This window comes from Spermophilus citellus, assembly GCF_964194105.1.
Source record: "Spermophilus citellus genome assembly, chromosome: 15".
NCBI classification, from domain to species: Eukaryota; Metazoa; Chordata; class Mammalia; order Rodentia; family Sciuridae; genus Spermophilus; species Spermophilus citellus.
The window spans coordinates 754,231-824,140 of record NC_138195.1 but is presented as its reverse complement, the minus strand read 5'-3'; the positions used below and the strand labels follow the sequence as shown (position 1 = coordinate 824,140).

The 69,910-nt window shown below is 42.3% G+C and overlaps 1 long non-coding RNA gene across 1 annotated transcript; it reads right to left on the bottom strand.

The window, feature by feature from the left end:
• Window positions 1–38,328: 38,328 nt before the first annotated feature.
• On the bottom strand, window positions 38,329–55,848 carry LOC308634727. Its single transcript, XR_014019075.1, has 5 exons — window positions 55,675–55,848; window positions 51,299–51,481; window positions 46,923–47,105; window positions 42,548–42,730; window positions 38,329–38,366 (listed from the first exon to the last, which is right to left on the bottom strand). It is a non-coding gene; the product is annotated as an uncharacterized lncRNA (long non-coding RNA).
• Between the last annotated feature and the right edge of the window lie 14,062 nt (window positions 55,849–69,910).

The following is a 69,910-nucleotide window of genomic DNA, read 5'->3' as shown; positions in this document are numbered from 1 at the left end:
GAGTTTTTAGTAAGGTGTCAGATTTTAATATATGTCATTTGATTTTGTGTGTAGAAAACAGCAAATCCAGAGCTACTCTATGAGATAAACAGTATTATTGTTCTTATTTTGAAGAAACAGAAACTGAGTCAAAAAAACAAACAAGTGACTTACCAGTGTTATACAAGTTTTGACATAGCTGGATTCCTACCCAGGCTGAGCCTACCATCCACAGCTATATTTTTACTTCTTCACCTATGATGGGAGTTTTATCCTGATAAAATCATCTTAAATTGAAAATATCATAAGTCAGAAATGTATGAATATACCTAACCTACCGAACATCCTAGCTTAGCAACAGGGTACACTGTAGAGACATGGTTGTGTTTCCTCTTAGTAGCACGAGGCTCAACTGAAGCTGACCAGGAGCAGCAGTTCACAGCCACTACCCAACATGGAGAGAGACTATCCTATGGCTATTCCTCACCTGGGAAAAGACTAAAATGCAAAATTTGATGTATGGTGCTTACTGAATGTGTAGCACTCTTGCTTGTACCATCATAAAGTCAAAAAAGTATAAGATGAAACATTGTTAAGTCAAGAATCATCTGTACTGCAAATGAGCATGGTGAACTGGAGTAGGGTAGTAACAGTAATAATAAAGACACATGGAAGGATTTGGTGAGATATTGAGACTTGTGCCCATTTCGGCGGCATATACACTAAAATTGGAGTTACATAGAGAAGATTAGCACAGCCCAAGTGCAAGAATGACATGTGAATTTGTGAAGCATTCCATGTTTTTAAAAAATTTATTGAGATCTGGTGATGTATTAAGCATAGTGAGCGAGAAGGCCGGAATTGTAAGTGATGATATGCTTATGGCTTAAGCAAAAGGAGAATTTAGCTGTTGAGTGGGAGATCATGGTCACAGAAGCAGGTTTTAGGTAAGGAGATGAAGAGTTCAATCTTAAATTAACCAAGTTTGAGGAGTTTCTGAGACAACTAACAGGTTATTTAAGATGTAAATGTGGCTGGGTATGGTGGCACATACATGTAATCCCAGCAGCTCAGGAGGCTGAGGCAGGAGGATCACGAGTTCAAAGTCAGCAAGTTCAACTTAGCAAGGTACTAAATAACTGAGCAAGACCCTGTATCTAAATAAAATATAAAAATGGCTGGAGATGTGGCTCAGTGGTAAAGCAACCCAGGGTTCAATGTCTGTTACAAAAAAAAAAAAAAAAGACGATGACAAAAAAGTAAATCTTAAGGGCTCCTGATAACATTTAAAAAGAATGTTACCTTTTGTCCTCTTGCATGCCATATTTCATACCATTCCTTCCTTTTTACTATCATCTGTGATTGTTTTATTCCATCTCCTGCCAGAATGTAAGCCTATTATGATAGATTTTTTGTTTGACCACTATATTCCCAACATCTGTCATACATAAATTGTCCAATGAATGAATAAAAGACAGCCTTGGAGAATCATATCACAAAATTTTTTGATAAAGGGGAATTCAAGTAAGTTCTCCTTATTCATGTGTCCAGTGTGGATAAAAGCACTGTCATAAGGCAATCCATTTGAGGAGCGGGTGGCTTACTAGGGATTGAACCTAGAGGCTCTTAACCACTGGGCCAGCAATTTTTATTTTGAGATAGTGTCTTACTGAGTTACTTAGAGTCTCACTAAGTTGCTGAGTTGACTTTGAACTCACAATCCTCCTGCCTCAGCTTCCAGAGCCACTGGGATTACAGGTGTGAGCCACCACACCCAGCTCCATTTTTATTTTACAGCTTAGGAAACTTTTTTTAATATTTATTTTTTAGTTATAGGGGGACACAATGTCTTCATTTTATTTTATGTGGTGCTGAGGATCGAACCCAGAGCCTCACACATGCCAGGCAAGCTCTCTACCTCTGAGCCACAACCCCAGCCCCAGGAAACTCATTTTTAAGTAATTTGGAAAACACTTATGTGACATATTGACCTGTTTATGCAGGTGGGGTATCCTGGACCTCCTACCTAAAAATTAATGATCACATGGTTCTTTTCAAACCTGAGTTCCTCTAAATCACTTGGCTTAAATGAACATCAGTTTGTCATTGTCCTTGACATTCTCTACCCTTCTCCACCTCCTATGTATACACACTGGGGTTCACAGTATTCAAAACAGTACTATCAAAAATTTAGTATTCACTAAAAACAGCCCAAACTCCATTAACTTTTCTACTTGCTGTTCAACTAAAATGCCGTTAAAAAAATATAACACTTAGTTATATCAAAATATTTGGCAATGTAAAAGGTCTCCTTTATATTATTTTCTTGGAGTTTGGAAAAGAGTGACCCAGTTTCATTTTCAAATCTGTTTATTAAAAAAAAATTACATTCTAAAGATTCAACAATCTATCAAAATTCAAGTCTGTTTTTTTTTGTCCCTGGTAGGACTAGAAAATGGTAATATTTTTATAACCCTTTTAGGAAATCTATACTAAAAAAATAATATACAAAATTTGACTTTTCAAAAGTCAAATGCAACATTACTTATTGAAATGTAAAAATTGGAAACAAAGTATCCATGTACAGGATATTGATAATGGCACATCCAACATTAAGTAGCCAGCCATCAAAATGTCATTGCTAAATCCCTCTTATATTTTCAGAGTAGTAGTAGTAGGGGGAAATGCTTATAAAATAAATAGAGGAAAGCAAGATACAACATCCACTACGTAGGATGATTGCAACTATGGAAATAAATAAAGTCAAATATTAACATTTGTTCTGGTTGGTGGGTTTTGGGAATTTTTCCAAAATTTTGCTGAATGTAAACTTAATGATTGAAATAAATTAATTCATAACAAGATATAAAATTGACTTTCCTTTTTCCTGAGTCTCTTTATATGCTCATTGGACAAGATTAAAGCCCTTGCTGGGCATAGTAGCACTATCCTGTAATCCCAGCAACTCCAGAGGCTGAAGCAAGTAGATCCCAAGTTCAAGGTCGCCTTAGCAACCTCAGCAAAAATGCTCAGCAACTTAACAAGACCCCGACTCAAAATTAAAAATAAAACGGGCTGACAATACAGCTCAGTGGTAAAAAACCCCTGGATTCAATCCCCAGTACCAACCAACCAACCAACCAACCAACCAACCAACCAACAAAAAGATTAAAGCCCTTTTTTTCACAAACAAAACAAAAGCCATTTTTCTCTCTAACTTGAAATAATTTGAAATGAAGAAAGAGGTAAAGAAAATAATCAAAAACAAAGGAAAAAAGAAAGGAAGAAAGTATCAATAATGGAAGTTAGAATACTCGAAGAAGTCCACTTAAATTTCTATGAATTCTTTGACTAGAATTGACAGTAGTGGGGTAGAAAAAAAGACATTATAGGTATGAGAACATACTGAGGTAAAAAGCCATGAGTTCCAATGACAGAGACAGAGAATTGTGGATATCGGACAAAGGGTGTAAACAAATTCTTCTTTGGGAAAAGAATAGAATAAATGGGAAATAAAGAGTAGTTGTAACTTGTCACTGGTAGACATGATTATCACATGCTTGCTTAGGATAATTTTTATAAAAACCTGGGATAGTTATGATTGATATATAAAATTCTTACTTAAGTAAAATTCTGTGAGCTGTATAAGAAAGAACTAGAGATGAACGTATAATGATTAAATCAGGTTTTTAAAATAACCCATCTGATGGAAAGTATTAAGGAAAGAAATTTATTTATAGCTATACTTTAGCCATTTCTTACACAAACATAAAAATTCCAATTAAGAATGAAGACAATGTGTAGCTGGGTATGGTGGCATAGGTTGGTAATCCCACTGACTCAGGAGGCTGAGGCAGGAGGACTGCAAGTTCAAGGTCAGCCTCAGAAATTTAGTGACACACTGTCTCAAAATAAAAAAATAAAAAAAATTCTTTAAAGAGGTGGGGGTGCGGTTCAGTGGTTAAACATTCCTGACTTCAATCCCTGATACCCATCTCCCCAAATGTGAGGAATAGTAATGCATATAATTAAATAGTTATTTCATAAATTAAATGTTTTGGAAATTGGCTAATTATATCCATCATTCAGTACTGTTTGAACGGAAGACATAATGAATATAAAGTGTCTAACACAAGTCTGGCATTGAACAGAAATGGCAGCTTTTATCTTATTTATTTTTATATGGTGCTGAGGATTGAACTCAGGGCCTCATGCTTGCTAGGCAAGTGCTCTACCACTGAGCTATAGCCCCAGCTGAGAAATGGCAGCTTTTATTGATAGTTAATGATCTGCAATATTTTTTTGCAACTTCATTTATTTATTTATTTTGTGTGGCTGAGGATCAAACCCAGTGCCTCCCATGTGCTAGGAAACCTCTCTACCACTAAGTCACATCCCAAGCCCTATGATCTGGAATACTTTATAATTTCTGTGCCTGCACAAAATATTTGATGTTTTATGCTGTCATACTGTAACAGCAATTTTACACACATGTGAAGACTATTTATCAAACTTAATATTATTATTATTTGCCAATATTAAAGGATTATTCAAAGATTCACTCTTGATAAAAATAAGCAGATAACTATGAAGACAGATGTACTTTTTAGATACGTAAAAGATCAAAGAAAAAATACCTAGTAAATTTTCCACTCATTTTGTAGATGTGGTCCTGTATTTTATCCCTGTGACTAGTAGAATCTACTCAGAACAGGAACACCTGACTTCAGAGCTTATTTTTCTCTAGATAAATTGAGAAGCCAAACCTATAATATTGATTAATGAGAACTTGGAAAGGAAACAGAAGATACTTTATTGCTTATGCTATTAAAACTACTTAGATCATGCTTCAGAAGTCACTGGCTATAATGCTGCTTCTTCTTTTAGCTATATGACACTGGATGTTTATAATCTAAATAGATATGATTTTTTGGGTTGTAAAAATCTCATGGGCTAGGGAAATAGTAATAAATACAAAGCATCAAAAAGAATTTCCTTTGATAGTTGATTGTAGAAAATTAGAATTTAAGTTATCAATGGCTTAAAAATATTTAGAGAAAGAATAAAGTTGTACTAACAGAGAGAGAGAGAAAGAAAAGGAGAGAGGCAGGGAGGAGGGGAAGAGAGACATTACTAAGATATGATGCAGTCTACCCCGAAAAGGGTAATGATGGGAAAAGTTTGAGAGGTACCAAGAACAGCAAAAAATAGCCAAGGCAGAAATAAATATATAAATAGATGACTGAAAAGGAGATATGTGTACACATGCATGTGTGCAAAAAAATGAGACTAGAAGACAGTCTTGCAGAGCCTTAAAAAGTTAAATATAAAGTTACTATTTGAGTCAGCACTTCCACTCCTAGGGATATACTCAAAAGAATAAAACATGTATCCAGCTGGGCATGGTGGTGTGCATGTGTAATCCTAGTGACTCAGGAGGCTGAGGCAGGAGGATAGAAATTTCAAGACCAACCTCAGCAATTTAGTGAGGCCCTGAGGACTTAGTGAGATGCTGCTTCAAAATAAAACATATAAAAGGCTGGGGATATGGCTAAGTAGTTAAGCACCACTGGGTTCAATCTCCAGTACCCAAAACAAAAAAAAATATGTATATATAAGTATACAAATATATATACACACACATACACACACACACAATAACTGGTACATAATTATTCAGAACATCATATTCATAACAGGCAAAAATTGAAAGCAACCAAATGTCCTTCAACTCATAAAATATATCAGTTGATGATAAAATATGGCATATATACAATGGAATATTATTCAGCCATAAAAAGGAATGGATTACTGATTCACACTACAACATGGATGAGCCTTGAAATATTTTGCACAGATAAAAAACCAGTCACAAAAGACCACATATTATATGATTTCATTTATATGAAATACCACTGTAGAAAATTTATAGAGACAGAAAGTAGATTAGCAGTTGCCTAAGGCTGATGGGAAATGGAAAATTGTGAGATGACAGGTAAAAAATATGGAGTTTCTTTTGGGAGTAATGAAAATGTTCAAAATTGACTATAGTGAGAGTTGTACTACCCTGTGATTATAATAAAACAAATGAATTGTACACTTTAAATAGAGGAATTTTATAATATGTGAAGTCATTTTATAGCCTTGGACAGCTTTATTCAGATTACAAATGTTTTTTTTATTATACCAAGACTTTTAAAAGGTAGAATAAGTAGCTGGCTTTTTAAAAAATTAAAATCTAAGGCTAAACACAGTGCAGGTGTAGCTCAGTGGTAGAACACTTGTCTAGTGTGCTTAAGGCCCTGTTCAATGTCAGTACCACACACACACACACACACACACACACACACACACACACACAGGCAAATGAATCTTATTAATGAATAGAACATTCATTAGGAGGGTACCATCAAATAAATGAATAAATATATTAATTTGACAGCAACATTTTTAGACTTACCTTTATATTGAGTGATATGATTCCAAAGGGATAAATTTTCTTTTTCCTGTCTCTTGGTACTACAGATTGAACCCAGGGGCACTTAACCACTGAGCACATCCCCAGCCCTTTTTATATTTTTTATCTTGAAGCATGGTCTCACTAAGTTGCTGAGGCTTCTTTGAATTTGAAATTCTCCTGTCTCAGCCTCTGGAGCCACTGCATGAATTTTCAATTCTTGAATTTGTTTTATCCTTGATTATTTAAAGTTTGTTTTTCAGTGCATTATAGTTATACATAAAAGGAGAGTTCATTCTGACATATTCATAAAAGAAGTAACATAGTTTTCTCCATTTCAATCCTAATACTCCTTACCTCTTCCCTTTCCTTTGCTTTCTCTCTGGTTCCCTTCCTCTTTTCTATTGGTCTTCCTTCTATGGACTTATTTTTCACTTGATGCATTATAGTTACATATAAATTGGAATTCACTGTGATATATTCATAAATGTCCCTAGAATAATTTGGTTAACTACATTCCCCAGTTCTTCCCCTTCCCCTTGCCTCCTTCCTCCCCAATGTGTCCCCCTACCTGCAAAGCACACTTCTACTCTTCCAATGTCCCTTCTATTTTTCTGAAAAAAATGATGGTTAGATGTCATAGAAGAAAGTGGCAATGTCTTAATCTTATGCCTACTGTCTGGCCCAATGGCTCTTCCATCCTTGTCAAGGGAGTTATAACCTTTTATCCTGTCATTCAACACTATCACTCAATTGCTTTTTTAAAAAAAAATTTGGTTGTAGATGGACACAATATCTTTATTTATGTATTTATTTATTTTTATGTGGTGCTGAGAATTGAAGCCTGACATGCACTAGGCAAGTGCTCTATCACTGAGACACAACCCCAGCCCTCAACTTTTTCTTAATTATCTCATTTGCAAATATTCTTTCTCTTAAAAATTTTTCACAGGAAACTGGAAAGGTAGTAGAGGTTTTTGAAAATCTATTGCAGGACTGGAGTTGATACTCAGTGATAAAGCATATGCTTTAACACGTACAAGGCCCACAAAGCCCTGAACAGAGGAAAAGAGGGAAAGAAAAGGAGAAGAAAGAAAAAACGGAGGGAAAAGAAAGGAAGTCCATTGCAATAACTCCCTTCTAAAAATCTATAGTCTAGAACTATGATAGCAGAAGAGAAAAATGCACAGATGAATGTAAAAGACAAATTCATTTGATCTGATGATTAATGATTCGCAGATTATGGGGAGAAATAAAAATAGGAAATTACTAATATATTGCATGGAAGGAGTGTCAGAATTGGGAAAGTTAGAGACAACTGTTTTAGAGAAATTGATACATTTAGCTGAAATTAGTAATAAATTAATATATAGGTTATTTTGGTAGAAAATTTATCACTGACACTATGGCATGTTAGAAAAATCAATATAATTTTATGTGTATTTTTATTTTACTACTATGAACTTCATAAAGATGAGTTCTAAATCTTATTCATTTTGTAATCCCAGAACTGATCTTACTGCCTTTAATAGTTAAAATAATTTTCATTTGAGTCAACTCAAGATCAATTCCTGAACACATATGCTCATTTAAAATTAAATGTAACATGAAGACAGGCAGGGAAGAGAATCTTGAAAATTGTAAAGAGCATAATGTTTGATCATAAGATACTATTTAAAAAATTTAGACTTTATAAAATAAAACTAATATTTAAAGACAAATAATATATTTTGATGAAATCAAGATTTAAGCATTAAGCAAATAAAGTAAGATTTAAGCTATTTTAAATTTGGTTAAATGGATGTATTTGGCAGTTTTTCATTAAATTAAAAATAATTTTAAAATACCAATTTTTGAGGTATTTGAATAATGAGGTTTGGTATTCATACTTATCTGATTCTATTTGTTATGAGGTTTTTATACCTTTATTATAAGGAGTAGAATGTGTTACTTTAAAAATCTATTGAACATTGTGAATTGTGCTGATATAAACATTGATGTGGCTGTGTCCCTGTAGTATGCTGTTTTTAAGTCCTTTGAGTATAGACCAAGGAGAGGGATAGCTGGGTGAAATGGTGGTTCCATTCTCGATTTTCCAAGGAATCTTCAAACTGCTTTCCATATTGACTGCACCAACTTGCAGTCCCACCAGCAGTGTATGAGTGTGCCTTTCTCCCCACATCCTCGCCAACACTTATTGTTGTTTGTCTTCATAATAACTGTCATTCTCACAGGAGTGAGATGGTATCTTAGAGTAGTTTTGATTTGCATTTCTCTACCACCCTACCACCGAGCCACAACCCCAGCCCTCAACTTTTTCTTAATTATCTCATTTTCAAATATTTCTTCTCTTAAATTTTTTTTTCCACAGGAAATTGGAAAGTGAGTAGAACATTTTTTCATATATTTGTTGATTGATATCATCTTCTGAGAAGTGTCTGTTCAGGTCTTTGGCCCATTTGTTGATTGGGTTATTTGGTTTATTTGATGCTTAACTTTTTGAGTTCTTTATATGCCTTAGAGATTAGTGCACTATCTGATGTGTGAGGGGTAAAATTTGCTCCCAATAACTGTGGAAAAAACTTAGATGTCCTTCCGTAGATGAATGGATTAAAAAATGTGGCATATATACACAATGGAATATTACTGAGCTATAAAAGAGAATAAAATCATGGCATTTGCAGGTAAATGGATGACACTGGAGAAGATAATGCTAAGTAAAGTTAGCCATTCCCCCCAAAAAACAAATGCCCAATGTTTTCTCTGATATAAGGAGGCTGATTCATATTGGGGTAGGGATCGGGGAGCATGGGAGGAATAGAGGAACTCTAGATAGGGCAGAGGGGTGGGAGGGGAAGGGGCAGGGGGTTAGCAAGCATGGTGGAATGTGGTGGACATCATTATCCAAAGTATATGTATGAAGACACCAATTAGTGTGAACATAATTTATATACAACCAGAGATATGAAAAATTGTGCTATATATGTGTAATAAGAATTGTAATGCATTCCACTGTCATTTATTTTTTAAAAAATCAATTTAAAAATTTTTTTAAAAAATTTTAAAAAGTTGAAATACTAAAAATAAATAAACAAACAAACAGACCATCAAGCATATGAGAGGCTCCATTTGAAAAACAATCTGGGGCTGCGGCTGTGGCTCAGTGGTAGAGCACTTGCCTCGCAAGTACGAGGAACTAGGTTTGATCCTCAGCACCACATAAAAATAAACAAATAAAATAAAGATATTGTGTCCAACTACAACTAAAAAAAGTTTTAAAAATCTATTGAACATATGTATTTTCCTCAGTCTTAAAGGATATATTCCCAGAAAATTTAAAACTCAGTATGTTGAAATGTCATCAGTAATTCATTGAGACTTTCTGCTCATAAAAATAATCAATTCAATGCATTATGTTACTAACATAAGCAAATATATTATGCTTTCAGACAGTAATTGCTCCTTAGTAAACTTACTGTTGCAAATGCCTATGTCCAATATCAAATAAGATTTATGTATAATACAGATCTTCATTTTGGAGTAATGGCTTTTTATTAAAAATACTTACTGTTCTGTTTTTCACCAAGAGCAACCAATGTTTCAAGAACTTTAATTCCTTCTTGAACAGCCAAAAGTTCATTGTTACTTGCTGGTCTGTTTCTTTCAATAGCTTTTAGCTTTTAAACCACTATGGGAGCTAATGAATGGATGTAGGGAGTTGAAAGGGCATGGTTGGAATGCTGGAAGACTGAGAGGAGAAGCTGGTAACATTTGGCTTGAACCTATGTAAGGAGATCATTCAATCAATTAACACATGATAGTTCTTATCTGCTCTACAATCACATTACATCTTAATATGTATGTAATACAGCACAATGAAAATATAAATGTTATTTTCCATATAAGAGAAATGAAAGAGAGTAATGGAACTTTCTTTCAATAAGCTAACTGAATAAACCTCTCAAAAAAATCGGAATCTCTCGAAATAATTCTTTATACCAATTTAAGTTTTGTAGCCATAGAAAATAAAGTCTCACTGGCTTTTAGATTAGAAAAACTTCATATGAATAATTATTTTTTTAAAAAAGGAAGAAGGGAAGGAAGAAAAGTTATAAGTATTGGGGGAAAATAGTGGAATAAAATTGTTTCAGCACTTTGTAGAATACAAATTGCCAAACTTCACTGACATCAGAAATACCTGGGGAGCATTTTAAAAATACAGATTCCTGAGTCACAACTCTGAAGACTCTTATTCAGGGAGCTAGGAGGCCAGGAATGTTCCTAAGTTGTTTTTTTTCCTGATACGCAGAAGATTTGATAATCATAACTTAAGACTTCACCACTGTAAAATAATAAAACATGTTTTCTAAACAAACAAGTTTTGAATAGGCTTATTAAAATATGTAATAATATAAATTTACCCATTAATGTAGTGGTTATCATTTAAATAAATATTGGAAACCCTGAAAATCTCTCCTAATATGGCCGAGAACTAATCAAAGGTATTAGAGAATTTCTGCATATTTAAGTAAACATACAAATGTGTTTCTTTTATAGTTAAACCCAGTGATATTTTCTAGTTTTTCCATTTAAAACTCTTACTGTAAATACTTAGGTTTTCCTTATATATAACACATTTTAATGAATCAACCAGATATTCTTCTGATAAAGTGGAATGTTTGCTTAGGTGTAACTTACCCATGGGTCACATGAATTTAATACATTTTTAAATGTGTTCATGCAGCCATTCTGTAATGACTGGACTCCTATTATTTCACTACTAGCAGACCACAGGAATAGTGCAATTGCTGTCAGCATGCTAACTTCATCAGGTGTGGGCACAGAATCTTCTGAAAATGAAAAATGGGAAAAAAGTGCCATTTCCAAAACTTTTGGAAATTAAATCTTCAACAACTGTCTCCTGCTCCTAACATTTATCACAGTTTATCAAGAAAATAAATTAAAATGTTACCATTTTGAAACATGTAATTATAAATAATTCAGGCAAAATGGATACTAAAACCACTGTGTGAAAGTTAGATAGACAGCAAACAATTAAGGTAGTTTCAAAATATCTCCCCATTGATTCCTTGTTAGTTATAAAAGGGAGAAATGACAACTGTATAGTGGAGAAACAAGGCAGATACGATCTTAACGAAGTCATTAAAGTTAAGATTCCCAATAATGAGACAAAGCAACATTATATGCTTTCTTATATAATGCTCTGAGAAGACATAAAAGTATTTATATAGTATTTTTCCAAAAATGCATAAAAGTAAAGAAAAAAATAGATAACTCAAAATTCTGAAACATTTTACAAAAGTAGATGGCCTGCACTCTTCAAAAATATTAATGTCATGGGGCTGGGATTGTGGCTCAGCAGTACAGTGCTCGCCTACCACGTGGATCCTCAGCACCACATAAAAAACAAGTGGATAAATAAATAAAAATGAAGGTATTGTGTCCAACTACAACTTAAAAACAAACAAACAAAAAAAATTAATGTCACAAAAGATTAAGCCTGAGGAACTATCCCAGATTAAAGAAAACTAAAGAAATATGACAACTAAGGAAAAGAAAAAGTTCTATAAAAGTCATGATTAGGACATTTAAAATATGCATATGAATAATAACAGCATTTTATCAATGTTAAATTGCCTAAATTTTATAATTCTTCTATTATCATGTAAGGAATGTTCTTGTTCTTAGGAAATCTGTGAAGTATTTAAAGAGTCATGATGACTTCAACATATTCTCAAATGGTGCAGCAAAATTAATAATAAAGGTACAGGGGCTGAGGTTGTTGCTTAGTGGCAGAACACTGGCCTCCCACATGTAAGTCACTGAGTTTTATCCTTAGCACTGCATAAAAATAAATAAACAAAATAAAGATATTGTATCCGTGTATAACTAAATTTAAAAAAAAATAAAGGTATGAGGGTTATGTGGATAATAATAAATCCTTGAGGCAAAATGTTAACTGGTGAATCTAGGATGAAGGTATATTGGTGTTTTCTACACTTGAAATTAAGTTTGACGGGCTGGGGATGTGGCCCAAGTGGTAGCACGCTCGCCTGGCATGTGTGCAGCCCGGGATCGATCCTCAGTACCACATACAAACAAAGATGTTGGGTCCACTTAAAATTAAAAAAAAAATATTAAAATTCTATCTCTCTCTCTCTCTAAAAAAATTCAGTTTGAAATTTATTTCTAAAAATCAAAGGATTAAAAGTGAAAAAAAAGTTTTGCAGCATTCTTGATGGGATTTATGTACGTGTGTATGTATGTCCACATAAATACACATACACATATTTTAAAATAAAATATCTCAGCTCTTAGAGTAAAGAAGTAGGGTTTCCAAATGGAAATTCTTCATTGTAATTTTTTTTCTTAAGCAAGAATTAAGGGGGGCTGGGGATGTGGCTCAAGCGGTAGCACGCTCGCCTGGCATGCTTATGGCCCGGGTTCCATCCTCAGCACCACATAAAAACCAAGGTGCTGTGTCTGCCGAAAACAAAAAATAAATATTAAAAAATTCTCTCTCTCTCTCTCTCTCTCCTTTCTCTCTCTATCTTTAAAAAAAGAATTAATGGAATAGCTAGCCTTATACTATATCAATATTCCCACGGCTTTGATCCTTCATTCTTAAGTATACCTCCTGTGAGTTCAGCTCTGGACAGAATATCTTAGGCAAGTTAATTGTATTATCAGACCTTCAAATTCACTTCATATAATGAACCAGCTTGATAAAATAGCAAACACTTTCTATTAATGTTGACAATTTAGGTCTGGGGTTGTGGTTCAGTGGTACAGTGTTTGCCTCGCACATGTGAGGCACTGGGTTTGACCCTCAGCACTGCATAAAATTAAACTTAAATAAATAAATAAATAAATAAAGGCATTGTATCCCTCTACAACTAAAAATTTTTTTTTAAATTGACAATTTAGGGTTCGGGCTGCAGCTCAGTGGTAGAGTGCCCGCCTCACATGTGTGAGGCACTGGGTTCAATCCTCAGCACAACATAGAAAAAAATAAAATAAAAAATAAAGATATTGTAGGGCTAGGGCTGGGGCTTAGTGATAGAGTGTCTAGCACATGCGAAGCACTGCATTTGATCCTCAGCACCACTTAAAAATAAAATAAAATAAGGGTATTGTATCCAACTACTATATATATATATATATATATATATATATATATATATATGTGTGTGTGTGTGTGTGTGTGTGTGTGTATTCTAGATATGCTCAACAAAATTAAAACTAAACTACTTATAACAAATTCTTAACCATTTCTTCTTCCTGATATTCCTATTTATCTATCAATCTGCACATACATTCATATATGAGGCATTAAATCTTTTTAAGTTTGTTAAAATCTATGTTAAGAAGCAAAATATTAACACTTTATAAAGCTAAAATAATTTCAGTTACATTAATATAACTAAAGTTTTTCCCTTATACATGATTTTTTTAAAAAAAATCACATTCTAAATATCTGTACATTATTCAAAATATAAAAAGCATATGGAAAAGAAAATAAGAAAATAAAACTTGTAATTCTACCATCCAGTGACAGTTTAGATTTAATTTCTAGGTTTTGACTTAATTTCTTCTGGTCTAAATTAATTTTATATATATATATATATATATATATATATATATATATATATATTTGCTTAAAATATGATATATAACAGATAAAATGGACATATAATTCAAACTAATATATTGTCATGAATAATTTTTCCCACTGACAAATATATTTATAACACATTTTATTATTGTAAAATAAATGTATTGATGATAAATAATTTTGAATTTAATTTTTTAATTAACAAGGCCAAAGAGTATGCATTCTGTGTGTGTGGTACTATGGATTAAATTTAGTGCCTCATGCATGCTAATCAAGTGTTCTACCACTGAGCTACATATAGCCCCAAGTATGCATTTTCTTTCTTTTTTCTTTTTTTAATTGGTATTGGGAATTTAACCTACTTTATCACTGAGCCACATCCCCAGTCCTTTTCATTTTAAAATCTGAGACAGGGCCTCACTAAGTCATGGAATCTGATCTCAAACTGGCAATCCTGTGTTAGCCTCTCTAGTCATTGGGATTAGAGGCGTGCACCACCACTTTTACCTAATGTGCCTTCTTTCCTTTGTTCTTTCTTCTATTGGTTATTAATTCTCTTATAAGACCTCTTTATTTGTTAATAGGATAAACAGTGACATAGATATTATTATTAGTTTTTCAGATACTTTTCAATGTAAGATGCTTTGATGTCTACATAGGCCAATATATCAGTCTATGTATATGTATATTTCCTCTGCAGTATCTCTCACTGACTTATAGTTAGTCTTTTGCCATTCTGCCAAAAAAAGCTCATCTGTATTTTCTTTGTTTTCTTATTTTAAACATTTTATATTACCATTTAAATTTATCTCATGTTTATTTTAAATCATGATATAAGATGAAGGGATAATGAGAATTTATTTTTATATAAGATGAAGGGATAATAAGAATTTATTTTAACTGTTTGTTAATTGGTACACCCATTTGAAGAATCATGAATAAATGATATTTATTGTTTATTTGCTTAAAATACATGTGTCTTCTATAGAAATCTCTTCTGTTCTACTGTCCCATCCACTGATTCCTGGGCTACTAAACATTTTTAAATTATGTGGAATTTTTGTATTAGGCAACAGGACAAATCTTTCCTTATTATTCTTTTTTTTTAGTTCTTCTACATTTTCTTTATAGCCAAAAAAGAAAAACGTGAGAGAAAAAGCCAAACACAGAAGAAAATGGACAAAAACATGACTAAGGATTTCCCTCCAAATGAAACACAAACATGAAAAATACTTATATTCATTAGGAAAATGAGAAGTAACAATTAAAACAATATGATAGGACATATTAGCCATCATATAACAAAATTTGGAAACCAAATAATACCAAGTATTGGTCAGGATATGGGGAAACAAAGATCATCTTATGCTGCTGATGTGAGTGAAAATTTACTTGGCTACTTTGGAGAACAATGTGGCAATGTCTGATAAAATGGAAGTTAATATATGCCATCAATTCCACTTATAGATATATACCCTAGAAAATTTCCCACAGCACACATGAAAAAGCAATCCATGTTTGCTAAAGTAACTTTTTTAATTGGGAAAAACTAAAAACAGCAAAAATATCCATTGACAGGAATGAATAATTGAACAAATAAATGTGATGTAAAGCTACATAGGAGTTAAGAATGAATGAAGGTTTTATTTATCTATATTTATAGAACCAAAAATTAATTATAGAGGGAAAAAAAGTAGAATGGGATATTATAACATTACTTATGTAAATTAAATAGTACAAAAATATATATCATTCATGGTTACTTATCTCACTTTCTATATAATGCATATATATAAACTAAGTGTATTTGTTAAAATAATTGATACATATTAACATAGAAAATATAATTTATAATAGGGAAATTTCTGGAATAAAATATATCAATACCAAGTTTATGGTTCCATTTAGGGTACACTGCAATAGTGACAGATACTTGAACTTCTTTCCAATTTTATATTAATTATACTAACACATGTCAATTCTGGGTATATATCATATCTTTTTTTAAACTTTCCAGTATGTATGAAAGTTCTAAGACAAAGATATTTAAAGTCAATAATTCAGACAGAGTTATTGAAACTTCAAATCCAAAAAATGTGACTAATGCACCTCTCTGAGTTAATTCAATGTTATACAGCAATTTTCTGATTAGAGTACTTAAATAATTAATTAATTAGGGAACAGATAGATATCTGAACAGATCAAAAGTTTTAAAAAACTCTGACAGGTTACCTGGTTGTGAATATTCCAGGATACATGCAAGAGTGCTATAAATTAGAGCTGTCCACTGTTTTTGAGTTTCCTCAGTTTTGGCCATTGAAAGTGTCACGATACTTTTAATCCCTTGAAGAGCTGCACTGACTGGTAGAGGAACCTGATTGTTTACAGACTTTATTGCTGTGTCTTTTAATATTCTTGCAATTAAGAACAGAATTGTGGGCAGGATTGTCATACATCCTAAAATAAAAACAAATCAGATTACCTCATAATTACTTAATGCCAGTGTAAACGTTTCCATTCCTTATTTTTTTTTACAATTAATTATGTTTGTCTTTTTTCCCCTCTTCCTTTAGACAGGGTCTCACTGCATTTCTCTGGCTGTCCCCACATCCCTAGGCTAAAGTGATCCTTCTGCCTCAGCCTTTGGAGTAGCTGGGACTAGAGTGCATGCCACCATGCCTGGCTGACTATGGTTTCATATTATTTATTTTCTTTGTTTTTATATAAAATTTGCTACATTACTTTTACTATAATTCAATGTTTGAAAAAGAACATAAGAAATTGCCATTTATTTTAGAGAAGAGAGAACTGATATTTTCTTTTTCCAACCCAGCCATTTTATTACTGCTAATATTTCACCTATTTAGTAGTCCATGCCCTTCATAATTAAAATGAAAAAGAAGATAGAAAAACAGAAGGAGAATACTACCATATACTTTGAGAAGCATCTAAGTTACATGGTGAATCTTATTAGTAATTCTAAAATATATAATTAAACGTCAGTGTACTAAAGGCAGCCTAATCAAGCCAGGAAAATGAGAAGACTACTGAGGCAAGCAAAGAAGAAATTATAGAATCCCAGAATTTGTGGATAAAAATTCAACCATGGTGGCGGGGGTGGGGGGGCCTGGGGTTGTGGCTCAGTGGTTGAGCATGTTCGAGGCACTGGGTTTTATCCTCAGCGCCACATAAAAATAAATAAAATAAAAATATTGTGTCCAACTACAACTAAAAAAAATCAACCATACACTTAACAAAAGAATCCCTTCACTATTCTTATAGGTAGCTTCCTACAAAACTCCAAGGTGAGAAAGTCATTATTTTTACACATGTAGGGTAACTGGAAGAATCAAAAAATTGTCCCTTGGTTATACTGAAATTTACCAGTATGTTTACTAATAATTATTTTTACTTTCCAGCAAAACAAGAAAAGTTTGCTTCCATACAACAGTTCTTCAATATCTATTATATTTACTAGTCATGATTTCTTTAGATACTCCTTAGAGATGGCTGTCACTCTCCTCTGAAATTCTTTAGCTTTTCAATGTTGCTCATGAATGTCAACCAGATTAGAAAATAATGAGCTTTGTAATTCTACCTTACTATCTTCCCAGTCTGCAGTTCTGTCTTGTTTGAAACATATCTGAAAAGACAGCTTAGGTCTTTCATTTTTTGAATCTTTAATCTTTATAGGATCTTAAAAGTACATAAATCTTTTTAAAAGACTGACCTCTCATTTCACACTTGAGATTTAAGAGAAAAATAAATTATAAGTGTTTAAAATTCAAGGCAAGATCACTTTCACTACTGCTTATAATGCATTTCAAAATACTGATCAATACTGTACCAGCAGGTGAACAAAGGGAGGGTAAATCAGAGAGAATGTTGACTGTGGCTGCCACCAGAGGAGCACTTTCTTCTGACAGCCGGGTTTTAGTGGCTATGTGACTTGGAGAGTCTGACATCTTGGTACTCAGATGTGCCATATGCTGAACTAAAATGAACATCAATAGTTCCATAGTTGCAAACATAAGAGATTTTCCAGGAATGAGGCCACAACTGTAAACTCCTTCTCCTAATACTGGACATGACTCTTTTTCCATTTGATCTTCATCTTAGATAAAAAATAATTTTGGTGAAATTTTCAGCAGAAAATTGAAAATGGCATATAAAATATCACAATAAATACCTTTAAGAAATTCCTTCAAAAGGATTTACAAGTAAATGCCTAAATAATGCCAAATGTCTTTCTTAGTATAATTCTATGCCTTACTAGAATTTTGTGTATTAACTTCTCTAAACTGATGGATAGTTATTTTTTACTTGGAAAATATTAGGTATTTATTTCCTAATAAAGATAACACATATGCTAGGTTAAACTATGTGAAGTTGACATTTTTGGAGGGGAAAATGATCAGCTATCAGCAATTTCATTTGGTCCTAATGAAAACAAAATCAGTTTCAAATTTTCTAATTGTATGATCATTTTTTAAATCATAAACCTCCTGGCCTTACTACTTTAAAAATTAGAGTGCAAATAAGGTTTACTTTAAGTTAGTGTGATTTAAAGTGCTTACTTAGAGTATTTCTTTTTTCATGAAAATAATCCTGAGCAGCTCTTACTATCTGTTGTACAACTCCAGTAACCAACAGCTGGATGGATGGTGGGTTCCAGGTCAAAAGGAGACAATGCAAAACACTCAGCAAATCAACACCAATCAGCTATTATAAATTGAATTAAATAAGTTTAATTAATTTTAATTTTAAAGGATAAACATATATTATTAAAAGCTGAGAAAACATACATATGAAAGCAAAGTATTTTGCAATTAATATTAACATAGAGGGATGTGTAAAAAATAAGAATATTAACAATCTTGGGAAATGGTCACATTTCATTCTAACAGATATTTAAGCAACAGATGTCTTAAATATTTAAGTTGAATTATTCTCCCATAGTTAAAAAATACTTGAATTAAACAATATTGTTAGAGTTTAGTGCCCTTAAACCAAATCTAAGGTGAGTACCTGAGAGTTGTGTGCCACAGACAACAGGGATTTTTGGCGAGTCCCTCCTCTATTCACCTCAGCAAGGATTACAAACTTTCAGCTTTCACAGGTAGTCTGCCCAATGAGTCTGCCTCAAATTTCAAAGTCAGAGAAAGCTCAATCTCAAATAAAGTACCTTTACCTCTTCCCTTAATGTTTTCACTTTATCTAATGCCCAGCTTCTTTCCCAAGTTGATTCATCTTTCTTCATGTGATCCCACCGTTCCCATCCTAGTTGACTTCCAGGGATTCTTCAAAGATTTCAATCATATTTCATATGTCTTCAACCTCCCTGTCTAGTTAGACTATTTCCTCAATATAAGAAAAATGTTCAATTCTTTCTTATCTAAAGCTCCCAAAGTCTCTTAGACCCTTTTATCTACCCACATGCCTCCTCTGTCTTGCTTCTTCCTTTCCCAGCCTAGATGTTTCCACTTCATTTACTTTCTCATTCACCCCCCTGATTTTCTACAATCTGGCTTTTACCAACCCAAGAAAATCCTCTGAAGAAGGTCTCTAATAACCTCTTCTGGACCCTTTTCTTTCCTCATTTATATACTGTTTCTTTAGATGTTATAATCTGCATTTTTTTTTTTTTTTGGTACTGGGGATTGAACCCAGGGGTGCTTAACCACGGAACCACATCCCCAGCTTCCTTTTTGTTTTGTTTTGTTTTGTTTTCATTTTGAGACAGGGTCTTACTAAGATGTGTAGGGCCTCACTTAATTTCTGAGGCTGGCTTTGAACTTGTGATCCTCCTACCTCAGCCTTCAGAGTCACTGGGATTACAGGCATTAGCCACCACTCCTGGCCTCATCTGCCTTTCTTGAAATTTCTCTCTTATCTTTGATAAACTGTTTCTGTTTTGGTTTTTCTCTTACCACTCTAGTGGTCTCCAATGCTGATTTATTTCCTTCCTCTTAATCCTTAAATGCTATTTATCCTCAAGGCTTCAATCTTGGTCCTCTTTTCTTCCTCCTTTAATCAGTTTTCCTAGACTAGTACATTATTTCTCTGAAATTATAAAGAGTCACTTAATTGGTCTCCCTGCCTCCCTTCTTGTCTCACAAACAACCTTCTACAAGATTGATAGCATGTTCCTTCTGAAACAAAATAATCAATCATGTCATTCCTTTATTTAAATATTGTTAATTACTTCCCATCAATTTCAGGATAGAGTCAAAATTCTCTTATATGCTATAAAGAAATCTTCATGATTTGGTTTTTACCCTGTTGACCAGCCTCATCTAATTACCTCTACATTGTGCATTCATAGAAACCATACTAAATGACTACAGTGTCCCTGAACTTCTCCTGTTTTCTCATGCTTCCTTAGTTTTTGTATTTGCTACTTTATTCTTAGAGGAAAACCCAATCCTTTTCTTTGGCCTCAATAATTCCTCTGTAACTGAATGGATAAAGAAAATTCAATGTGGTATATACACAATGGAATATTATTCAGCCACAAAGAAGAATGAAATTATCTCATTTGCTGGTAAATGGATGGAACTGAAGAATATCATGCTAAGTGAAATAAGCCAGTCCCAAAGACCTAAAGGCCAAATGTTCTTCCTGATATGTGGATGGTAACCCACTATAAGGGAGGGTAGGGAGAGGAAGCACAGAAGTTCATTGGATTAGACAAAAGGGAATGAAGGGGAAAGGAGTGGGGATGGGAATAGGAAAGACAGTGAAAGTTATAAATTGGACATAACTTTCCTAGGTTCATAAATGAATACATGACCAGTCTAACTGTACATCATGTACAACCACAAGAATGATATCCTAATTAGAATAAGTAATATTCCATGTATGTACAATATGTCATGTATGTCTAAAAAGAACAACTAATAAATAAATAAATATAATTCCTCTGTAAGATTTGATTCAACCATTGTCTTTCCTGAGAAGGATATCTTCTCAGGACAGTTCCTATTCTCAGTACACCTTATATGCATGAACAAAGTACATATTACATGATAGTTATCCCTTAATGTAGAGGCTGTAACATTACATTTGATTATCTATAGTTGCAAACTGGGTCTGAGGCAGAACAGAAACAGAGTGACATCAGCTAGGTGAATAAATACAACATGAATCAGTGCACTCTGACAATGTTGAAATTACAGGACCCAACTTTTTTAAAAGTCCATTTTCCCACTGTATAGCAATACTTGAATAAAATATCATTAAATCCAAAAAATAGCTAGCTGTGTAATATACTATATTAAAACCCAAATGATTGAATTTAAATATAGTAGTCACTCTTCTTTCATAGATCAAATCTTATAGGTTTAACTATCTGAAAATGATCCTAATATTTATTGTAGTAACTTGTAGTTCAAGTTGTAGCACAGCTTGAGGCCACAGGGTTGGGGTTCAAACAAGAGTTTATCAGTGATTGAATCCTATACTCACACAGCATATGCTATGTTTTAGTTTTAGGTAGAATAAAATGCAAAACTAATTTTGACATCAAAAATTGGTATCAGGTTGGTATTTTATCATTTTGTGTTTTATGGGAAACTACCCAAGTGACACCATGTGGTAGTGGTGATGTCAATAGATGAACTTTATTATTTTTTTAATGTTTCTTTTAAAATTTATTTTTGTAATAGTATATTTTACACATTTCTCACTCAAGTTATGAATATCAGTTTTAGTTTTCTCGTGTATGAGTGGAGTTTTTCTGTGTTAAATTGACCATGTACATTTATACCTTTTAAAATTATGGCATTTCATTGACTTTAAGACATCATTGATTATAGAACACACCATTGTTTCATATACCATCAAATAATTCAAACAATACCATCCTTTGCTATTAAAGCGTTACACACCTACTTTTTATTTTATTTGGCAGAGCTTACCTGATTATAGAGACATTAAAATATAAAACACATGCATCCTAGAATTAACAAAATACAGTACCTACTCATGGTCTCATCTTTTCCTATTATACATTCTTCTACTTACTGAACTTTTTTGGTAATTTATTATAGATATGTTCCTCTGTTTATCATTTCACTTAGCATTTTGAATCATGTTGTTTTAAAAAACATTTGAGCTTATACTTTTATGAAGTAAAATCTATCAATCTTTTTACTTTTTTGGTTTTTTTTATTATTTTATTGTTGGTTGTTCAAAACATTACATAGTTCTTAATATATGGAATTTCTAGTTATAAGGAATAACAAATCCAGTGGAAACTTGGTTCTGTAATATGAATAAAGTTCCCTAGATGTTACATACTGAAATTAGTAAAGGTGTTTCTTTAAATTGTGAATGAGCTATTGGCCACCTCCCAGATTTCATTAAATGAGAGAGAAAACTTTATCTAACATTCAAAAGTGGCATAATTTGGGGCTGGAGTTGTGGTTCAGTGGTACAATGCTTGCCAGGCATGTGTGAGGCCCTGGGTTCATTCCTCAGCACCACCCATAAATAAATAAAATAAAAAATCCACTTACAACTAAAAATTATTTTTTTAAAAAAAATTTTACTTAATGGCCTTGTAAGTTACTTTAGCCTTTTACTACTTCAATCATTTACTAACTCTGAAGTTATTCCTTGAAGTTTTAGTTTTATGTGATTGATGATGAACAAATTAAAGAAGTTATAATGACATCTATAGTCTACTGCTGCCTGATCATCCAAGATTAAATACAGAGAAATATTGAATACTTATTATATATTGTCTTTCACTAATGTAATGTATACTACTGTTATTAATTAGTACAATATATATTTACTATCTGATAACATTATATTAATATAAATATAATTAAAACAAAGTATATAGTTATTCATTTTAGAAATACACTGTACCTGATCTTCTGCAATATGGATCCCTTCATTTTAGAACTACACTATACTTGATCTTCTGCAATATGGAACCTGGCACAAGGAGAATCCAGCAAGGTGTGAAAGGCCTGTAGACATGCAGTAACATGCTCCACAGGTTTCTCAGGTCTTGGGGAACAAAGAAACTGTATACTCACACCTGAAATACACAAAATAGAAATCGATAGAAAACACTTTATGTTGTATTGGCATCACGTTTTTCCTCTATTTTTCATACAGATTACTTTAATAAAGAATGGAAATTAGAATGTTATTTTTTAAGTCTATTTGCCACCAAGAACTCTAGCAGCAACTAAATATATAATCTTAAAAAATATACATTTATGTATTCACACACAAGATGTATTACCTCTAATCTCACTACACAATTACTTGATAGGAAAGCCATTAGTGACCATTTTCATAGATGAGAAAACTGGAGTCCAGAAATACTAAGCAAGTTTGGTCTCAAGAGTTAAAAACTAACACAGAGTTGAGATTTGTGCAAAGGTTTTTCTAGCTACAAGGACTATTTTTCTTTTCGTAAAACACCCTGCACAAGAGGAATGGGAAAAAGGAGGGAAGAGAGGAGACCCCCAGGTCTTGCTTGCTGCTGCATCCTGCAATACAACTTCCCTGTTAGTCAGAGATAGGGCCCCTCCTAGTAGCCTCTGACATGCTCAGCACTTTCCTATCTCAGAGCTTAGTGTCCTGAACTGCATTGAATTCTCTCAGTTTTCCCTGTCTACAATCAGGCCATGACCTCTGTGAAAGCAGGGCCTTTATCTTATTTATTTTGGCTGGAAAAGAATTATTATAATAGCAAGTGACATTCATCAGGTCTTATTAAATACCATAGTCTATGTGCTACAAAAGCTTTACACACATGGCATTTTATTATGCAAAGTGTGGTCCTGAGACCAGGAACACTGTATCACCTGGGAGTTTGTTAGACCTGCAGAATCACAGGCTCTACCCTAGGCGTACAGAATCAGAACCTGCTTCTTGTTTGTTTGTTTTGGTTTTGGGTGCTGGAGATCCAACCTAGGCTTTGGGCATGTGAGGCATACATTCTACCATTGAGCTATACCTCCAGTCTGAGAACCTGTGTTTTTTTTATTTTTTTAGATGTTAATGGATCTTTTATTTAAATTATTTATTTATATGCAGTGCTGAAGATCAGACCTAGGGCCTCACACATGCCAGGCAAGCGCTCTACCACTGAACCACAACTCCAGCCCTAAGAACCTGCATTTTTAATAGACCCCAAGGTGACTCTGTGCACCTTAAAATTTTTAAAGCATAGTTTTACAAAAGTGGCATCACTAGTTTATAGCACAGTGACCAGATCCATGACAGACAGACAATTTGTGGGTATAAGGTGGCAGAGAGACCAGCTGAGCTAGAAAGAGAATAAATGGTTAAACTAAAAAGGACTGGATTGGTAAAACCTCTGGTTTTGTCTAGTTTGCACCAAGTACATAGGCAGGGCACTGGGGCCCTGATGGGATAGAGCTATGCCTGGACAAGCAGTTTCCTTGGCTCAAGTCAGGTCAATCCTGGGGGGACCACCAGTATAAACATCTAGAAGTTAAGCAGCAAAATCTTCTTCTAGAATATACTGTGAAGGAAAATATACATTACTGATTGTAGTGAGTTTAGGTTACCCCTCCTCCCCAAATTTAATACAAGCCTACAGATAAATGGTTAAATTTATAATTCCTATGACATATGCAAAAAAATCCCAAATATATGATTTTTGTAGATAGGACATAACTATGCATTAAGAAGAGAGGCATCAAATAGTTTCAGAGGCCTTAATAAAGTTTAACTCCATGCACTTGTGGTATTGGGATACAGTTATGTATATGTGGGGATGAGGGGGCCTGAAGTCAGTAACAAGGCACTCTTTTTGTAAAAGCCCCAACTCCTTAATTACTGACAATCAGTGACTCAGGAAGATGAAGATTAGGAGGAACAAGGGAATGAGACTGTGTCTTCTTGTTTCACTTATACTAGTTAGTAGCCATACTGTTAGCATTTTTCACATGCCATTTCTTCTAGTAGTTCTGGGCATTCACTGAGTTCTTAAATCAAACCTGTTATTTCCTCCACTATACAGATGAGAAAACTGAGACACACAGAATAAAGAATACAGATTTCAGCTCAGAAACCAAGTTCCTAACCATTACACTCTTCTACTAAAGTATAGGTATTGCACGTGGGGAACCTAGTGGGGCTGGAGGAGGGAGGTAAGGAACTGACATCTGCTCATTTTGCAACTAACAAACAAAAATAAGGCTTTTTTTTAAACTTGTGCCCCAAATGAACACTTATTTCAGTTTTTACTCTGAGGGCATTCTTAAATAGTCATATTCAAGCACTCCTCTGTCCACACTGAGGTCTTAGTCTAAGTGCAGTTTTCCATGAGGTGACCAGGCTAAATGGCCAGGGAAAGCAGCAAAGAGAGGGAAGGTGAGAAGGTGAGAGGTGCTAAGCCAGGGGCACCTCCCAGTCCACCACCCACATTCCAATGCCTACTACAACAAGCTAGAACAAAGAGAAAAGCACCCTCAAAAAGAAACCCACCACTGTGAATCACAGCTAGTAAAGTGCTGAGAATGTAGCCTGTTCTCCAATGTGGGAAACCCTCTGATATGCACTCCACAAGCTCTAAGGACGATGGGCAGAATCCCCTTTCCCACTTTGCCACCAGTGTCTCAAGTGATCACCTGAGATCCTTTGGTGCTGAGGACAAATTTCATCCATGGATCACATTTGCCAATTAACTGCATACAGACTTGCAGAACCAGAACCACTTCTACTTGGCTTGAACTTAAAACATTATTATGTTGACTTTTTGGTCTTTGCTTCTTTGTTTTTCTTGATTAAAAGAATGTAAGGAGTCAAGAATATATCTGAGCAGTTCCCAGATTCCCCAGCTGCCCCACTGCCCCAGCAGAAGGCCTTGTACAGAGTAGAGAAATCAATGAATGAGTGATTGATTTCTATGCAAAAGCAAGTCAGATCTTTGAAAATGCAGATTTGGGGAATTAGACCACTAAGAAAGCAGGCTCTTAGTGTTCTTTGTGCATGCTTGTTTAGTCTACCATTTCTTCCTCAAATAATTAAATGAGCTTTACTGAGGTGGCTCCAAAATTCGGATACAAAATGTGCCATACGGAACACAGTGTTATAGGCACCTGCCTCACTGAACATATTTACCTTCCACTCATTTCACCACCTCCTACCCCATTGTGTTCACACAATAAAGCTGCTCTGTCATCTCTCCTGCTAGCACCATTTCCTAGTGATGTTAAACACACCCACATTTTTCAGGAATTTCTCAATTAATGTCTGGAATGTGTTTTGAATTATTCTTCAAAGGATGATATAGTTTTGCTAAGATGAACTAAGTATTTTTCCCATCTCTCATTCATCATTCTTTAGTCTACCCATTCATTATCTTTTTAAGGCCATGTCTTTTAATCAAATCCTCCAACTTCATAATGCCTGTACCCTGTATTGCCAAGCTGTTCACTTTTTCATATGGACAATTAGTCCTTAATAAACAAGCCAAAAAATCATAGAAATCTGCACCAAATCACTTAACTCTCTTATAAATGCATATAATGCCCATTAGACACTTCAGACAGCTTTCTTTACAAATTAGTCTGACTGCTCACTACTGTAGTACCAATCCACTGGATGTAGATTTCTTGGTGAGTGTAAACATGAGTTACAAACATTTCAAAACTTGCAATTTTTGTCCTTGTGATACTATGTAATTCACCTGTCTTTTGCCAAGTGTTTCTAGTGACAGGACTCCTCAGCAACACTACAAGCCTAACAAAGCAAAGGTCAAAGATTCCTGTCATTTGTATACGTGCACTGAATAGTGGGTCACTGGATGCTTTGTCAATATTTACTTTTGGAAGGAACTAATAATTTCCTTGTTTACGTGTACTGGTTTCTCTTCCCATACCCTGTTAATATAACTTTATACACCCTCAGCCTGCTTTTTTCTCCTGCATCCAAGAGTACACACTACCCAAAGACTTTTGAGATGGAAAATGAAGCCTATTACTCAAAAACAAAGTCTGGACTGCTGCTGGGTTTTAAAATTTTCTAAATCTAGAAGTATTAAACTTTGCCCCTCTTCTTCATTATTTAATTGGTAAAAATTAAAATTCATGAGCTCTTAACTCCAAAACCTACTACAAATCAATGAGAGCAGCTTCCATGTGACTTGTGCAAACCAAATGCTTTGGTGCATTCACTGGCCTACTATAGCCTGTTGTCTGGGCTTCACCACAGATCAAGACATTTTCTTCCAAGCAGCCAACATCCCCACTGACTGTCTTCTAGTAATAAGGAAGGAAACTCTACCTTCTCATTCTGGTCTTAGTTCTCTAAGTACAGTTCTCTCCACAGCCCCCATGAAGAACAGGTAGGAGGAAAGACCAATATACTTGTGGGGTGTGTGTGTGTGTATGTGTGTGTATGGGGGGGAGGGTGCTGTACTCTGAAAGAGACCATGAAAGCTTGGTCTCAGTCTCTGTGAACAGGAGGACATGGTTTCATATTTTCCAGTACCAACAGGAGGCAGCAGAGCTGAATCCTCTCTTTGTAGCTAACTGTGGCCGTTGGGGTATGAATGTCTCCCTGGGTGGATTGTGAAGCCTTCGGCTCACCCTCCAGTTTTAATGGCATTTCTTGCAGCTTCCCTGGAAAATTGGTGTCTGTTTTTGAAATACATAAAGGTCAACCGGGACATAGTGCTGGAGGGAGCTCTGTCACGTGGGGTGAGTCAGGTTCTGAAGGAAAAAAAACACACAAACTGGGCTGCTACCCCATATATCTTACCCACTTGAGCGTAGCAACTTGATTCTGAGCATCACACCCAATCCTCTCCCCACAACAACATGCCTTTATATTTTAGGGTCTGCTGGCTGCACCTTGTCAGTCACAGGTCATTTGGAAGCCAATGACAGAACCCCAGGGGCCCACCACAGATGGTGTATCACACACCTGCACTCCATTGCTCCCGGCCCAGTTCCCTGCTGGCTCCTACTCACTGGCATCTCTGTTCTTCACCATGGTCATGAATTCCACTCAGTCAAAAACAGCCCTCGCTGGTTCAGTCATGATGAGCAACAGGAGATCTAAAGGTTCTCCAGGGATTTCTGGTCATGGGATTCTCAGAAACCTTATGGTATTGGCCTAGCCATATTTCAAGAATGAAGAAGTTGGCACCGTGGGTTTTGATTCACTCAGGAGCCATTAAGTGTTGAGGAATCTCCTTTCAATAAAAGCTCTGGAGATCTCATGCAGGCAAGGCTTTTCAAGGAGTGGCAAAAGGTCACAGGAATCCAGGCCCATCGGGGTCTAAATATGAGGTTCATGTGAGTTTTGGCTCTCAAGTATAGCTGAAAAGGCTTGAACAGCCAAATCATGTGAAATCCTGGCTGAGATTCCCAGTGCTGTGGAGAAAGCCACCCTCGGCCAAGATCTCAGTTTCCAAAGGCTCCTCGGATGCCTGGCCTTCTCAAATCCCAACACAATTCACGGCAAGAGTTCTCTGAGATCAGTTTCAGAACTCAGTCTCTAATGGCATCACACCAGAGTTCAAGCTGAGGTGGACCCAGTCATCTTTTCCAACCACCACACAAAAGACCACTATTCTAACAAAAACACTCCCACATGGCCCTCATCTTCTTCCATACAGACACGCATCATAACATTCTGGCTGGGGGTTTGCATAGGGGGAGCAGTCTAAGATGGTGTTCAAAGTAAGCTCTCATGCCCATCATATGCCAAATGTCATGGTGGCCTGGACACCCTTCCTGAGAAACAGATAGATAAAATGAGCCTCTAGAGAATACTGCTCTGTTTCTCAAATTAGAGGCCTCCTGCCTGCCAGGGGTAGATTCTTTATGTGCACTGGAGTCATGTAAAAACCCAATCACCTGTGTGCTAGTTACTGAAGGGTTTGCAACAACTCATTTGACCCAGAGAATCCCTGTTCTTACTTCAGAGGGGTCAGGAGCCTAACCAGAGGAAGGCAAGAAGTCGACTTCATCCAATATTACACTTCTTTTTCACCCTTTTAGATTTGGATGGACACATGGGATTTTTCTTGAGTTTCCTGGGGTGCTGAGAATGTAATTCACAGCCACAAAGAGGGCCAGAAGTCTGATTCAGACACAGATTTTACAAAGCACTTTACCTAAAAGGCACAGATTAGGCCTCTTCATTTCCATTTGAAACTGTCTTCTTGAGGATCCCCAAAGGAGTGCCCCAAGGCAAAGACCTCCCTGACACTCAGGGGAACAGAACAACAGGGAAGAAAGAAGCCTGGAGAAAAAAAATATCTTTCATTGAACACTGTGGCACTGAGAGCTCCTAACCCTGCAATTGGGTTGCTATCTATCCAAGCTGGGATTCTCCAGAGAGATCCTTACCAGTCATGCTAATTTTGGAGTTTTCTGAGATGCTTGGCATTCCCTTCAGCAATCCAGTCCATGGCCATGTCACAGAGCTTGAAGGCGGTACACATCTTGGACACAAAACCACGAACCCCTTCAGAGAGTGGCCAAAATTCAGGACGAATACAGGAACTTAGGATCATGGTAGGTGTTGCCCATCTGCAAGGCAAGCAGCAGTCCATTCATAAGTTGGCCATGAGGAGTCCTGAAACAATTTCCAGTACACAGGACACATTCACGGCTGCATTCTTCTCTCTACCCTCTTTAACCACAAACCCAGTGGGATCCACTGACATAGAAAGACTCACTAGTTAACAGTGCATTTCAAACCAACAACAACAACAACAACAACAACAACAAAAGGTTTTTCCTTCATGTTCTCAGAGCATGAGACAAAACAACAAATTGAAACACACACCCACACAAAACCACACCTGTATTTGGTCTTCATCTATCCACCCTGTCCTCTGACTGGTGGGTCAAAATATGTTACCCAGCAGTGGCCTGTCCTGTCTCAGCTCTGGTCTCCCTGGCCATCTCTGTGTAGTTGTCAGGAGCCAGCAATGAGCCAACACTTCTTTCTCAGGAAAGGCCCCTGTTCAGACCATTCAAGGCATTTGGCTATCCACACATCACTAGGTGCCAAGAAAGAAGGACTCTGGCCTTGGTACAGACAAACAAGTGAGCCCATTGGGACTGGAACTGCCTCTGGGTGCCTCAACTCCTGGATCCCAAGTTCAGAGAGTTCCATCACCAAGGAAGTGAGGTGAGGTCACTTCCTTCAGGGAAGTGAATGAGGTCACTGCCTTGGCAACCACTTTGTCCTAACAGTTGTTTCCATGGGTCCCATGAGATGGAGGCTGCCCCACCTTGCTGTGACATTTTCACAAGACACACAGGTTTATATACCCTAGGAGCCCAGGATCAGCAATCCACACAGGCCTGATTGTGTCCATCTTCCCTGCCTGGAGAAGAGAGAGGCCGACTCAGCCTCATCCCTTTATCCTGACTGGGTAGTTGGCCATGAAAGATGACGTTAGACCACACAGGTCTGAACTGGCTGCCTACATTTGCTCCAGGGATCATTTCGGCATCTGCCTTTGAGCTTCTCAGCAGCTGTAGGAATCCCTACATACCCGTATGGCAAGAGCAACTCAGGACCTGCTGTTATGTGAAAATAGATTGAGGGAACAGAGTGTGGTTAAGGGTCATATCATGTTCGATTTGGGATAGGAGTCATGCTGCTGGATGTATACTGGTACTGGGCAACTGGGATATTTTTTAGAATGTAAGGTGAAATGTAAGTATGAAAATAGATAACTAGGTAAGATCTGAAGCACACAAGGGCGTTGGGCCCCTGATTTGGATATATACTTTTAAATATTCACTGAAGGTCATTTTGAGTATTCAGAAATGAATATGTATGTCAGGAAAATGAATATTTCTGAGAAATACATGGTGGACATGAAAGAATCAAGGTAGTATAAGTATATGACACATAAAATTCATGTTTGCAAATTATACTGTGTGTGTATGTATATGTATAAATATATATTAAAATGTAGTAGTACTTATGCCAATCGAAATTCATAAAGGGATATATATCCTTCACATACCCAAAATATTCATTTTCCTCTACATTGTTTCATGTATAAACTTGTTGAAGTATAAAGCTCACCACAGTTTGAATTTTCAGTTACCTCAGTGTATTGGGGGGCAGTGATCTCTTCATGAAATTCGTATTTTCCAAAGTGAGAGTACTCTCAAGAATATACCTGTGATGGCAGTAGGAGTATATATATATATGTATATATATACATATGTATACAAACATATACATTGTGGCCCAGGCGACAGAGACAGGGAGTCAGGAAGTTACATATTTGTTCCTTTTGAAAATTCATGGAGAAATAAAAGGAGAAAAATGTGTGACAGGTTTTATAATATGTATCTCTGATGAAGCAAAAGGCAATTCCATGTATACACCATGCCTCCTATCAAATGCCTCTACTTCTATTCTTTTAGGATTATTGTTATGGATGTTAGGATAGGTAGTCAGTCTAGTAGGTTATGGGTCAGTGTCAGAGATTCAATGTTTCAAAGGGCAAAAGGGAAAATGAGTCTACTATATATGCGAACACGTGCCACATAAAAATCTTCCACTGTCATCCACCACCATGCCTTGACATTACTATCACCCCAAATAAGACACAATGAGAGGAGAAGAGGAAAAAACTCTGTGAATACGTATCTGGAATTAGAAATTCTGAGGAGCTCACAAACTTGGGTGTGGCAGAAGAGATCTCAAAAGTAGGGGACAGGGTAAACCTTCCACAAACATGGAACTTTGCTGGCTTAATGACTTCTTGACTATCTGCCTCCAGCATTTGTGCACTAGAAATATAGATTTGTGCTTTAGCTTCTTTTGTAGTGAGATCATGAAAGCTTGGTCTCAGTCTCTGTGATCAGGAGGACATGGTTTCATATTTTCCAGTACCAACAGGAGGCAGCAGAGCTGAATCCTCTCTTTGTAGCTAACTGTGGCCGTTGGGGTATGAATGTCTCCCTGGGTGGTTTGTGAAGCCTTGGGCTCACCCTCCAGTTTTAATGGCATTTCTTGCAGCTTCCCTGGAAAATTGGTGTTTGTTTTTGAAATACATAAAGGTCAACTGGGACACAGTGCTGGAGGGAGCTCTGTCACGTGGGGTGAGTCAGGGTCTGAAGGAAAAAAAAAACACAAACTGGGCTGCTACCCCATATATCTTACCCACTTGAGCGTAGCAACTTGATTCTGAGCATCGCACCCAATCCTCTCCCCACAACAACGTGCCTTTATATTTTAGGGTCTGCTGGCTACACCTTGTCGGTCACAGGTCATTTGGAAGCCAATGACAGAACCCCAGGGGCCCACCACAGATGGTGGATCACACACCTGCACTCCATTGCTCCCTGCCCAGTTCCCTGCTGGCTCCTACTCACAGGCATCTCTGTTCTTCACCATGGTCATGAATTCCACTCAGTCAAAAACAGCCCTCGCTGGTCCAGTCATGATGAGCAACAGGAGATCTAAAGGTTCTCCAGGGATTTCTGGTCATGGGATTCTCAGAAACCTCATGGTATTGGCCTAGCCATATTTCAAGAATGAAGAAGTTGGCACCGTGGGTTTTGATTCACTCAGGAGCCATTAAGTGTTGAGGAATCTCCTTTCAATAAAAGCTCTGGAGATCTCATGCAGGCAAGGCTTTTCAAGGAGTGGCAAAAGGTCACAGGAATCCAGGCCCATCGGGGTCTAAAATATGAGGTTCATGTGAGTTTTGGCTCTCAAGTATAGCTGAAAAGGCTTGAACAGCCAAATCATGTGAAATCCTGGCTGAGATTCCCAGTGCTGTGGAGAAAGCCACCCTCGGCCGAGATCTCAGTTTCCAAAGGCTCCTCGGATGCCTGGCCTTCTCAAATCCCAACACAATTCATGGCAAGAGTTCTCTGAGATCAGTTCCAGAACTCAGTCTCTAATGGCATCACACCAGAGTTCAAGCTGAGGTGGACCCAGTCATCTTTTCCAACCACCACACAAAAGACCACTATTCTAACAAAAACACTCCCACATGGCCCTCATCTTCTTCCATACAGACACGCATCATAACATTCTGGCTGGGGGTTTGCATAGGGGAAGCAGTCTAAGATGGTGTTCAAAGTAAGCTCTCATGCCCATCATATGCCAAATGTCATGGTGGCCTGGACACCCTTCCTGAGAAACAGATAGATAAAACAAGCCTCTAGAGAATACTGCTCTGCTTCTCAAATTAGAGGCTTCCTGCCTGCCAGGGGTAGATTCTTTATGTGTACTGGAGTCATGTAAAAACCCAAACACCTGTGTGCTAGTTACTGTAGGGCTTGCAACAACTCATTTGACCCAGAGGATCCCTGTTCTTACTTCAGAGGGGTCAGGAGCCTGACCATAGGAAGGCAAGAAGTCAACCTCATCCAATATTACACTTCTTTTTCATCCTTTTAGATTTGGATGGACACATGGGATTTTTCTTGAGTTTCCTGGGGTGCTGAGAATGTAATTCACAGCCACAAAGAGGGCCAGGAGTCTGATTCAGACACAGCTTTTACAAAGCACTTTACCTAAAAGGCACAGATTAGGCCTCTTCATTTCCATTTGAAACTATCTTCTTGAGGAACCCCAAATGAGTGCCCCAAGGCAAAGACCTGCCTGACACTCAGGGGAACAGAACAACAGGGAAGAAAGAAGCCTGGAGAAAAAAAATATCTTTCATTGAACACTGTGGCACTGAGAGCTCCTAATCCTGCAACGTGGGTTGCTATCTATCCAAGCTGGGATTCTCCAGAGAGATCCTTACCAGTCATGCTAATTTTGGAGTTTTCTGAGATGCTTGGCATTCCCTTCAGCAATCCAGTCCATGGCCATGTCACAGAGCTTGAAGGCGGTACACATCTTGGACACAAAACCACGAACCCCTTCAGAGAGTGGCCAAAATTCAGGACGAATACAGGAACTTAGGATCATGGTAGGTGTTGCCCATCTGCAAGGCAAGCAGCAGTCCATTCATAAATTGGCCATGAGGAGTCCTGCAACAATTTCCAGTACACAGGACACATTCACGGCTGCATTCTTCTCTCTACCCTCTTTAACCACAAACCCAGTGGGATCCACTGACATAGAAAGACTCACTAGTTAACAGTGCATTTCAAACCAACAACAACAACAACAACAACAACAAAAGGTTTTTCCTTCATGTTCTCAGAGCATGAGACAAAACAACAAATTGAAACACACACCCACACAAAACCACACCTGTATTTGGTCTTCATCTATCCACCCTGTCCTCTGACTGGTGGGTCAAAATATGTTACCCAGCAGTGGCCTGTCCTGTCTCAGCTCTGGTCTCCCTGGCCATCTCTGTGTAGTTGTCAGGAGCCAGCAATGAGCCAACACTTCTTTCTCAGGAAAGGCCCCTGTTCAGACCATTCAAGGCATTTGGCTATCCACACATCACTAGGTGCCAAGAAAGAAGGACTCTGGCCTTGGTACAGACAAACAAGTGAGCCCATTGGGACTGGAACTGCCTCTGGGTGCCTCAACTCCTGGATCCCAAGTTCAGAGAGTTCCATCACCAAGGAAGTGAGGTGAGGTCACTTCCTTCAGGGAAGTGAATGAGGTCACTGCCTTGGCAACCACTTTGTCCTAACAGTTGTTTCCATGGGTCCCATGAGATGGAGGCTGCCCCACCTTGCTGTGACATTTTCACAAGACACACAGGTTTATATACCCTAGGAGCCCAGGATCAGCAATCCACACAGGCCTGATTGTGTCCATCTTCCCTGCCTGGAGAAGAGAGAGGCCGACTCAGCCTCATCCCTTTATCCTGACTGGGTAGTTGGCCATGAAAGATGACGTTAGACCACACAGGTCTGAACTGGCTGCCTACATTTGCTCCAGGGATCATTTTGGCATCTGCCTTTGAGCTTCTCAGCAGCTGTAGGAATCCCTACATACCCGTATGGCAAGAGCAACTCAGGACCTGCTGTTATGTGAAAATAGATTGAGGGAACAGAGTGTGGTTAAGGGTCATATCATGTTCGATTTGGGTTAGGAGTCATGCTGCTGGATGTATACTGGTACTGGGCAACTGGGATATTTTTCAGAATGTAAGGTGAAATGTAAGTATGAAAATAGATAACTAGGTAAGATCTGAAGCACACAAGGGCATTGGGCCCCTGATTTGGATATATACTTTTGAATATTCACTGAAGGCCATTTTGAGTATTCAGAAATGAATATGTATGTCAGGAAAATGAATATTTCTGAGAAATACATGGTGGACATGAAAGAATCAAGGTAGTATAAGTATATGACACATAAAATTCATGTTTGCAAATTATACTGTGTGTGTATGTATATGTATAAATATATATTAAAATGTAGTAGTACTTATGCCAATCGAAATTCATAAAGGGATATATATCCTTCACATACCCAAAATATTAATTTTCCTCTACATTGTTTCATGTATAAACTTGTTGAAGTATAAAGCTCACCACAGTTTGAATTTTCAGTTACCTCAGTGTACTGGGGGGACAGTGATCTCTTCATGAAATTCGTATTTTCCAAAATGAGAGTACTCTCAAAATATACCTGTGATGGCAGTAGGAGTATATATATACAAACATACATATTGTGACCCAAGCGACAGAGACAGGGAGTCAGGAAGTTACATATTTGTTCCTTTTGAAAATTCATGGAGAAATAAAAGGAGAAAAATGTGTGACAGGTTTTATAATATGTATCTCTGATGAAGCAAATGGCAAGTCCATGTATACACCATGCCTCCTATCAAATGCCTCTACTTCTATTCTTTTAGGATTATTTTTATGGATGTTACGATAAATAGTCAGAGTCTAGTAGGTTATGGGTCAGTGTCAGAGATTCAATGTTTCAAAGGGCAAAAGGGAAAATGAGTCTACTATATATGCGAACATGTGCCACATAAAAATCTTCCACTGTCATCCACCACCATGCCTTGACATTACTATCACCCCAAATAAGACACAATGAGAGGAGAAGAGGAAAAAACTCTGTGAATACGTATCTGGAATTGGAAATTCTGAGGAGCTCACAAACTTGGGTGTGGCAGAAGAGATCCCAAAAGTAGGGGACAGGGTAAACCTTCCACAAACATGGAACTTTGCTGGCTTAATGACTTCTTGACTATCTGCCTCCGGCATTTGTGCACTAGAAATATAGCTTTGAGCTTTAGCTTCTTTTGTAGTGAGACCATGAAAGCTTGGTCTCAGTCTCTGTGAACAGGAGGACATGGTTTCATATTTTCCAGTACCAACAGGAGGCAGCAGAGCTGAATCCTCTCTTTGTAGCTAACTGTGGCCGTTGGGGTATGAATGTCTCCCTGGGTGGATTGTGAAGCCTTCGGCTCACCCTCCAGTTTTAATGGCATTTCTTGCAGCTTCCCTGGAAAATTGGTGTTTGTTTTTGAAATACATAAAGGTCAACTGGGACACAGTGCTGGAGGGAGCTCTGTCACGTGGGGTGAGTCAGGGTCTGAAGGAAAAAAAAAACACGAACTGGGCTGCTACCCCATATATCTTACCCACTTGAGCGTAGCAACTTGATTCTGAGCATCGCACCCAATCCTCTCCCCACAACAACGTGCCTTTATATTTTAGGGTCTGCTGGCTACACCTTGTCAGTCACAGGTCATTTGGAAGCCAATGACAGAACCCCAGGGGCCCACCACAGATGGTGGATCACACACCTGCACTCCATTGCTCCCGGCCCAGTTCCCTGCTGGCTCCTACTCACTGGCATCTCTGTTCTTCACCATGGTCATGAATTCCACTCAGTCAAAAACAGCCCTCGCTGGTTCATCATGATGAGCAACAGGAGATCTAAAGGTTCTCCAGGGATTTCTGGTCATGGGATTCTCAAAAACCTCATGGTATTGGCCTAGCCATATTTCAAGAGTGAAGAAGTTGGCACCGTGGGTTTTGATTCACTCAGGAGCCATTAAGTGTTGAGGAATCTCCTTTCAATAAAAGCTCTGGAGATCTCATGCAGGCAAGGCTTTTCAAGGAGTGGCAATAGGTCACAGGAATCCAGGCCCATCAGGGTCTAAAATATGAGGTTCATGTGAGTTTTGGCTCTCAAGTATAGCTTAAAAGGCTTGAACAGCCAAATCATGTGAAATCCTGGCTGAGATTCCCAGTGCTGTGGAGAAAGCAACCCTCGGCCGAGGTCTCAGTTTCCAAAGGCTCCTCGGATGCCTGGCCTTCTCAAATCCCAACACAATTCATGGCAAGTGTTCTCTGAGATCAGTTCCAGAACTCAGTCTCTAATGGCATCACACCAGAGTTCAAGCTGAGGTGGACCCAGTCATCTTTTCCAACCACCACACAAAAGACCACTATTCTAACAAAAACACTCCCACATGGCCCTCATCTTCTTCCATACAGACACGCATCATAACATTCTGGCTGGGGGTTTGCATAGGGGGAGCAGTCTAAGATGGTGTTCAAAGTAAGCTCTCATGCCCATCATATGCCAAATGTCATGGTGGCCTGGACACCCTTCCTGAGAAACAGATAGATAAAACGAGCCTCTAGAGAATACTGCTCTGTTTCTCAAATTAGAGGCCTCCTGCCTGCCAGGGGTAGATTCTTTATGTGCACTGGTGTCATGTAAAAACCCAAACACCTGTGTGCTAGTTACTGGAGGGTTTGCAACAACTCATTTGACCCAGAGAATACCTGTTCTTACTTCAGAGGGGTCAGGAGCCTAACCAGAGGAAGGCAAGAAGTCGACTTCATCCAATATTACACTTCTTTTTCCCCCTTTTAGATTTGGATGGACACATGGGATTTTTCTTGAGTTTCCTGGGGTGCTGAGAATGTAATTCACAGCCACAAAGAGGGCCAGGAGTCTGATTCAGACACAGCTTTTACAAAGCACTTTACCTAAAAGGCACAGATTAGGCCTCTTCATTTCCATTTGAAACTGTCTTCTTGAGGATCCCCAAAGGAGTGCCCCAAGGCAAATACCACCCTGACACTCAGGGGAACAGAACAACAGGGAAGAAAGAAGCCTGGAGAAAAACTTTTCTTTAATTGAACACTGTGGCACTGAGAGCTCCTAATCCTGCAACTTGGGTTGCTATCTATCCAAGCAGGGATTCTCCAGAGAGATCCTTACCAGTCATGCTAATTTTGGAGTTTTCTGAGATGCTTGGCATTCCCTTCAGCAATCCAGTCCATGGCCATGTCACAGAGCTTGAAGGTGGTACACATCTTGGACACAAAACCACGAACCCCTTCAGAGACTGGCCAAAATTCAGGACGAATACAGGAACTTAGGATCATGGTAGGTGTTGCCCATCTGCAAGGCAAGCAGCAGTCCATTCATAAATTGGCCATGAGGAGTCCTGCAAAGATTTACACTACACAGGACACATTCATGGCTGCATTCTTCTCTCTACTCCCTTTAACCACAAACCCAGTGGGATCCACTGATATAGAAAGACTCACTAGTTAACAGTCCATTTCAATTCAACAACGACAACAACAACAACAACAAAAGGATTTCCCTTCATGTTCTCAGAGCATGAGACAAAACAACAAATTGAAACACACACCCACACAAAACCACACCTGTATTTGGTCTTCATCTATCCACCCTGTCCTCTGACTGGTGGGTCAAAATATGTTACCCAGCAGTGGCCTGTCCTGTCTCAGCTCTGGTCTCCCTGGCCATCTCTGTGTAGTTGTCAGGAGCCAGCAATGAGCCAACACTTCTTTCTCAGGAAAGGCCCCTGTTCAGACCATTCAAGGCATTTGGCTATCCACACATCACTAGGTGCCAAGAAAGAAGGACTCTGGCCTTGGTACAGACAAACAAGTGAGCCCATTGGGACTGGAACTGCCTCTGGGTGCCTCAACTCCTGGATCCCAAGTTCAGAGAGTTCCATCACCAAGGAAGTGAGGTGAGGTCACTTCCTTCAGGGAAGTGAATGAGGTCACTGCCTTGGCAACCACTTTGTCCTAACAGTTGTTTCCATGGGTCCCATGAGATGGAGGCTGCCCCACCTTGCTGTGACATTTTCACAAGACACACAGGTTTATATACCCTAGGAGCCCAGGATCAGCAATCCACACAGGCCTGATTGTGTCCATCTTCCCTGCCTGGAGAAGAGAGAGGCCGACTCAGCCTCATCCCTTTATCCTGACTGGGTAGTTGGCCATGAAAGATGACGTTAGACCACACAGGTCTGAACTGGCTGCCTACATTTGCTCCAGGGATCATTTTGGCATCTGCCTTTGAGCTTCTCAGCAGCTGTAGGAATCCCTACATACCCGTATGGCAAGAGCAACTCAGGACCTGCTGTTATGTGAAAATAGATTGAGGGAACAGAGTGTGGTTAAGGGTCATATCATGTTCGATTTGGGATAGGAGTCATGCTGCTGGATGTATACAGGTACTGGGCAACTGGGATATTTTTTAGAATGTAAGGTGAAATGTAAGTATGAAAATAGATAACAAGGTAAGATCTGAAGCACACAAGGGCGTTGGGCCCCTGATTTGGATATATACTTTTGAATATTCACTGAAGGCCATTTTGAGTATTCAGAAATGAATATGTATGTCAGGAAAATGAATATTTCTGAGAAATACATGGTGGACATGAAAGAATCAAGGTAGTATAAGTATATGACACATAAAATTCATGTTTGCAAATTATACTGTGTGTGTATGTATATGTATAAATATATATTAAAATGTAGTAGTACTTATGCCAATCGAAATTCATAAAGGGATATATATCCTTCACATACCCAAAATATTCATTTTCCTCTACATTGTTTCATGTATAAACTTGTTGAAGTATAAAGCTCACCACAGTTTGAATTTTCAGTTACCTCAGTGTACTGGGGGGGCAGTGATCTCTTCATGAAATTCGTATTTTCCAAAATGAGAGTACTCTCAAAATATACCTGTGATGGCAGTAGGAGTATATATATACAAACATATACATTGTGACCCAAGCGACAGAGACAGGGAGTCAGGAGGTTACATATTTGTTCCTTTTGAAAATTCATGGAGAAAAAAAAGGAGAAAAATGTGTGACAGGTTTTATAATATGTATCTCTGATGAAGCAAAAGGCAAGTCCATGTATACACCATGCCTCCTATCAAATGCCTCTACTTCTATTCTTTTAGGATTATTTTTATGGATGTTACAATAAATAGTCAGAGTCTAGTAGGTTATGGGTCAGTGTCAGAGATTCAATGTTTCAAAGGGCAAAAGGGAAAATGAGTCTACTATGTATGCGAACACGTGCCACATAAAAATCTTCCACTGTCATCCACCAGCATGCCTTGACATTACTATCACCCCAAATAAGACACAATGAGAGGAGAAGAGGAAAAAACTCTGTGAATACGTATCTGGAATTGGAAATTCTGAGGAGCTCACAAACTTGGGTGTGGCAGAAGAGATCCCAAAAGTAGGGGACAGGGTAAACCTTCCACAAACATGGAACTTTGCTGGCTTAATGACTTCTTGACTATCTGCCTCCGGCATTTGTGCACTAGAAATATAGCTTTGTGCTTTAGCTTCTTTTGTAGTGAGACCATGAAAGCTTGGTCTCAGTCTCTGTGAACAGGAGGACATGGTTTCATATTTTCCAGTACCAACAGGAGGCAGCAGAGCTGAATCCTCTCTTTGTAGCTAACTGTGGCCGTTGGGGTATGAATGTCTCCCTGGGTGGATTGTGAAGCCTTCGGCTCACCCTCCAGTTTTAATGGCATTTCTTGCAGCTTCCCTGGAAAATTGGTGTTTGTTTTTGAAATACATAAAGGTCAACTGGGACACAGTGCTGGAGGGAGCTCTGTCACGTGGGGTGAGTCAGGGTCTGAAGGAAAAAAAAAACACGAACTGGGCTGCTACCCCATATATCTTACCCACTTGAGCGTAGCAACTTGATTCTGAGCATCGCACCCAATCCTCTCCCCACAACAACGTGCCTTTATATTTTAGGGTCTGCTGGCTACACCTTGTCAGTCACAGGTCATTTGGAAGCCAATGACAGAACCCCAGGGGCCCACCACAGATGGTGGATCACACACCTGCACTCCATTGCTCCCGGCCCAGTTCCCTGCTGGCTCCTACTCACTGGCATCTCTGTTCTTCACCATGGTCATGAATTCCACTCAGTCAAAAACAGCCCTCGCTGGTTCATCATGATGAGCAACAGGAGATCTAAAGGTTCTCCAGGGATTTCTGGTCATGGGATTCTCAAAAACCTCATGGTATTGGCCTAGCCATATTTCAAGAGTGAAGAAGTTGGCACCGTGGGTTTTGATTCACTCAGGAGCCATTAAGTGTTGAGGAATCTCCTTTCAATAAAAGCTCTGGAGATCTCATGCAGGCAAGGCTTTTCAAGGAGTGGCAATAGGTCACAGGAATCCAGGCCCATCAGGGTCTAAAATATGAGGTTCATGTGAGTTTTGGCTCTCAAGTATAGCTTAAAAGGCTTGAACAGCCAAATCATGTGAAATCCTGGCTGAGATTCCCAGTGCTGTGGAGAAAGCAACCCTCGGCCGAGGTCTCAGTTTCCAAAGGCTCCTCGGATGCCTGGCCTTCTCAAATCCCAACACAATTCATGGCAAGTGTTCTCTGAGATCAGTTCCAGAACTCAGTCTCTAATGGCATCACACCAGAGTTCAAGCTGAGGTGGACCCAGTCATCTTTTCCAACCACCACACAAAAGACCACTATTCTAACAAAAACACTCCCACATGGCCCTCATCTTCTTCCATACAGACACGCATCATAACATTCTGGCTGGGGGTTTGCATAGGGGGAGCAGTCTAAGATGGTGTTCAAAGTAAGCTCTCATGCCCATCATATGCCAAATGTCATGGTGGCCTGGACACCCTTCCTGAGAAACAGATAGATAAAACGAGCCTCTAGAGAATACTGCTCTGTTTCTCAAATTAGAGGCCTCCTGCCTGCCAGGGGTAGATTCTTTATGTGCACTGGAGTCATGTAAAAACCCAAACACCTGTGTGCTAGTTACTGGAGGGTTTGCAACAACTCATTTGACCCAGAGAATACCTGTTCTTACTTCAGAGGGGTCAGGAGCCTAACCAGAGGAAGGCAAGAAGTCGACTTCATCCAATATTACACTTCTTTTTCCCCCTTTTAGATTTGGATGGACACATGGGATTTTTCTTGAGTTTCCTGGGGTGCTGAGAATGTAATTCACAGCCACAAAGAGGGCCAGGAGTCTGATTCAGACACAGCTTTTACAAAGCACTTTACCTAAAAGGCACAGATTAGGCCTCTTCATTTCCATTTGAAACTGTCTTCTTGAGGATCCCCAAAGGAGTGCCCCAAGGCAAAGACCTCCCTGACACTCAGGGGAACAGAACAACAGGGAAGAAAGAAGCCTGGAGAAAAACTTTTCTTTAATTGAACACTGTGGCACTGAGAGCTCCTAATCCTGCAACTTGGGTTGCTATCTATCCAAGCAGGGATTCTCCAGAGAGATCCTTACCAGTCATGCTAATTTTGGAGTTTTCTGAGATGCTTGGCATTCCCTTCAGCAATCCAGTCCATGGCCATGTCACAGAGCTTGAAGGTGGTACACATCTTGGACACAAAACCACGAACCCCTTCAGAGACTGGCCAAAATTCAGGAAGAATACAGGAACTTAGGATCATGGTAGGTGTTGCCCATCTGCAAGGCAAGCAGCAGTCCATTCATAAATTGGCCATGAGGAGTCCTGCAAAGATTTCTACTACACAGGACACATTCACATCTGCATTCTTCTCTCCACCCTGTTTAACCACAAACCCAGTGGGATCCACTGACGTAGAAAGACTCACTAGTTAACAGTCCATTTCAAACCAACAACAACAACAACAACAATAACAACAACAAAAGGTTTTTCCTTCATGTTCTCAGAACATGAGACAAAATGACAAATTGAAACACACACCCACTAAGACACACAAAACCACACCTGTATTTGGTCTTCATCTATCCACCCTGTCCTCTGACTGGTGGGTCAAAATATGTTACCCAGCAGTGGCCTGTCTCAGCTCTGGTCTCCCTGGCTATCTCTGTGTAGTTGTCAGGAGCCAGCAATGAGCCAACACTTCTTTCTCAGGAAAGGCCCCTGTTCAGACCATTCAAGGCATTTGGCTATCCACACATCACTAGGTGCCAAGAAAGAAGGACTCTGGCCTTGGTACAGACAAACAAGTGAGCCCATTGGGACTGGAACTGCCTCTGGGTGCCTCGCCTCCTGGATCCCAAGTTCAGAGAGTTCCATCACCAAGGAAGTGAGGTGAGGTCACTTCCTTCAGGGAAGTGAATGAGGTCACTGCCTTGGCAACCACTTTGTCCTAACAGTTGTTTCCATGGGTCCCATGAGATGGAGGCTGCCCCACCTTCCTGGGACATTTTCACAAGACACAAAGGTCTATATACCCTAGGAGCCCGGGATCAGCAATCCACACAGGCCTGATTGTGTCCATCTTCCCTGCCTTGAGAAGACAGAGGCTGACTCAGCCTCATCCCTTCATCCTGACTGGGTAGTTGGCCATGGAGGATGACGTTAGACCTCACAGGTCCTAACTGGCTGCCTACATTTGCTCCAGGTTTCATTTCGGCATCTGCCTTTGAGCTTCTCAGCAGCTGTAGGATTCCCTACATACCCCTATGGCAAGAGCAACTCAGGACCTGCTGTTATGTGAAAATAGATTGAGGGAACAAAGTGTGGTTAAGGGTCATATCATGTTCGATTTGGGATAGGAGTCATGCTGCTGGATGTATACTGGTACTGGGCAACTGGGATATTTTTTAGAATGTAAGGTGAAATGTAAGTATGAAAATAGATAACTAGGTAAGATCTGAAGCACACAAGGGCATTGGGCCCCTGATTTGGATATATACTTTTGAATATTCACTGAAGGCCATTTTGAGTATTCAGAAATGAATATGTATGTCAGGAAAATGAATATTTCTGAGAAATACATGGTGGACATGAAAGAATCAAGGTAGTATAAGTATATGACACATAAAATTCATGTTTGCAAATTATAGTGTGTGTGTATGTATATGTATAAATATATATTAAAATGTAGTAGTACTTATGCCAATCGAAATTCATAAAGGGATATATATCCTTCACATACCCAAAATATTCATTTTCCTCTACATTGTTTCATGTATAAACTTGTTGAAGTATAAAGCTCACCACAGTTTGAATTTTCAGTTACCTCAGTGTACTGGGGGGGCAGTGATCTCTTCATGAAATTCGTATTTTCCAAAATGAGAGTACTCTCAAAATATACCTGTGATGGCAGTAGGAGTATATATATACAAACATATACATTGTGACCCAAGCGACAGAGACAGGGAGTCAGGAGGTTACATATTTGTTCCTTTTGAAAATTCATGGAGAAAAAAAAGGAGAAAAATGTGTGACAGGTTTTATAATATGTATCTCTGATGAAGCAAAAGGCAAGTCCATGTATACACCATGCCTCCTATCAAATGCCTCTACTTCTATTCTTTTAGGATTATTTTTATGGATGTTACAATAAATAGTCAGAGTCTAGTAGGTTATGGGTCAGTGTCAGAGATTCAATGTTTCAAAGGGCAAAAGGGAAAATGAGTCTACTATGTATGCGAACACGTGCCACATAAAAATCTTCCACTGTCATCCACCAGCATGCCTTGACATTACTATCACCCCAAATAAGACACAATGAGAGGAGAAGAGGAAAAAAACTCTGTGAATACGTATCTGGAATTGGAAATTCTGAGGAGCTCACAAACTTGGGTGTGGCAGAAGAGATCCCAAAAGTAGGGGACAGGGTAAACCTTCCACAAACATGGAACTTTGCTGGCTTAATGACTTCTTGACTATCTGCCTCCGGCATTTGTGCACTAGAAATATAGCTTTGTGCTTTAGCTTCTTTTGTAGTGAGACCATGAAAGCTTGGTCTCAGTCTCTGTGAACAGGAGGACATGGTTTCATATTTTCCAGTACCAACAGGAGGCAGCAGAGCTGAATCCTCTCTTTGTAGCTAACTGTGGCCGTTGGGGTATGAATGTCTCCCTGGGTGGATTGTGAAGCCTTCGGCTCACCCTCCAGTTTTAATGGCATTTCTTGCAGCTTCCCTGGAAAATTGGTGTTTGTTTTTGAAATACATAAAGGTCAACTGGGACACAGTGCTGGAGGGAGCTCTGTCACGTGGGGTGAGTCAGGGTCTGAAGGAAAAAAAAAAACACGAACTGGGCTGCTACCCCATATATCTTACCCACTTGAGCGTAGCAACTTGATTCTGAGCATCGCACCCAATCCTCTCCCCACAACAACGTGCCTTTATATTTTAGGGTCTGCTGGCTGCACCTTGTCAGTCACAGGTCATTTGGAAGCCAATGACAGAACCCCAGGGGCCCACCACAGATGGTGGATCACACACCTGCACTCCATTGCTCCCGGCCCAGTTCCCTGCTGGCTCCTACTCACTGGCATCTCTGTTCTTCACCATGGTCATGAATTCCACTCAGTCAAAAACAGCCCTCGCTGGTTCATCATGATGAGCAACAGGAGATCTAAAGGTTCTCCAGGGATTTCTGGTCATGGGATTCTCAAAAACCTCATGGTATTGGCCTAGCCATATTTCAAGAGTGAAGAAGTTGGCACCGTGGGTTTTGATTCACTCAGGAGCCATTAAGTGTTGAGGAATCTCCTTTCAATAAAAGCTCTGGAGATCTCATGCAGGCAAGGCTTTTCAAGGAGTGGCAATAGGTCACAGGAATCCAGGCCCATCAGGGTCTAAAATATGAGGTTCATGTGAGTTTTGGCTCTCAAGTATAGCTTAAAAGGCTTGAACAGCCAAATCATGTGAAATCCTGGCTGAGATTCCCAGTGCTGTGGAGAAAGCAACCCTCGGCCGAGGTCTCAGTTTCCAAAGGCTCCTCGGATGCCTGGCCTTCTCAAATCCCAACACAATTCATGGCAAGTGTTCTCTGAGATCAGTTCCAGAACTCAGTCTCTAATGGCATCACACCAGAGTTCAAGCTGAGGTGGACCCAGTCATCTTTTCCAACCACCACACAAAAGACCACTATTCTAACAAAAACACTCCCACATGGCCCTCATCTTCTTCCATACAGACACGCATCATAACATTCTGGCTGGGGGTTTGCATAGGGGGAGCAGTCTAAGATGGTGTTCAAAGTAAGCTCTCATGCCCATCATATGCCAAATGTCATGGTGGCCTGGACACCCTTCCTGAGAAACAGATAGATAAAACGAGCCTCTAGAGAATACTGCTCTGTTTCTCAAATTAGAGGCCTCCTGCCTGCCAGGGGTAGATTCTTTATGTGCACTGGAGTCATGTAAAAACCCAAACACCTGTGTGCTAGTTACTGGAGGGTTTGCAACAACTCATTTGACCCAGAGAATACCTGTTCTTACTTCAGAGGGGTCAGGAGCCTAACCAGAGGAAGGCAAGAAGTCGACTTCATCCAATATTACACTTCTTTTTCCCCCTTTTAGATTTGGATGGACACATGGGATTTTTCTTGAGTTTCCTGGGGTGCTGAGAATGTAATTCACAGCCACAAAGAGGGCCAGGAGTCTGATTCAGACACAGCTTTTACAAAGCACTTTACCTAAAAGGCACAGATTAGGCCTCTTCATTTCCATTTGAAACTGTCTTCTTGAGGATCCCCAAAGGAGTGCCCCAAGGCAAAGACCTCCCTGACACTCAGGGGAACAGAACAACAGGGAAGAAAGAAGCCTGGAGAAAAACTTTTCTTTAATTGAACACTGTGGCACTGAGAGCTCCTAATCCTGCAACTTGGGTTGCTATCTATCCAAGCAGGGATTCTCCAGAGAGATCCTTACCAGTCATGCTAATTTTGGAGTTTTCTGAGATGCTTGGCATTCCCTTCAGCAATCCAGTCCATGGCCATGTCACAGAGCTTGAAGGTGGTACACATCTTGGACACAAAACCACGAACCCCTTCAGAGACTGGCCAAAATTCAGGAAGAATACAGGAACTTAGGATCATGGTAGGTGTTGCCCATCTGCAAGGCAAGCAGCAGTCCATTCATAAATTGGCCATGAGGAGTCCTGCAAAGATTTCTACTACACAGGACACATTCACATCTGCATTCTTCTCTCCACCCTGTTTAACCACAAACCCAGTGGGATCCACTGACGTAGAAAGACTCACTAGTTAACAGTCCATTTCAAACCAACAACAACAACAACAACAATAACAACAACAAAAGGTTTTTCCTTCATGTTCTCAGAACATGAGACAAAATGACAAATTGAAACACACACCCACTAAGACACACAAAACCACACCTGTATTTGGTCTTCATCTATCCACCCTGTCCTCTGACTGGTGGGTCAAAATATGTTACCCAGCAGTGGCCTGTCTCAGCTCTGGTCTCCCTGGCTATCTCTGTGTAGTTGTCAGGAGCCAGCAATGAGCCAACACTTCTTTCTCAGGAAAGGCCCCTGTTCAGACCATTCAAGGCATTTGGCTATCCACACATCACTAGGTGCCAAGAAAGAAGGACTCTGGCCTTGGTACAGACAAACAAGTGAGCCCATTGGGACTGGAACTGCCTCTGGGTGCCTCGCCTCCTGGATCCCAAGTTCAGAGAGTTCCATCACCAAGGAAGTGAGGTGAGGTCACTTCCTTCAGGGAAGTGAATGAGGTCACTGCCTTGGCAACCACTTTGTCCTAACAGTTGTTTCCATGGGTCCCATGAGATGGAGGCTGCCCCACCTTCCTGGGACATTTTCACAAGACACAAAGGTCTATATACCCTAGGAGCCCGGGATCAGCAATCCACACAGGCCTGATTGTGTCCATCTTCCCTGCCTTGAGAAGACAGAGGCTGACTCAGCCTCATCCCTTCATCCTGACTGGGTAGTTGGCCATGGAGGATGACGTTAGACCTCACAGGTCCTAACTGGCTGCCTACATTTGCTCCAGGTTTCATTTCGGCATCTGCCTTTGAGCTTCTCAGCAGCTGTAGGATTCCCTACATACCCCTATGGCAAGAGCAACTCAGGACCTGCTGTTATGTGAAAATAGATTGAGGGAACAAAGTGTGGTTAAGGGTCATATCATGTTCGATTTGGGATAGGAGTCATGCTGCTGGATGTATACTGGTACTGGGCAACTGGGATATTTTTTAGAATGTAAGGTGAAATGTAAGTATGAAAATAGATAACTAGGTAAGATCTGAAGCACACAAGGGCATTGGGCCCCTGATTTGGATATATACTTTTGAATATTCACTGAAGGCCATTTTGAGTATTCAGAAATGAATATGTATGTCAGGAAAATGAATATTTCTGAGAAATACATGGTGGACATGAAAGAATCAAGGTAGTATAAGTATATGACACATAAAATTCATGTTTGCAAATTATAGTGTGTGTGTATGTATATGTATAAATATATATTAAAATGTAGTAGTACTTATGCCAATCGAAATTCATAAAGGGATATATATCCTTCACATACCCAAAATATTCATTTTCCTCTACATTGTTTCATGTATAAACTTGTTGAAGTATAAAGCTCACCACAGTTTGAATTTTCAGTTACCTCAGTGTACTGGGGGGGCAGTGATCTCTTCATGAAATTCGTATTTTCCAAAATGAGAGTACTCTCAAAATATACCTGTGATGGCAGTAGGAGTATATATATACAAACATATACATTGTGACCCAAGCGACAGAGACAGGGAGTCAGGAGGTTACATATTTGTTCCTTTTGAAAATTCATGGAGAAAAAAAAGGAGAAAAATGTGTGACAGGTTTTATAATATGTATCTCTGATGAAGCAAAAGGCAAGTCCATGTATACACCATGCCTCCTATCAAATGCCTCTACTTCTATTCTTTTAGGATTATTTTTATGGATGTTACAATAAATAGTCAGAGTCTAGTAGGTTATGGGTCAGTGTCAGAGATTCAATGTTTCAAAGGGCAAAAGGGAAAATGAGTCTACTATGTATGCGAACACGTGCCACATAAAAATCTTCCACTGTCATCCACCAGCATGCCTTGACATTACTATCACCCCAAATAAGACACAATGAGAGGAGAAGAGGAAAAAAACTCTGTGAATACGTATCTGGAATTGGAAATTCTGAGGAGCTCACAAACTTGGGTGTGGCAGAAGAGATCCCAAAAGTAGGGGACAGGGTAAACCTTCCACAAACATGGAACTTTGCTGGCTTAATGACTTCTTGACTATCTGCCTCCGGCATTTGTGCACTAGAAATATAGCTTTGTGCTTTAGCTTCTTTTGTAGTGAGACCATGAAAGCTTGGTCTCAGTCTCTGTGAACAGGAGGACATGGTTTCATATTTTCCAGTACCAACAGGAGGCAGCAGAGCTGAATCCTCTCTTTGTAGCTAACTGTGGCCGTTGGGGTATGAATGTCTCCCTGGGTGGATTGTGAAGCCTTCGGCTCACCCTCCAGTTTTAATGGCATTTCTTGCAGCTTCCCTGGAAAATTGGTGTTTGTTTTTGAAATACATAAAGGTCAACTGGGACACAGTGCTGGAGGGAGCTCTGTCACGTGGGGTGAGTCAGGGTCTGAAGGAAAAAAAAAAAACACAAACTGGGCTGCTACCCCATATATCTTACCCACTTGAGCGTAGCAACTTGATTCTGAGCATCGCACCCAATCCTCTCCCCACAACAACGTGCCTTTATATTTTAGGGTCTGCTGGCTGCACCTTGTCAGTCACAGGTCATTTGGAAGCCAATGACAGAACCCCAGGGGCCCACCACAGATGGTGGATCACACACCTGCACTCCATTGCTCCCGGCCCAGTTCCCTGCTGGCTCCTACTCACTGGCATCTCTGTTCTTCACCATGGTCATGAATTCCACTCAGTCAAAAACAGCCCTCGCTGGTTCATCATGATGAGCAACAGGAGATCTAAAGGTTCTCCAGGGATTTCTGGTCATGGGATTCTCAAAAACCTCATGGTATTGGCCTAGCCATATTTCAAGAGTGAAGAAGTTGGCACCGTGGGTTTTGATTCACTCAGGAGCCATTAAGTGTTGAGGAATCTCCTTTCAATAAAAGCTCTGGAGATCTCATGCAGGCAAGGCTTTTCAAGGAGTGGCAATAGGTCACAGGAATCCAGGCCCATCAGGGTCTAAAATATGAGGTTCATGTGAGTTTTGGCTCTCAAGTATAGCTTAAAAGGCTTGAACAGCCAAATCATGTGAAATCCTGGCTGAGATTCCCAGTGCTGTGGAGAAAGCAACCCTCGGCCGAGGTCTCAGTTTCCAAAGGCTCCTCGGATGCCTGGCCTTCTCAAATCCCAACACAATTCATGGCAAGTGTTCTCTGAGATCAGTTCCAGAACTCAGTCTCTAATGGCATCACACCAGAGTTCAAGCTGAGGTGGACCCAGTCATCTTTTCCAACCACCACACAAAAGACCACTATTCTAACAAAAACACTCCCACATGGCCCTCATCTTCTTCCATACAGACACGCATCATAACATTCTGGCTGGGGGTTTGCATAGGGGGAGCAGTCTAAGATGGTGTTCAAAGTAAGCTCTCATGCCCATCATATGCCAAATGTCATGGTGGCCTGGACACCCTTCCTGAGAAACAGATAGATAAAACGAGCCTCTAGAGAATACTGCTCTGTTTCTCAAATTAGAGGCCTCCTGCCTGCCAGGGGTAGATTCTTTATGTGCACTGGAGTCATGTAAAAACCCAAACACCTGTGTGCTAGTTACTGGAGGGTTTGCAACAACTCATTTGACCCAGAGAATACCTGTTCTTACTTCAGAGGGGTCAGGAGCCTAACCAGAGGAAGGCAAGAAGTCGACTTCATCCAATATTACACTTCTTTTTCCCCCTTTTAGATTTGGATGGACACATGGGATTTTTCTTGAGTTTCCTGGGGTGCTGAGAATGTAATTCACAGCCACAAAGAGGGCCAGGAGTCTGATTCAGACACAGCTTTTACAAAGCACTTTACCTAAAAGGCACAGATTAGGCCTCTTCATTTCCATTTGAAACTGTCTTCTTGAGGATCCCCAAAGGAGTGCCCCAAGGCAAAGACCTCCCTGACACTCAGGGGAACAGAACAACAGGGAAGAAAGAAGCCTGGAGAAAAACTTTTCTTTAATTGAACACTGTGGCACTGAGAGCTCCTAATCCTGCAACTTGGGTTGCTATCTATCCAAGCAGGGATTCTCCAGAGAGATCCTTACCAGTCATGCTAATTTTGGAGTTTTCTGAGATGCTTGGCATTCCCTTCAGCAATCCAGTCCATGGCCATGTCACAGAGCTTGAAGGTGGTACACATCTTGGACACAAAACCACGAACCCCTTCAGAGACTGGCCAAAATTCAGGAAGAATACAGGAACTTAGGATCATGGTAGGTGTTGCCCATCTGCAAGGCAAGCAGCAGTCCATTCATAAATTGGCCATGAGGAGTCCTGCAAAGATTTCTACTACACAGGACACATTCACATCTGCATTCTTCTCTCCACCCTGTTTAACCACAAACCCAGTGGGATCCACTGACGTAGAAAGACTCACTAGTTAACAGTCCATTTCAAACCAACAACAACAACAACAACAATAACAACAACAAAAGGTTTTTCCTTCATGTTCTCAGAACATGAGACAAAATGACAAATTGAAACACACACCCACTAAGACACACAAAACCACACCTGTATTTGGTCTTCATCTATCCACCCTGTCCTCTGACTGGTGGGTCAAAATATGTTACCCAGCAGTGGCCTGTCTCAGCTCTGGTCTCCCTGGCTATCTCTGTGTAGTTGTCAGGAGCCAGCAATGAGCCAACACTTCTTTCTCAGGAAAGGCCCCTGTTCAGACCATTCAAGGCATTTGGCTATCCACACATCACTAGGTGCCAAGAAAGAAGGACTCTGGCCTTGGTACAGACAAACAAGTGAGCCCATTGGGACTGGAACTGCCTCTGGGTGCCTCGCCTCCTGGATCCCAAGTTCAGAGAGTTCCATCACCAAGGAAGTGAGGTGAGGTCACTTCCTTCAGGGAAGTGAATGAGGTCACTGCCTTGGCAACCACTTTGTCCTAACAGTTGTTTCCATGGGTCCCATGAGATGGAGGCTGCCCCACCTTCCTGGGACATTTTCACAAGACACAAAGGTCTATATACCCTAGGAGCCCGGGATCAGCAATCCACACAGGCCTGATTGTGTCCATCTTCCCTGCCTTGAGAAGACAGAGGCTGACTCAGCCTCATCCCTTCATCCTGACTGGGTAGTTGGCCATGGAGGATGACGTTAGACCTCACAGGTCCTAACTGGCTGCCTACATTTGCTCCAGGTTTCATTTCGGCATCTGCCTTTGAGCTTCTCAGCAGCTGTAGGATTCCCTACATACCCCTATGGCAAGAGCAACTCAGGACCTGCTGTTATGTGAAAATAGATTGAGGGAACAAAGTGTGGTTAAGGGTCATATCATGTTCGATTTGGGATAGGAGTCATGCTGCTGGATGTATACTGGTACTGGGCAACTGGGATATTTTTTAGAATGTAAGGTGAAATGTAAGTATGAAAATAGATAACTAGGTAAGATCTGAAGCACACAAGGGCATTGGGCCCCTGATTTGGATATATACTTTTGAATATTCACTGAAGGCCATTTTGAGTATTCAGAAATGAATATGTATGTCAGGAAAATGAATATTTCTGAGAAATACATGGTGGACATGAAAGAATCAAGGTAGTATAAGTATATGACACATAAAATTCATGTTTGCAAATTATAGTGTGTGTGTATGTATATGTATAAATATATATTAAAATGTAGTAGTACTTATGCCAATCGAAATTCATAAAGGGATATATATCCTTCACATACCCAAAATATTCATTTTCCTCTACATTGTTTCATGTATAAACTTGTTGAAGTATAAAGCTCACCACAGTTTGAATTTTCAGTTACCTCAGTGTACTGGGGGGGCAGTGATCTCTTCATGAAATTCGTATTTTCCAAAATGAGAGTACTCTCAAAATATACCTGTGATGGCAGTAGGAGTATATATATACAAACATATACATTGTGACCCAAGCGACAGAGACAGGGAGTCAGGAGGTTACATATTTGTTCCTTTTGAAAATTCATGGAGAAAAAAAAGGAGAAAAATGTGTGACAGGTTTTATAATATGTATCTCTGATGAAGCAAAAGGCAAGTCCATGTATACACCATGCCTCCTATCAAATGCCTCTACTTCTATTCTTTTAGGATTATTTTTATGGATGTTACAATAAATAGTCAGAGTCTAGTAGGTTATGGGTCAGTGTCAGAGATTCAATGTTTCAAAGGGCAAAAGGGAAAATGAGTCTACTATGTATGCGAACACGTGCCACATAAAAATCTTCCACTGTCATCCACCAGCATGCCTTGACATTACTATCACCCCAAATAAGACACAATGAGAGGAGAAGAGGAAAAAAACTCTGTGAATACGTATCTGGAATTGGAAATTCTGAGGAGCTCACAAACTTGGGTGTGGCAGAAGAGATCCCAAAAGTAGGGGACAGGGTAAACCTTCCACAAACATGGAACTTTGCTGGCTTAATGACTTCTTGACTATCTGCCTCCGGCATTTGTGCACTAGAAATATAGCTTTGTGCTTTAGCTTCTTTTGTAGTGAGACCATGAAAGCTTGGTCTCAGTCTCTGTGAACAGGAGGACATGGTTTCATATTTTCCAGTACCAACAGGAGGCAGCAGAGCTGAATCCTCTCTTTGTAGCTAACTGTGGCCGTTGGGGTATGAATGTCTCCCTGGGTGGATTGTGAAGCCTTCGGCTCACCCTCCAGTTTTAATGGCATTTCTTGCAGCTTCCCTGGAAAATTGGTGTTTGTTTTTGAAATACATAAAGGTCAACTGGGACACAGTGCTGGAGGGAGCTCTGTCACGTGGGGTGAGTCAGGGTCTGAAGGAAAAAAAAAAAACACAAACTGGGCTGCTACCCCATATATCTTACCCACTTGAGCGTAGCAACTTGATTCTGAGCATCGCACCCAATCCTCTCCCCACAACAACGTGCCTTTATATTTTAGGGTCTGCTGGCTGCACCTTGTCAGTCACAGGTCATTTGGAAGCCAATGACAGAACCCCAGGGGCCCACCACAGATGGTGGATCACACACCTGCACTCCATTGCTCCCGGCCCAGTTCCCTGCTGGCTCCTACTCACTGGCATCTCTGTTCTTCACCATGGTCATGAATTCCACTCAGTCAAAAACAGCCCTCGCTGGTTCATCATGATGAGCAACAGGAGATCTAAAGGTTCTCCAGGGATTTCTGGTCATGGGATTCTCAAAAACCTCATGGTATTGGCCTAGCCATATTTCAAGAGTGAAGAAGTTGGCACCGTGGGTTTTGATTCACTCAGGAGCCATTAAGTGTTGAGGAATCTCCTTTCAATAAAAGCTCTGGAGATCTCATGCAGGCAAGGCTTTTCAAGGAGTGGCAATAGGTCACAGGAATCCAGGCCCATCAGGGTCTAAAATATGAGGTTCATGTGAGTTTTGGCTCTCAAGTATAGCTTAAAAGGCTTGAACAGCCAAATCATGTGAAATCCTGGCTGAGATTCCCAGTGCTGTGGAGAAAGCAACCCTCGGCCGAGGTCTCAGTTTCCAAAGGCTCCTCGGATGCCTGGCCTTCTCAAATCCCAACACAATTCATGGCAAGTGTTCTCTGAGATCAGTTCCAGAACTCAGTCTCTAATGGCATCACACCAGAGTTCAAGCTGAGGTGGACCCAGTCATCTTTTCCAACCACCACACAAAAGACCACTATTCTAACAAAAACACTCCCACATGGCCCTCATCTTCTTCCATACAGACACGCATCATAACATTCTGGCTGGGGGTTTGCATAGGGGGAGCAGTCTAAGATGGTGTTCAAAGTAAGCTCTCATGCCCATCATATGCCAAATGTCATGGTGGCCTGGACACCCTTCCTGAGAAACAGATAGATAAAACGAGCCTCTAGAGAATACTGCTCTGTTTCTCAAATTAGAGGCCTCCTGCCTGCCAGGGGTAGATTCTTTATGTGCACTGGAGTCATGTAAAAACCCAAACACCTGTGTGCTAGTTACTGGAGGGTTTGCAACAACTCATTTGACCCAGAGAATACCTGTTCTTACTTCAGAGGGGTCAGGAGCCTAACCAGAGGAAGGCAAGAAGTCGACTTCATCCAATATTACACTTCTTTTTCCCCCTTTTAGATTTGGATGGACACATGGGATTTTTCTTGAGTTTCCTGGGGTGCTGAGAATGTAATTCACAGCCACAAAGAGGGCCAGGAGTCTGATTCAGACACAGCTTTTACAAAGCACTTTACCTAAAAGGCACAGATTAGGCCTCTTCATTTCCATTTGAAACTGTCTTCTTGAGGATCCCCAAAGGAGTGCCCCAAGGCAAAGACCTCCCTGACACTCAGGGGAACAGAACAACAGGGAAGAAAGAAGCCTGGAGAAAAACTTTTCTTTAATTGAACACTGTGGCACTGAGAGCTCCTAATCCTTCAACTTGGGTTGCTATCTATCCAAGCAGGGATTCTCCAGAGAGATCCTTACCAGTCATGCTAATTTTGGAGTTTTCTGAGATGCTTGGCATTCCCTTCAGCAATCCAGTCCATGGCCATGTCACAGAGCTTGAAGGTGGTACACATCTTGGACACAAAACCACGAACCCCTTCAGAGACTGGCCAAAATTCAGGAAGAATACAGGAACTTAGGATCATGGTAGGTGTTGCCCATCTGCAAGGCAAGCAGCAGTCCATTCATAAATTGGCCATGAGGAGTCCTGCAAAGATTTCTACTACACAGGACACATTCACATCTGCATTCTTCTCTCCACCCTGTTTAACCACAAACCCAGTGGGATCCACTGACGTAGAAAGACTCACTAGTTAACAGTCCATTTCAAACCAACAACAACAACAACAACAATAACAACAACAAAAGGTTTTTCCTTCATGTTCTCAGAACATGAGACAAAATGACAAATTGAAACACACACCCACTAAGACACACAAAACCACACCTGTATTTGGTCTTCATCTATCCACCCTGTCCTCTGACTGGTGGGTCAAAATATGTTACCCAGCAGTGGCCTGTCTCAGCTCTGGTCTCCCTGGCTATCTCTGTGTAGTTGTCAGGAGCCAGCAATGAGCCAACACTTCTTTCTCAGGAAAGGCCCCTGTTCAGACCATTCAAGGCATTTGGCTATCCACACATCACTAGGTGCCAAGAAAGAAGGACTCTGGCCTTGGTACAGACAAACAAGTGAGCCCATTGGGACTGGAACTGCCTCTGGGTGCCTCGCCTCCTGGATCCCAAGTTCAGAGAGTTCCATCACCAAGGAAGTGAGGTGAGGTCACTTCCTTCAGGGAAGTGAATGAGGTCACTGCCTTGGCAACCACTTTGTCCTAACAGTTGTTTCCATGGGTCCCATGAGATGGAGGCTGCCCCACCTTCCTGGGACATTTTCACAAGATACAAAGGTCTATATACCCTAGGAGCCCGGGATCAGCAATCCACACAGGCCTGATTGTGTCCATCTTCCCTGCCTTGAGAAGACAGAGGCTGACTCAGCCTCATCCCTTCATCCTGACTGGGTAGTTGGCCATGGAGGATGACGTTAGACCTCACAGGTCCTAACTGGCTGCCTACATTTGCTCCAGGTTTCATTTCGGCATCTGCCTTTGAGCTTCTCAGCAGCTGTAGGATTCCCTACATACCCCTATGGCAAGAGCAACTCAGGACCTGCTGTTATGTGAAAATAGATTGAGGGAACAAAGTGTGGTTAAGGGTCATATCATGTTCGATTTGGGATAGGAGTCATGCTGCTGGATGTATACTGGTACTGGGCAACTGGGATATTTTTCAGAATGTAAGGTGAAATGTAAGTATGAAAATAGAAAACTAGGTAAGATCTGATGCACACAAGGGCGTTGGGCCCCTGATTTGGATATATAGTTTTGAATATTCACTGAAGGTCATTTTGAGTATTCAGAAATGAATATGTATGTCAGGAAAATGAATATTTCTGAGAAATACATGGTGGACATGAAAGAATCAAGGTAGTATAAGTATATGACACATAAAATTCATGTTTGCAAATTATAGTGTGTGTGTATGTATATGTATAAATATATATTAAAATGTAGTAGTACTTATGCCAATCGAAATTCATAAAGGGATATATATCCTTCACATACCCAAAATATTCATTTTCCTCTACATTGTTTCATGTATAAACTTGTTGAAGTATAAAGCTCACCACAGTTTGAATTTTCAGTTACCTCAGTGTATTGGGGGGCAGTGATCTCTTCATGAAATTCGTATTTTCCAAAGTGAGAGTACTCTCAAGAATATACCTGTGATGGCAATAGGAGTATATATATATATATATGTATATATATATACATATATATACAAACATATACATTGTGGCCCAGGCGACAGAGACAGGGAGTCAGGAAGTTACATATTTGTTCCTTTTGAAAATTCATGGAGAAATAAAAGGAGAAAAATGTGTGACAGGTTTTATAATATGTATCTCTGATGAAGCAAAAGGCAAGTCCATGTATACACCATGCCTCCTATCAAATGCCTCTACTTCTATTCTTTTAGGATTATTTTTATGGATGTTACGATAAGTAGTCAGTCTAGTAGGTTATGGGTCAGTGTCAGAGATTCAATGTTTCAAAGGGCAAAAGGGAAAATGAGTCTACTATATATGCGAACACGTGCCACATAAAAATCTTCCACTGTCATCCACCACCATGACTTGACATTACTATCACCCCAAATAAGACACAATGAGAGGAGAAGAAGAAACAACTCTGTGAATACGTATCTGGAATTGGAAATTCTGAGGAGCTCACAAACTTGGGTGTGGCAGAAGAGATCCCAAAAGTAGGGGACAGGGTAAACCTTCCACACACATGGAACTTTGCTGGCTTAATGACTTCTTGACTATCTGCCTCCGGCATTTGTGCACTAGAAATATAGCTTTGTGCTTTAGCTTCTTTTGTAGTGAGACCATGAAAGCTTGGTCTCAGTCTCTGTGAACAGGAGGACATGGTTTCATATTTTCCAGTACCAACAGGAGGCAGCAGAGCTTAATCCTCTCTTTGTAGCTAACTGTGGCCGTTGGGGTATGAATGTCTCCCAGGGTGGATTGTGAAGCCTTCGGCTCACCCTCCAGTTTTAATGGCATTTCTTGCAGCTTCCCTGGAAAATTGGTGTTTGTTTTTGAAATACATAAATGTCAACCGGGACACAGTGCTGGAGGGAGCTCTGTCACGTGGGGTGAGTCAGGTTCTGAAGGAAAAAAACACACAAACTGGGCTGCTACCCCATATATCTTACCCACTTGAGCGTAGCAACTTGATTCTGAGCATCGCACCCAATCCTCTCCCCACAACAACATGCCTTTATATTTTAGGGTCTGCTGGCTGCACCTTGTCAGTCACAGGTCATTTGGAAGCCAATGACAGAACCCCAGGGGCCCACCACAGATGGTGTATCACACACCTGCACTCCATTGCTCCCGGCCCAGTTCCCTGCTGGCTCCTACTCACTGGCATCTCTGTTCTTCACCATGGTCATGAATTCCACTCAGTCAAAAACAGCCCTCGCTGGTTCAGTCATGATGAGCAACAGGAGATCTAAAGGTTCTCCAGGGATTTCTGGTCATGGGATTCTCAAAAACCTCATGGTATTGGCCTAGCCATATTTCAAGAATGAAGAAGTTGGCACTGTGGGTTTTCATTCATTCAGGAGCCATTAAGTGTTGAGGAATCTCCTTTCAATAAAAGCTCTGGAGATCTCATGCAGGCAAGGCTTTTCAAGGAGTGGCAAAAGGTCACAGGAATCCAGGCCCATCGGGGTCTAAAATATGAGGTTCATGTGAGTTTTGGCTCTCAAGTATAGCTTAAAAGGCTAGAGACACTAAAATCAACTCTGACTTAGAAATCTAAATCAAAAGCTTGGAGGGAAATGTTATTTCTAAGTTTTAAGTTTAAGTTTAAAGGCGCCTCAAGGCCATGAAGGTGTCCCAGCTTCCCACCAGCCCAAGGCTGCGGGCGGCATCCTTTTCCAGCCAAGCCCCAGCACCGGGTGGGGCGAGAGGGACCAAGGGAGCCAAGGTGACAGGCATCTAGGACAGGAACAGCTCTTTCCAGCTCGGTTTTTGGTGATTCCATTCCCAGCTCTATATTAAGTCAGCTCCCAAAGCAGAGCAAAAGATCATTTTGGAAAAAAATGGAATAAAATGTTCTAACTCTGCTGGACAGGTGGAAAGAAAAAGAGACGAGTTGCCTGGAAAATGACTCAAAGGCTCAGGAGCCAGCGTCCTCGCTTCTCCTGAGCCCCTCCTTTCTGTCACAGTGTGGGCTGCCCCGAGCAGCGCGCCCTTGAAAACCTGCCCACTTCGCCTTCTCCCCATCCTGGGCTTCACCTGCCATTGCTCTCGAAAGGCATTCGATGATGCTTTACATATCTTAAAAAGAGAAATAAAAACTGTCATCCAGGGCTGGGGCGGGCGCTCAGGGGCAGAGCACTTGCCATGCACGTGTGAGGCCTGGGTTCAACCCTCAGCACCACATAAAAATAAACCAATCAAATAAAGGCATGCTGTCCATCTATAGCTACAAAAAAATTGTCACCCAAACAGAATTTGAAGCTATTCATATCAGGAATGAAAAGGTTGGCAGGTGGACCGTACTACTGATTTCAGCGACTCAGGAGGCTGAGGCAGGAGGACTGCAAGTTGGAGGCCACCCTGGGCAACTTAGTGACACTGGCTCAAAATAAAATAAAAAGGGTTGGTGACGCAGTTGAGTGGTGAAGCTCTGCTAGGCTCAATCTCTGCACCTCAAAAAGAGAAGGAGAAAACAGGAAGTTGAGTGCGGGGCCCTCCGATGTCTTACCTCCTTGAAAGCCAAAGCCCGGGGGGGGGGCATCTGTGTGCCCGATTCTTGTTTATGATGAAGCGTCTGCTTCAGACTCGATTGAGTACCTGAGGCCAAGCGCTCCCCTCAGGCCCTCATCAGTCCTCGTCAGTATGGATCAGGGACAAATCGGTGAGGGTGAAGCCGCCCACACCCCATCTCACTAGCAAACGGCCAGGGAGGGTGGGTCCCTACACTCGACGGCCATAGGCCACCACAGGACACCTCTTGGCCACCCTTGCGGACCTGCCGTGTGGCAGATCGACTCTGCGTGGCTGAGCTCTGGCTGCTCTCGCCCCCACCTGCAGCGTCAAGGCCAGTACTCAGGAAAGTGGGAAGGAATGAAGGGCAGCCTTGCTTGAGCGTCTGACCGCCGAGGCCACTGTGGACAGCTGGGATTCGGTCACTGTGGGATCACGTGGGCACAGACCCAGAGCTGACGGCAGGAGCTCAGGGTGCTCCCAGGACAGGTGTGGCGGGTGGCAGTGTCCCCCCCTCTGCCTCCCGTCTTGTCACTCTCATGCCAAACCGTGCCTCCCTCACTTCGAGTGGCAAGAGGGAGCCCAGCAGCTGAGCCCCTCCCCCCTGCCACAGGAGAGCTGGTGTCTCCCCCCATTGCTGCTCCTGGGCGCAGCTATGCCCTCAAGGGCACCCACAGGCCCTCTTGGGGCCTCGAACATTCATTCAACAAACCAGGCTGGCACCTCCAAGGGCTGGGGACACAGCAGGGGATCAAACAGACGAGCCCCTGACAATGGAAGACACCAAGGACACACAATGTCAGGAAGTGGCAGATGCTCAGGAAAGGTAACCCTGACGGAGCAAGGAGAGGGCAGCTGGAGTGGGAAGGAGTGACAAGGTGACATCCACCGGGGCGCGGTGGGATGGAGGTCAACAGCGTGTTGGGGAAAGTGCCTCTGTCTAGGAGGCGCACGGGTCACACGAGTCACAAGAAGGCCCAGCAGGCGAGGGACAGGGAGGGCTGGGGGCTCTGGACTCCATGCCATGGGCCCAGGATTCACAGTGAGGAGTGCCACACAGATTGGTGGCCTTGGGAGGTGGGAGAGGACCGGGTCACCTCCTTATCAAAGGACACAGACCCCAAGAGCTTCCAGCCCTCTTTCTACCATGAGAGGACACAGCGGGAAGGTGGCCGTCTGCAACCTGCTGGTGTCCGGCTGTGGGCTCCTGGCCTCCAGAATTCTGCGTTCCTCAGGATGAGCGCACCGTGGCACTGTGTCAGGTGCCCAAGCAGGGGACGCCCTTAAAGAGGGAGGGCCAGGGGCTTCTGGCCTCCTCTGTGAGTGCAGGGGGATCTGAATCATGGCTACTGAGCAGAGGACCTTCAGTGGAGGCAAGAGTCAAGGCCGGATGGCCAACCAGGTGACAGTGAGTTGGAGGGGACTGCTTGGGTGCAGGAGACCTCAGCCAGCCACATCTGAGTGGAGAGCGAGTGGAGAGGGGTGATGGCCACCACAGCCGGGGCCTGAGCAGCCAGAGACTGGGCTCCCAGTGCGAGTGGACAGGCGTGATGTGGAGACGGGCACTGGTGCTGGGCATGTGCAGCTGAGTTGGCCATCGGACGACACCCAAGTGCAGCTGCCCCCTGGGATTCCGGGAGTGAGCCAGGCTGGAGAGAAGCTACAAGTGACAAGATGCGCTGGGACTCCTGGCTCCATGAGCTCAGCAGGAAAGTGGGTGTAGATAGAGCACCAAGGAACCCTCCCGAGTTCAAGGTCACCAGCAGAGGGAGGATCTGGCAGAGGGGATGAGAAGGTGACCCCCGCCTGCCCGGGAGAAAGGAAGGAAATCAAGAGCAGAAAGCTCCGGAAGCCAGGCAGAGAGTGACACCCCCACGTCGACCCCACACAGCGGCCAAGGGGAGGCACCAGGATCCGAATCAGGAGCCCTCCATTCCTCAGCTCGGTGACCTTCAGTCAGCAACTCAAATCTTTCCTCCATTTCTTTATCCGTCAAAGGAGAAAATGATCCTAACTCCAAGGTGCTCCCCCCCCCAGCCACCAGGCCACAGGGCTCAGCGCAGCCCCTCACACAGTAAGTGCCCAGCAAACCTTGGCTGGTGTCACCTGCACCCCAGGCCCTGGCGACCTAGCGGGGACCTCTGCCGACTCTTCTCTGGAACTCGAAGAGCAGACTCCGGGCCTGGGGACCCCACGGCGCCCCTTCTTCAGGCTGGCTGCCTGCGCCTGGGGCTGTGCTTTCTCCTGGGGCCTCGCCTCCCGCCCAAGGTGGCAGCTCTGTGTCCAACTGACAGGCCGCGGTGCTGAGACAGAGACGGGGCCTTGTCCATGCCCCCTCCCTTAGAAGTGCAGCTGCGCGGGAGGCTGCAGGGCGCGCCCACCCGGCTCAGGGACGATCACCTCACCCCTGGGCCAGCGGGGCCCTGCCGCCCTTGGCCCCTGGGCCGAGGAGAGCGCCTCAAGTCCACCCGGCCCCCACTGAAGGGGCTGCGCTCCCTCCTGTGCCACAGGCTTCTGGGGTCACATCGCTGTCCGGGGGTGGGGGGCTCTGCCCATTCCCCTTCCAGCAGGAATTCAAGGACAGCTGGGGCACCTGCAGGACCACCAGGGTCGCGCTGCCGGGAGCGGAGTGAGCTGCTGGTGAGGGGTGGCTCTCGAGGACACCCCCACCTGAGACCAGAAGCCCAAGTCTGAAGCCAGAGGTGGAGGGCCAGCTGCAAGTGGTCTTTCCTTTTCTCAGAATTTATCCTTGGAAAATACACCTAAGCAAAACAGCCCAGGGCCACGCAGTCACCTCCACACACGGCAGCCCCCACGGGACACACCGTGCCCAGGGACAGGAGCACACACAAAAGGCCACCCGGTGTGCGACTCCACTGACAGGAAGCGCCCAGCACAGGTTGGGTTGGTGGGCGCCAGGGGCTGGGGAGGGAAGTGGGGAGACTGTCCATGGGGACTGGGTTCCTTTTGGGGGGATTAGATAGGGGTGATGGTCGCAGAACTCTGCGTATATCTAAAAGCCAATGAACCAAACGGTTGAAATCGGTGAACTTTATGACCCGTAAAACATTATCTAGATGAAGCTATCAAAAAAAAAAAAAGTGACATGGACAAGTCCCTGGTGGTATCCGCTGAGGTCACCAAAAAATAGAAGCAAAGCAAATGTTCATCGGTGGGGAATCGCCATCCACCATGATCCTCCCTGCAGCGATGCCGGGTGGACACTGGAGAGGACAGGGCCTTCTCCAGGAAAAAATCCCAGGGCGCAGAGCCTGCCACACAGAAAGGTCTCCAACACCGGTGGGGTGACTTCGCAGGCAGAAGAGGCCTCAGGGGGACACAAGGCGTCCTATCAGCAGTGCGCACCTCATGGGAGGTGAGAGGGCAGAAAGAGGAGAGAGAAACGCATTTCTACTTCTGCCGATCTGGGAACGGGCTACTCGCCTACCTTGGGCGTCATCTTAAAAACGGCAGTTTTGAACAATCAATAAAAAAAAAAAAAACGGCAGTTTGTTGGCCCTTTAAGACACACCAGCTCTTATGGGTTGGCAAACTGCCCACAGGATGCGTTTGTGAGAGACGGCCGGCAGGGGCTAGGGCATGGCTTGAGTGTGTCCCCAAAGATGTATGTGACGGAAGCCTGGTCTCCAGGTGGCTGTGCTGTGGAACACTAGCTGTGGGGCTCAGTGGGAGCTCCCTAAGTCACGGGGCACCTCACAGTGAGCCAGCCCTTCCATTCCAGGCCTCTGGCTCCTGTCTCAGCTTCCCATCTTCCTTCCCGCATGCACCCCCAGCAGGGTGCCATCTGCCATGTTGTCATGTGGCCTGACAGTGCCACAGCAGGTGCCAGGGCCATGCTCTTGGATCCCCAGAACTGTGAGCTAAATAAGCCTCTCCTTTACAAACCACTTAGCCTCAGGCATTCTATCACAGCAACAGAAAAATGGACTAAGACACACTTAGACCCAGGGTTTTTCCATCCATCCCCATCCATCATTAAGGAAAATTTACAAACTGGAACATTCATACAACAGAAAACTTGGCCGTAAAACAGAACCAACAACAGTTCAGGCACCCACAGGGGCAATCCCACGTGCCCAGGACATGACTGTGCGCGGGTCTAAAACGTGGAAGGCAAAGGGATCCTTCCTGCGTGTGCCACGCTGCGGGTGGAGCCAGGAAGCGCTGTGCCACTGAGCAACGCTCCAGGTCTCAAAAAGTCAGAAAGAGGGAAGAAACAGAAAAGCAAGCAAGCAAGCGTGGATTCTGAGTGCCGAGGCCATTCTGAGCGAGTGGGTGACAGCACTGCTCGTGAGCTGCCGACCTCCCCACTCAGGGTCAAACCGGTAACCAGACGCAGTGACCATTGCTTATTCCAGAGAGATCCAGGCCGCAGCGTCAGGGGAGTGAAGAGGGCCAGGCCAGGGGTGGTGGTAGAGAGGGGCTCCTGAACTTCTGATAGGCCAGTCAGGGGTGGCACTAAGATGGCATTGGGCTGAGACAAGGCAGAGACTGAGAAGGGGACAGCTATGGGAAGATGTGGGAAAGAACACTCCATGCCCAGTGAACAGCAGGTGCAAAGGCCCTGGGGCAGCAGAGGGCACGGAGCTGGAGAGATCAGTGAGGCCTTGGGGCACAGGGTAAAGTGTAGATTTTATTCTGGTTACCAAGGGAATTCTGGGAACACTGAACCCATGGGTACAACATAAGCTGACTTATATTATAAAAGAGCACTCTTTTTAGATTATACAGAGAAAAAGCAGCAGTGAAACAAACAACAAAAACCTCAGGAACCACCAGAGCCTAACAAACACGCAGCCCGCAAAATGGACGGTTAACTCATGACTTGTGACTCAACGTGAAGGACAGTGGGCTCCACAAGTCAGCGCAGGTCACACTGTACCGTTCCCACACACTCGCGTGCTTATTAACTCTGTGTCAACTGCCTCTACTGACTTTCAGACGCCATCATACAGAAATGAACGGACGCCTCTCCTTTCCCTTCAGCAATTCTCCCAAGAGGTGCGGTGGGTGCGGCCGGCAAGTCCACTCTGTATTGCTTGGGGTGGGGGGGGCGGCCTAAGAGAGCCAGCGAGGGAGGGGCTTACCAGGCCCAACCAGGGGGATGGCTTCCCATCAACGTCGGCCTGGGAAAACCACCGAGCAAACTATTTTAATATGATTAAATTGTGGTAAAAGACACATAAGGACATTTTCCATTTTAAGCATTTTGGAGGGCACAGACCGGTGGCATCAGGTACACTCACATTGTGTGCAGCCATCCCACGGCCCATCTCCAGAACGTTCCATCTTCCCGAACTCTGTCCCCATTGAACACTGACTCCCACCCAATCCCAGCCCTGCTTCCTGTCTCTGGGGCCCCAAGGACTCCTGGGACCTCCTGTGAGGTCCTGCAGCCTGTGTCCTTTTGTGACTAGCTTATTTCACTCAGCATGACTTCCCCAGGTTCCTCCACATGAATGCAGGTGTCAGATCGCCTTCTTTTTACAGGCTGAGTAATATTCCCCGGTGTGGATGGAGACACCCGCCTGGCCCCTGGCCGCCCACACCTGGCCGTGAGTCAAGCCCCGGGGAACAGCGGACCGTGGAGGGTTCCAGCCCCTGGATGCATACCCAGAGCTGGCCTCCTGAGTCAGAGGCCACTCTACCTCACAGAGCCAGGAACCTTCCTGCTGGGTTCCCCGGTGGGGGCCAGTCACATCCCCACCAGCAGCTCCTGCCCCAGCCGCTCGCAGGGCCCCCTCCTCCAGCAAAGCCTACACTCTCGCCCCAACCCACTGACCAGGGGCCGCCTGGGGTGTGAACCGGCACCTCCCTGCGCTGCAGCGCGCGGCTGAGGACCTGTGTGCCGCCGCTCTTGCTGGCCATGTGGACGCCTTCTCTGCAGAAATGCCTACTCAGGATCTTTGCCCATTTTTTTAATGGGGTCATCTGCATTTTAATATTTATTTTATTTTATTTTCTAGTTTTCGGCAGACACAACATCTTTGTATGTGGTGCTGAGGATGGAACCCGGGCCACACGCATGCCAGGCAAGTGCGCCACGGCTTGAGCCACATGCCCAGCCCCATTCACTGTTTTAATTTGTTTTTTGTGGCACTGGGGACTGCAGCCGGGTGCCACTGAGCTGCACCACAGCCCTCTTTCATTTTGAGGCCGGGTCTCTCCGAGTCGCCCAGGCTGGCGGTGAACTCCCCCTCCTGCCTCAGCCTCCTGAGAGCTAGGATGACAGCGAGCAGCGCCCGGCACCCAGCTTCCCCCGTGCGGTTTTAAAGTGGATCCGGGAGAGGAGCCCCGTGAACCCAGTTCTTCCCTCCTGTGGGGCTGCTTCCCTCCCTCCTGGCATTGCCAGTCTGCACGGAGCCAGGGCACCACTGGAGCACCAGCCCTTCCCTGTATTACAGGGGCTCAGCTTCTCCCAGCTCTGGCCCTCCTGCCTGTGACACCTGGAGAGCTGGCTTTACCCCTTACCTACAGGAGCTCAGAGTGGGCAAAGTGGTTTAGAGTCTGGGATGTGCCCATTTAAGTGGTGACAGCAGGAGCCTAATGCTGAGCCAAGATTCATAAGGATTGAACCTGGGGGATCCTGTGAACCTGAACATGATGAGGTGTGGGCACAGGCACTGGGCCGTTCTGGGGAGAAATTCCCAACTTCCAGCAGAGTCTGAAGATGGTCCAGACTGAAGGAGGTAGACATTAGCAGGCTGTTTGGGGTTTTTGGCCTCTGTTGACTTATGTTCACAGATTCGAGGACTCTAGTCTAGGTGAGCCTGGTATGTCTGCAGGTCTGCAGTCTTTAAAAGAATGTGAGAAAGCAAATTCACTTCCTGGGAGGAGACGGTGGGCCCATGTCACACGCTGCAGAGGCAGCTTCACGGTGGACAGGGGCCAAGCATGACGTCACAGGAGTAGAGGGAGACGACACCCTCGTTTGGGGGAGGCCAATCTGAAGGTGGCAGTTGTCACCCCATATTCTAGGAAGGCAACAGCTCAAGCTGATAACTGTCTACACCTCCAAAGACCACCTTGGCCATGACCCAGAGCACACCAAGCCCGGGAGTGCTGAGGGTCCGAGGAAAGCTTAGGGGAAAGCCTGCAGAGGGGAGGCAGGGGCTCGGGGAGCTGCACATCTGCTCTAAGGTCCACCCCAGGAAAAGGGCACAGTCCCTCACCTGCCATGTCTGGCAGCTCTGGGCAGAGGGACCAAGCTGCCTCTCTGCCCCCCTCATTCCAGGGAAGCCTAACTCCAGCTCCCCGGGAGCCTCCCAATGACCCACCCGAAGCCTCAAAACGCAGCTACCATAGGTGACTCGGGGGCTGCGCGATCCCTCTCAGGGAGGTTTCGGCTCTGCATGCAGGGGCTGGGGCTGAAGGCTGATTTCTGCCTTCACTGATCCATCAGTCACGACACACTTTCACTCATCGGTACTGCTGCGGCGGGTCCACTCTGGAGATGCCGGGCCCAGGGGCAGGGCTTGGCCCCTGGCGGCTCCCCTGGACCTCTCCCCAGCGGCACCAGCAATGAACTTAGCTAAGTTCAGAAACTGCTCCTGGCTGCCAGGATTGCACCTCCACTTCCATGGCTGCTGGACCCGCCACAAGGAAGCAGAGATGCTCAAGGGACGGCCACTGGAGCCCTGCCCTCCAGTGGGACCCCGCGAGAAGAGTAAGGGTGCTTCTGGGGCCAGAGCACCTCCTGCCACAGGGGCTTGGTCTGTGCCTAACCCAGATGCTGAGGGGCATGAACCCCAAGAACAGTGCCACAGAGAGGAAGGCGGGCACTGGGGCAGGCTGCCTGACCCGGGAACAGTGGCCTTCACATCCTGGGGTCCTGCTTCCCAGGACTCAACCGACCACAGATTGAAAATATGCATATTTTTTAATGCGCAGAATCTGTTCTTGTCATCATTCCCTAGTGATACAGTGTAACGACTATTTCCACAGCGTCTACACTGTAGATACCACCAGAGGATCTGAAGTCTGAGTTGACACAAGGCTTCGCGTAGGTTCCGCGCAAATACTGCGCCCAGCGTAAAGGGGCTGGAGCTTCGTGGGGCCGTGGAGCCCATGCCGCGCTCGCCCAGGGGCTGCATGCCAGGGCGCAGCCTGCGAGCTGGTGTGGCCGGCGAAGACTTGTTAACTACGACAGCCAGGAAAGGAAGTAAGTACTTCCCTCTCCCTTAAACCGACGGTAACCTCCACTGAAGAGCCTCAAATCAAAGCCACAGCTGTGAACCTCAACTCAGCCCGGCTCATACACACACGAGCTGTTCACACCCAGGGATAAGCCAAGCGCAGTGTGTGAGTGTGTGTGTGTGAGAGTGAGTGACCAGGGGTCGGCGGGCTTCACCTACCGAGAGCCCAAGAGCAAACACGTGGAGCTCCGCAGGGCCCACAGTCCCTGCTGTGACCACGCGTCCCGTACCCACCAGAGAGCCGAGGCCAGACCTGGCGGAGTGATCCTGGCCGTGGGCCAATGAAACTCGGTCGACACTGAACTGTGAGGTCCATGTAATTGCCTGTGGCCTCACATAGTCTTCTTTCTTCTTCTTTTCTTTTTTATATTTCCTTAGTTGCAGGTGCTGAGGATCGAACCCAGGGCCTCACACTTGCGACGAGGGCTCTATCCCTGAGCCCCAGCCTCAGCCCCAATAGTTTTCTTTTGATTATTTCTCAACAACTTAAACGATAAAAAAGTTTTGGTTTTTTTGTGTTTGTTTGTTTTTCCTTAGCTCCCGGCTGTGTGAACAGGTACCGGTCGCCTGAGCCCGCGGTGGTTTGCTGCCTGTGCCTTCGATTGGAGCCAGGCCCCCATCTCCCGGAGAATTCCGACAGTTCTAAATGAGCAATGATGTGATAAGTAACCAGGTAGTTACAGACGTCCCTCTAGAAATCTCGGTGACTAGCAGGCCTCTGACAGTCTGAAGGTGAGGACAGCAGCCCCCTCCCTATCCCTGTCCTAGGGCTGGGGACAGTGTCTTTTGTAAAGGGGGTAGGCACAGGTGACAGCTGGGGCGATGTCACAAGGAGAGAGAGGACAGCCCTCACATCCTGTAGATCCCGACCCTCTGATGAAAAGGGAAAGGTTTGTGTCCCCCTCAAGTTCATACGCTGAACTTGACCCCAGTGCCATGGTGGGCACTCCCTGCCCACACCTTCCTGGCCCAGGAACACCGGGCATCTCAGAGAGGAAAGGGAGCCTGTGGGAGGGAGAAGGTGACTACAGAACGGGGTCCCGGGAACAGACAGCCATGCTCATGACAACACACACAACACACTCAGTCCCCAGGAAGACAGACCAAAGCCCCAGTGAGAAACCTCATCACATCTACAAGATCGGCTATGACAAAAACAAGGAGGAGGGGCAAGTACTGGTGAGGATGCCAGACGCTGGAGCCGCCTGCCCTGCTGCTGGGATCAGTGAGTGGCACAGCAGCGAGAAGGACACTCTGCAGTTAAACAGGGAGCTACACATGACCAGCCACTCGACCCTACCTACATGAAGAAAGAAGGATGAAAATATGTCCACACAAAAATTCGCACACAAGTGTTCATAGCAGCATTGATCATAATATTCAGAAAGCAAAAACCAACCCAAATGTCCATCAACAGGTAAATGGAGAAATAAACTGTGACATCTACATACAATTAAATACCACTCAGCCGGGAAGATCCATGTCGCAGTATGAATGAACTTCCAAACATTGCCCTAAGAGAAGGAGCCAGTCACAGAAGGCGGCGTGGTGGGTATCCCACATGTACAGACAGACAAGAGATGGGTGACTGGTGATTGGCTGGGGGCTTGGGATTAGCTTCTGGTAGGCACAGGGCTTCTGGGGCTGGTGGCAT